Source organism: Pantherophis guttatus, chromosome 1 (genome assembly GCF_059756535.1).
Source record: "Pantherophis guttatus breed Tessera chromosome 1, ASM5975653v1, whole genome shotgun sequence".
In the NCBI taxonomy this organism is placed as follows: Eukaryota; Metazoa; Chordata; class Lepidosauria; order Squamata; family Colubridae; genus Pantherophis; species Pantherophis guttatus.
Genome location: NC_142063.1, coordinates 23,146,335 through 23,200,984, shown reverse-complemented (window position 1 = coordinate 23,200,984; position 54,650 = coordinate 23,146,335). Strand labels below are relative to the sequence as shown.

The following is a 54,650-nucleotide window of genomic DNA, read 5'->3' as shown; positions in this document are numbered from 1 at the left end:
CCAGTGTTCCAATTTGCCCTTTTCTTAGCAAGAAAATACTAATGCAAATAAAAGTATGGGTGGAGATGTAGAAAAATTATATTCTGTTTTTTCCTATCGTGCTTTGTGAAAGAATTTTACTTTATCTGAATGGTCTCTTTTTAGAAAGAAGAAGAAAGATAAAGAAAGAAGCAAGATTGTAGACCAGATTGTGAGCAGCAAGAACCAGGAGGAAGAAGAGGAGAAGAAGCGGGCTCTGGACAAACGTACTCCAGCACAGTTGGCCTATGAAAAAATGCAGGAAAAGCGGGTTGGTGTCTAAGAGAGAAAGTGGCAACCACAGAGAGTTTGGGTTAAGGGGAACAAAAATGTTCCTTGACAAAATGACAATAACCAATAACTATCTTTTTATTTTATAGCAAATAGAACGAATCTTGAAAAAAGCATCCAAAACCCACAAGCAGAGAGTAGAGGTAAGTACTTGCTTTGGGCGCTACATGTTCTTGCATAATGGCAAACTATTTTTATGGCTGAGTGTGCTGTATCACCCAACCTAAGATGCTTTTAAGGAGGAGAAAATACGGATGAGAATTTTGCTCTGTGGATAGATGTAGATATAAAACGTTATCTCTTATACTGCAAACTGCTATTAAAACCTAAGCTATTTGCAAAAGAAGGTTAATCAATTTCCCCCTCAATCTCTCCTCACATCCTTCTGTATTATAGAACAGCCTGAGTGATTTCTCTGGTAGGCCATTCTTGGTCATTAGTCATTAGAGAAAACACAGAATATAAGAAAGATCTTTAAGATCATCCAATCAAACCTACAGTCCAGTGCAGGATTATACTACTACAGCATTCCTAAAAGATGGCTATTCAATCTTTGTTTAAACATCTCTAGATAAAAAGAATCCTCCTTAGGCAATCTGCCCCATTATTTTTATTTTTTAACCGCCCATCTCTCAGAGAGGAGCTCTGGGTTGTGTACAATATATTGAACTGCTTTTCTATTAGGAACTAATGTTCAATTAATATCTGTTTTAAAATGAAATAATTTTTAAACCCATCATTTCTTGACTTCTGGAACAAAACTGAAGTCTATCCCACCTTATAAAGAGTTTGACAACTCTTTATAGATGTTTTAAGAATGCACATATTTAGCCATCTTTACCCTTCTGGTTAGGATCGGATCTAAATAAACAATCCCTTTGTTTTCAACCTTCTGGAAAATGAAAGATAGAAAACTACTGAATAATATTGGGCACTTTGGAGTTTTGGTTATATGGAATGTGAACAAATTGAATCCCCCATGTTTTTCTTCCCTAAATGTTTTCTTATCTGGTTGACGAAGGCATTATTTAAATTTTCTGTTGTCTCCCATAAAAATATTATTGTAGTTTTCCTTGTATTTTTACCCAGTGCTGTTGTCTGGAGCCTTGTACTCAGGTAGCTGGATCCCTAAACAGATGTGCACTTTCATTTAATACCATTGCTCCTCCATCCATTTTGTCTGATCTGTTCCTTTTGAAATATATTTATTTACTAAAATTTGTATGCGGCCCCAGTCAAAGGACTCATAGTTTCATAATCCAAATCCACAATCATTAAAACAATTCAAAACAACCAATAAATATCACACAAATAAAAACTGGCATGAGCTACAATTGCCCCATTGTACAGGTAGTCTTCAACTTGCAACTATTTAACAATGGTTCAAAGTTATGACAGCCTGGGTAAGTAATTTATGTCCCATCCTCAAAGGTACAACTATGACACCACCTAGCAGTCACATGATCGCAATTCAGGCATTTGGCAACCGGCTCACATTTACAATGGTTGCAATGTGTTGCTGTCATGGGTCTTCCCAGCTGACAGTCAGTTGGGGAAGCCATAACAACCAATTTGTTTAACAGTGGTAAAATATTAATTAAATTCAGTGGTCACATGACACAGTTTTGACTCATTTAACAATCCATCACTTAAGAGACTTAACAATTGTGATTGTTAAATCCAGAACTATCTGTAGTCCCTTTTCCTCCTTGAACTCTCAGCAGAAGAACAGTCCTCAACCCTCTTCCAAATATTTAAGAAAGGCCCGACCTAATTTTGCAAGAGGAGGCAAAGACAAGTTGTTGAGTAGAGTTGGGGCAAACATCAATTCTCAGTCCCTTCATTTCATGCCAACTAAGGTGGGATCCTCAGTGTGGTTCAATGAGATATGTAACTTCCCGTAATTACATGCTCATCAGTGGGTGCTTGTTCAATCTCTCCCAGAGCCAGTTTATACATAGCTTCAAGATTATTTTTCTGAGCTCTTTTCTCTTTACTTCAAAATGTGTATCCTTGTGATTAGGTTGTTAGAAAAATTGTGTCCAATATATTTAAAGTTTCTTATTTTGGATTAATTTAGATTGAATACATACAAACTAGATTCACTGAAATCAAAGGGATTTTATGTACTCACAATGAAATTTATTTAAATAGATCTTTGCCAAATCTGGATATTTGTACCATATATTTGTAAAGTAATGAGTTCTTGCTTCCAACTAATACTCTTTTTCTTTCCTAGGATTTTAATAGACACTTGGATACTCTGACTGAGCATTATGACATCCCCAAAGTCAGCTGGACTAAATGACCATCTTTTCCATCAACATTTTCTTCTTATACAATCTTTGTTTCTGAAATGAGCATAGACAATGGTGTTGAGCTGCAACTCATTTGGCAGAATTGCTGTTTCCTTGTAACTTCCTTTTCTTGATCAAACTTGCTTTTAAAGAAACACATGGCACCTATTACTTTGAGAAACTGGCAGTTAGCTGTTTAAGTTATTTCTGCTTTATTGTTGCACATTTAAAGACAAATTAATCCTTGGCTAATTATAGACAAGATCAGACACATACAAAACTTAGGATTTATGCAGAGTCTGTTGCTGAAAAGCAACTCAAGAAGGACAATTTAAATGCTTGGGGTGGGAGAATTACTCTGTACCAGTTTTCTGATTGCTGCATTGTAAAAGTATACAATAAATATATACAAAAGGAATAATTGCATCAGCCAACACATTCATCCAGCATATTTCCATCATTTCAATGGCTTTACCATCTTCTTGATATACAATCTCAACATTTCCTAAGAAATATTATTTGTAAAGGACAATTCTAATGACTCCCAGCTTCATCTACTGGAAGGACCACTGTATTCTCTACATTGTGATATAACGATGAAAATTTGTTTAAATAAACTAATTAAAAACACATATCTTGATTATAAGTAAAGAACAAGCCTATACCATATTGAAAGTTAAATACCACCACAAAAAAGTGATATTGAAACTAAATGGGTTGACTAAAACCAGCAATATTGTTTTAATTCTTACTCACTTGAAGCCTCCTCCCATGTACGGTGATGACAGTATAATCATTTTGGTTTTGTAGCACCAATGTTTAATTTTAAACCTATGCTCCAGAAAGGGACAAAAATTAAATGTAATGTAAACCCAGATTATATCTCAGCAAATGTATGTGCTACTTTTGTTTTTTTGTGAACTGTTATGATCTTGTTAAGGTTTATCTTCCTTCAGTTGGTTTTAGACTCAAGTCTGTTGATCCCATATAGAGTTTTCCTCTTGGCATAAGGTGTAGAAGTGTGTTAGGGTGGTGCACCATTTAGGGTCATCAAGAGTATGAAAGTTATACCTCTCTAATACTTTACAGCAGCCATTCCTTCCCCCAAGAAAAGACACACCTTTGTGTGTTGCATTCTCACTTCTGCAGTGTCCAAGCGTTGCAGTCTTAAACCATGCATCAAAATGCAGTGTGAAAAAATGGAAGAATCTGAAAGTTGTCAGCCTGACTTTCAAATCATCTAGGAGTTGTCTTCTCCCTTGTCCCCACTCAAGTGTCTTGTGCTAAGAGAGGAAGGTTCTAATTTTGTGCCTTTTACTTAAAGTCTAATCCTTTCAGTAGTTTGAGATGGGTCACAGTTGCACATTTCAAATTAATGATGATCCTGGATTGTTAGGTTATCTACTGTGAGGAAATGGACAGGACAAATTAAAACAAGCAATAATAGATGTGATAGTTGACATTTCCGTGTTTAAGTGGTTTTAGATGGCGAGGTTCACTATTCTAAAAGCTGGACCTTGGGAGTGGATCACAATTGTAATTGCAGCGGAAACAGCCTTTTTGCTGTTGAGTTACCAGGCACCTCTTGTAAACTTGCCTCTAAAACAACATTCTTTCATTACAGTCTTCAATTTAGAATCATTCATTTACTGACAGTTCAAAGTTACAATGGCATTGAAAAAATAGACTTAGGGCTTTTTCACACAGCCGTTGCAACATCTCCATGGTCATGTGATTAAAATTCAGATGCTTGGCAAGTGATTAGTATTTGATGGTTGCAGTCTCCCAGGTGTGTGGGTGTGTGACAAGTGATCACCTTTTACGAACTTCTCATAAGCAAAGTCAATGGGGAAGCCCGATTCATTTAACAGCCATGTTACTAAACAGCTGTGGCAAGAAAGTTTGTAAAATGGGGCAAAATTCACTTAACCGTCTTGCCTAGCAACAGAAAATGTGTGCTCGGTTGTTGTAAGTTGAGGACTACCTGTAACGTCTCCAGTATTTTCACACATTCTCTATAGTTCTGCTATTGCGAAGCAAACATGCCAATTGCTACAAAATGGTTCTGCCAGTTACTACCGTTGTTACCCAAAAATAACAGCCAACTGGAAATAAGCCCTAGCATGATTTTTCAGGATGCTTGTACCGTATTTTCCGGCGTATAAGACGACTTTTTAACCCAGGAAAATCATCTCAAAAGTCGGGGGTCGTCTTATACGCCGGGTACCCGAATCTGAGTTGCTGGCGCTGACTGATGACACTTTGGGAGCGCCGGCAACATTGAGGGGAAGCTGTACTCTGAATTAGTTCCAACCTACAAGAGGTGCCAGGCAGTGCGCGGCCCACGAGAAAGGAACGCGTCCCCACTCTACCCCGGAATTCGGGTCACCTTCCTTCCTTTCCCAGCAGTCCACGGTGAAAGCGGCGGCGCGGTCGACCTGGGCCAGCGCCTTGCACACCTGGCTCTGCGTCTCCATTATGAGAAGCTCCATGCGACTTCGCATGTCTCCGCCCCAGTCGCGCAGCTCTCGCAATCCGCTCACCGGAGGAGCCATGAAGTGCTCGCACCGCCTTGCCAGATCTTCCTCGTCCTCCTTTCCCCACGGCTTTTCCCGTTGTAATTGCTGCTGCTGCTGCCGCCGAGGCTGCTCCTTCATCTCCGCCCACCGCACCAGACCCAGCCCGGCCAGCACCGCCGTGGCTCCCGCAGTCCAAGAAGATCGGCACCTGGGCTCGCAGGCGAAGGGTGGGAGTGCGCAGCGATCGACGCTGATCGCAGCCACCCACCATCGCCCCAACGGGAAGAACCGCCCGGCAGCGATTCCAAGGAGCCCGAAGCGAACATCCTGGAGCAGCACGGGCTGGCCCAGAGGCTTAAACCCTGGGAGCCCAGATGCCGAACCCCGCACAGCAGAAAAGACATGACAGCCGGTGCCCAGTTCCTTCTGCAGCCATCCGGATCAGCGTCCGGGCTCGCAGGCAAAGGGTGGGAGTGCGCAGCGCATTTTCCTGGCTTGGCGCCGATCCGGACGGCTGCAGAACGAACTGGGCACCGGCTGTCATGTCTTTTCTGCTGTGCGGGGTTCGGCACCTAGGCTCCCAGGGTTTAAGCCTCCGGGCCAGCCCGTGCTGCTCCAGGATGTTAGCTTCAGGCTCCTTGGAATCGCTGCTGGGTGGTTCTTCCCGTTGGGGCGATGGTGGGTGGCTGCGAGCCTGGAAGAGGTGGTGAAATGCAGAGCAATACCTCGTGGGGAAGGAGTCCGCCGTGGCTCCCGCAGTCCAAGCGACGCCGATCGCTGCCACCCACCATCGCCCCAACGGGAAGAACTGCCCGGCAGCGATTCCAAGGAGCCCGAAGTGAACATCCTGGAGCAGCACGGGCTGGCCCAGAGGCTTAAACCCCGGGAGCCCAGGTGCCGAACCCCGCACAGCAGAAAAGACATGACAGCCGGTGCCCAGTTCGTTCTGCAGCCGTCCGGATCAGCGTCCGGGCTCGCAGGCAAAGGGTGGGAGTGCGCAGCGCATTTTCCTGGCTTGCTTACCTTAGCTCAGTGGTTGGGGGGGTCAAACAACCCTTTCACAGGGGTTTTGATGGTGGTGCAATACAGAAAAACGAGCGCAGCCCTCGCCATCCGGAATGAATGGTGCTGTTGTGGCGGTGGGGGAGGGGGCGGCAGAAGCGGGAAGAAGCGGCGTTTGCGATGGCTGGAAGCTGTGGGAGTGAAGCACAACTTTCATTTGTATGGCAGCAGCATTCCGCCTTGGTATATTTGTATCAGGAGTGGCGCAAGGCAGCCTTTGTTTCCTGCTGCCTGGGACTCAGAGTGGTAAATGGCGTCTGATCCGGAGAGCTGCTGGATTTTGCTCTCTAATCCGGATGCCAAATCGGCCCCCTGCAAACTCTCGTCTCTCAAGGAGCGCTCCCTGAAGCGGGGCTGGAAACTTTGGTTGGACTGCTTGAGAGGAGAGCTTGCAGGGGGGCGATCTGATGTCTGCAATGGAGAGCGGCATCCGGCTTTTTCTCTCCGCTGTAAGAGCGCTGTAAGAGTGGCAGCCCTCATCTCCTAATGCTTGGGACTGCAAAATCCAGCTGCTCCCTGGACCAGTCACCATTTACCGCTCCGAGTCCCAAACATTAGGAGATGAGGGCTGCCGTTCTTACAGCGCTCTTACAGCGGAGAGAAAAAGCCGGATGCCGCTCTCCATTGCAGACACCAGATCGCCCCCCTGCAAGCTCTCCTCTCAAGCAGTCCAACCAAAGTTTCCAGCCCCGCTTCAGGGAGCGCTCCTCGAGAGACGAGAGTTTGCAGGGGGCCGATTTGGCATCCGGATTAGAGAGCAAAATCCAGCAGCTCTCCGGATCAGACGCCATTTACCGCTCTGAGTCCCAAGCAGCAGGAAACAAAGGCTGCCTTGCGCCGCAAATATAGCAAGGCAGAATCCTGATGCTGCACTTTCAGCAGACAGATGAGGGCTGCCTTGGCCATCGGCTGGCGCAAATATACCAAGGCGAATGCTCATGCCGCACAAGTTCAAGTAGTGCTTCGCTCCCACACTTCTTCCGGCCCTCAGTCTCTCAGGGAGATGCTTGACTTCCTCTCAGCCCCAAGACACTGGCTGGCCCATGAGATGAGAGAGAGAGAGAATGAGAGAGAAAGAGAGAATCAGAATAAGACAGAGAGAGAAAGAGACAAAGAATGAAAGAGAGAGAAAGACAGAATGAAAGAGAATGAGAGAAAGAGACAGAGAGAATCAGAGAGAGAGAGTGAGAGAGAGAGAATGAGAGACAGAGAAAGAGACAGAATCAAAGAGAACCAAAGAATCAGAGAGAGAATGAGAGAGAGGGAGAGAAAATGAAAGAGAATCAGAGTGAGAGAATCAGAATGAGAGGGAGAGAGTGGGGAGAGAGAGAAAGAGGGGGAGAGAGAAAGAGAATGAGAGAGAAAGAGAAAGAGCGGGAGGGAGAAAGAGAAAGGGGGACAGAGAGAAAGAGAGAATGAGAGAGAGTGGGGGGGAGAGAAAGAGAGTGGGAGAAAGAGAGAGAGAAAGGGGGGAGAAAGAGAATGAGAGAGAAAGAGTGGGAGAGAGAGAGAAAGAATGAGAAAGAGGGGAGAGAAAGGGAAAGAGTGGGGGAAAGAAAGAATGAGAAAGAGAGGGGGAGAGAGAAAGAGAATGAGAGAGGGGGAGAGAGAAAGAGAGAATGAGAAAGAGTGGGAGAGAAAGAAAGAGAGGGAGAGAGAGAGAAAGCGAAAATGAGAGAGAGAGAAAGAGAGAATGAGAGAGAAAGAGTGGGAGACAGAGAGAGAGAGAGACAGAGAGGATGGAGAGTGCCTGAAGGACCCCATCCCGTACTGGGAGTCCAGGTGCTTCAGCAAGCGGGGCACTGGATTCGTATTAGTGGTCTGCGAAATTTAAAATTATGAAGTTGGTGGTCCCTGAGGTCCAAAAGGTTGGGGACCCCTGGCCTAAGACCATCGGAAAACAAATATTTTTGATGATTTTAGGAATAACTTTATCGTTGGGGGTCACCACAACATGAGGAACTGTATTAAAGGGTCGCGGCATTAGGAAGGTTGAGAACCACTGCCTTAGCTGCTTGCCTTGCTTCGCTTGCCTGAATCCATTCCATCAGCAAGCAACTCCCTGCCTACAACCAAGCAGGCAGGGAGTTGTGGACTTCAACTCCCAGAATTCCTCAGCCAGCAAAACAAAGCTGGCTGAGGAATTGTGGGAGTTGAAGTCTACAAGTCTTAAAGTTGCCAAGGTGGGAGACCCCTGTTCTATTGGGTACGTAAGTTTTTTTCCCCTTTGGGATCTTTAAAAAAAAATAGTTAATTGGGTTTTTTTTAAGTTCTTTTTTAGACCTAGCCATTTAAAGTTTAGGAAGTTTTAAATTTAGCTTTCATATAAAAATAAAATAAAATAAAATAAAATAATATTTGTGCAGCTTTCTGAGATTTAGTGTGTTTCTGTAGTGTTTCACTCTAACTACACAAACACACAAAATCTCACAAAGCTGTATGTGGAATTTTGTGTGTGTAAAGTGTGAAAGTTGGGTTTTGGGGCTTTTTGTGGCTGTGTGAAGTTCCTGCTTGTTGCAGGGGCCATTTTGGGTCTAGCACAGCTACTTTTACATTGTGGATGAGCCAGTTGTGTTGTGTTGTGTTGTGTTGTGTGTGTGTAAAGCGTGAAAGTTGTTTTTGGGGGCTTTTTGGGGCTGTGTGAGGTTCCTGCTTGTTTCAGGGGCCATTTTGGGTCTAGCACAGCTACTTTTACATCGTGGATGAGCCAGTTGTGTTGTGTTGTGTTGTGTTGTGTGTGTGTAAAGCGTGAAAGTTGTTTTTGGGGGCTTTTTGGGGCTGTGTGAGGTTCCTGCTTGTTTCAGGGGCCATTTTGGGTCTAGCACAGCTGCTTTTACATTGTGGGTGAGCCAGTTGATGTTTTTTTAATTTTTATTTGGTGTGCGTTGGAAGAGGGATAGTCTTATACGGCGAGTATAGCCCAAACCCTATATTTTAACAGGAAAAGTAGGGGGTCGTCTTATACGCCCAGTCGTCTTATACGCCGGAAAATACGGTAATATAAGCCCTACCCTGAAAATAAATCCCAGTTAAGATTGTCAGCCAGATGAACACATTTAGTACAATATTTCCCTAAAAATAAGACCTAACTGGAAAATAAGACCTAATTTGGAGCAAAAATTAATGTATAACCTATTCTTATTGGGGGGAAACATGATACCTGGAGCCACACACATTTTAAATATGCCCTTTTCAGCTTCAATACAAGGTTCTAAATATAGCCACTTAAGCCATCTAGCTCAAAAACCAATTACTGAACAGACCATTTCATGCTCTTCCCATTCATGTTCTGTTCAGCAGCTGAAACCTCATGAGTTCATTTTTCTCTTCTATTCCCGTTTACCAACACAGCTTTCATCATCCGCTGTCATTTTTGTATTTATTTAAGAATGCCACATGAAGGAATATGTACTTTTAAAAAAATTATTATTAGATCAAAAATCATGTTACAGGATTCTCTTACAGGAGCTTTAGAAAGTTTTAATACAGATTGGTTGTTGTTGGGTTTTTTGGGGGCAATTTTTCCCCACCTTGTAAAATTGAATAAATACAGAAGTAAAAAAAACACAAGCAACTCTTTTCCTATCAGAGCACAAAGAAGCAGACCAACAGGAAAACGTGGGGGGTTTTTTTCCCCTGCATCTGAAATCTTCAAGGAGACGAACCAAAAAAAGGACATTATTTGGAACATTGGTCTAAACTAGAAAAACAGTTGCAGCCTTTATAATTAAGGCACTCACTGTGGAATCCAGTGCTATGCGAATTAAAGGCCATTTATCTAAAAGAACAGTCCAGCTCTGCCCTTCTCCTTACTGTGCCCCTGTTCCCTATCTGCTCTGGAGGAGATTTGGAGGGCATTTGCAAGGATTGGAGGTAGGGTGAGGACAGAACTCCCTCTATTCCAGTTGTATTGATAGAAAAGTGTTTCCAGCCTTGAAACTGTCTAAGGAATGTGCAGGCTACTTTGTTATTTTATGTTACATTTTTGCAAGGAAATTTCACTTGTTCACAGTAACACCCAGGGATCTAAGGCAGAAAAGATTCTCTGGCACTGCTTAAAACAAACCAAGGACATGAGAATCCTACCACGGAGGATTCACCCAGATCCACACACAAGGGCAAATATGTTTTCTGCTGCAAACTGCCATGAAAAGCACCTTACTGGCGGGGAAAAAAAAAAGCAGTTTTCTGCAGGACACGTATGGATTGTGTGTTTCCAGTACTGGATGGGGCCTAGCACCTTGGAAGGATCCACATACAAAAAAAAAAAAAAGATTAAAAAGACAAGTTTTCCAGTTTCACAATGTGCTTGTCATATAGGACAGGGTAAGAATAGAAGCCTACATTCAGTTTGTGCCTAAAGCCTTAATATTTCAAAAGTGGGGGGGGGGAGAAAAGATCTGGTCCCATATTTGCTCTTTGCAGAATGTGAAAGAAAGAAAAAAGAAAAGTGGGTTTAGAAAAAAAAAGAAGCTGCCAATCCAAACATGACTGTCAGGTTTTCTTGACCTTCAACGTCTGGGTGCTTTCCCCACAGATTTTATATGCTGCCCAGTTCACAGAGGGTTTGATCCAGCGTTCGGTGCAGAGTCAAATTCTCTTCTTTCGCTAGGGCAACTTTTTCTGGTGAGAATGGGAAAAAAAATATTAAGAAAAAAAAAACAATTTCAAAAGAATAGGACTGGTTCTGAATTCACATTCCAATTCATGTTCCAATTTTAGTTGCCTCTGTTTCAAAACAGCCATGTTCCTTCCATTACATCTTTTCCCTCGATCTTAATGTTATTCTTGTTCCTGATACATTCATCCCAAAGGACCAGCTGAAGGAGAAAAACCTGTTCTGGGATGGTGAGATTTAAGTAAGAAACACCCAGGAAGTCTGACATCCAGAGGAGCAAAAGTACCACAACCCTTTATTACAGGAACTGAATTAGTGAAAGATTTAAAGAGTTCAGCAAGTCACAGTTGTCAGTTGTAACACTGGTCAAAGGTCATCAAAGCCCAACCCACTGCTCAAAGGAGGAATTAGCTGGAGATAGTTTTTATACCCCAAAAAGGAAAACTCCAGACTGAATTTCCCACAAAATGGCCTGATTTCATTGGGTTAGGGTGATTTCCAGATTCAAATGGAAAAATTGACATTTTTATTTTCAGGAGAATTACATAAATAATCTCCAACTCTGTACTGTTCCATTGAATCTGTGTTCAAACTGAATCTGTGTTCAAGCTGATTCAGTGTTCAAGTGAAACAGACTATCATTTTATACAGGAAACAAGGAACAAATGCCTTGTACTTCATAAACGGCAAATGAGAAAAGATTCCTGAAATATATATATATATTTAATCAAAGTGCAATTTTTACAGGAAAAGACTTGTGAAAGCACACAGAGAAAAAGGAAGCAGAAGCTGCTTAAGCAGAAACACCCAGCAGGACAGAAAGCTCCATTGTATTTATCTACTACAAGGAAGTCATATCATTGAGTGCGTGGTCCAATTCCTCACTGATGGCCTTGTATTTCAACTTTTGAGCATACAGCTCATCTGCAGGGCAAAGTGTGGCGAGAGAGGCAGGATGAAATGCCGAAGTAACAGGCGCATAGACAAGTTCAGAGATGTTGCCAGAGCAAGGAGAGATGGAAGAGAAAGGGAAAGAAATGAATGTTAAAACACAGAAATGCAAGATGAATATGAATATGAAAATGAAAACTTCAGCAACAGAAAGTTGAGAATTTTGGAAAGATTAAACATTCAATTTTCAGAGAGTGAAGAACATTTTAAATCTGAGCTGCTTACACTAGCCTGTCATAATCACCCTGGATATGTCTGGACAACAAAGAAGGTTGTTTTCAAGCATAAAACATTTCCAAGTAATCAAATTAGGATATTTCAAATTTGGGACAGCTGTTTTGACCTCAGAAGGTTCTTTGCCTTCAAAACAATTATAATTCAAAACATTTTGCATTCCCCTATTCAGTATTATATATATGCTACTTTGAGTTCTTAGATCTTTCATTAAATTATTACAGTAATCATTTTTTTAAAAAAATTCAAAAGCTAGGCAAATTGCAAAGAATGATCTTTGCTCACCTGAAGACCAACTGATCAAATTCACGATGAAGATGAGAAATGTTTAATTTTAGTTATTCTTATCCTCAGGTGCTGTACTGAGCGAGACTGCCCTAAAACACTCTAGGGCAGGAAAAAGCTTTCTAGAGCAACCTTGGCAAATTTAAGACTTGTGGACTTCAACTCCCAGAGTTGAATTCTGGGAGTAGAAGTCCACAAATCTTAAACTTGCCAAGGTTGGAGACCTCTGTTCTAGAGGCCAATTCACGGAAATGTAATGATGCAGTGTCCCGTTAAAAGTTTTCCACCCCAAACTTCAAAAGCTTTATCCCATACCTTCCAAATCATCAATGGACTTTTCCAGTTTAGCAACTGTTCTCTCTGCAAACTCAGCTCGTGTTTCAGCCTAAAAACAGAGATTACAGCAATGAAAAGGTTGCACTAGGTTGTGATCAGATGTCATTTTTCCTCCTCCCGACTCTAAGCCAACACGATCACTGGCTTCACTCACCTCCTTCAGCTTGTCAGTCAGAAGTTTGATTTCCTCTTCATACTTGTCCTCTTTTTCAGAATACTATGAAAACAAGGTTAACATCCATTATTTTGTTTGTAAGAGGAGAGAGGGAGAATTGCAGAAAAAAAGGAACTGAAACCATCTCATTTCTTAATTATTTATATACTGGACTTCCTGTAGGACAGGGGTGTCAAATTTGATTTCATTGAGGGCCACAAGAGCCTTGATAGTACAGTGGTCTACGCACCCTGTTATTAACACAGCTGCCTGCAATTAACTGCTGGTTCGAATCTCTCCAAGGCTCAAGGTTGACTCAGCCTTCCATCCTTTCTAAGGTAGGTGAAATGAGGACCCAGTTTGTGGGGGCAATAAGCTGACTTTGTATAAATATACAAAAGTATGAAGACTATTGCTTAACACATTGTAAGCCGCCCTGACTCTCCGGAGAAGGGCGGCATATAAATCAAATTAAATTAAAAATTAAATTAAAAAAACAAAAAAAACACATCAGGGTTGTGTCTGACCTCGGGGGGTATGGCCAGCCTGATGTCACTCGTGTTGGGGGTGCCTGTGGTAGCCGGAGTGCTCTGACAGTGAAAATAGGCACCCAAGCTCCATTTTTGGTTGCAACAGCCTCCTGCGACCCTCTGCCAGTGGAAAAAAAGGCTCGGGAGGCCACTCACACCCTTGAACTCAGTTTTCTCTGACAGAGGGCTGCAGAAGTCCATCGCGGCCAAAAACGGAGTTCACGAGGAGCTCACCGCGGGCCAGTCCTTTGCTGTTTCCAGGGGGCCGGATCCAGCCTGCGGGCCTTGAGTTTGACATTCCTGCTCTAAGATGAAGTACAGGGACACCAACTCCCTGGACTTATGACTTATGACCATTTCGCAACTTATGACCATTGCAGCATGCCCATGGTCAGTGGGGAAGCCCCATTCCCTTAACAACGATGTTACTAACTTAATAAATGCAGCGATTCACTTAACAACTGTGACAAGAAAGGTCATAAAATGAGGCAAAATTCATTTAACAAATGTCTCGTTTAGCAATATAAATTTTGGGCTCAATTTTTGTCTGCGGTCCCTAAAAGCAAACACTGACTTGATCCAGCATAATCAGTGTCCCATAATACAGTCCTGCTACTTCCTAGGACAAGACTGACACAACTCTAGCAGGTGAGATTTTTTTGTTAAAGTGCATTCCCCTGGGTTTAGAGATGCTATCCAGCTCTAAGAAGAGCTCATAATACATACAATACTCTCTTCTCTAACTGTACCTCCACCAGTCCACGGGAACAAGAGGCAGTGATCTAGTGAGCTTTCATGGCTGACCCTTGATTTCAATCTGATTCAGCACTCAAACCTCTATAGGTGGCTTCCACTAAACCTCCAAGTATGCCGCCCTTCTCCGGAGACCCTTGTATATTTTATACAAAGTCAGCTTATTGCCCCCACAAACTGGGTCCTCAATTTACCTACCTTAGAAAGGATGGAAGGCTGAGTCAACCTTGAGCCTGGCAAGAGTCGAACTTACTTTAATTGCAGACAGCTGGTGTTAAATTACAGTGCCTTGTCTGCAGAGCTATCCAGGCTCCTTTATCCCTGCTGTTTTATTACCCTGAAGTGATGAGCTTCAAGTCAATGGCCTGTTGATGTATTTTGCAATAGATGAACATCCATTACATGGTATTTAATATTTTTATATGTCTACTCATTTACTAGCATATGGAACTCCCTTAAAAGAAATCAGATTGCACTAAAGGCTAATCAATTGTACCATCAAGTTGGTGTCAACCTTTAGTGACACCAACTAAACAACAAAGCAGCTACCACAAAGAAGAGGGGGGCAACTTTTCTCCAAAGCACCCGAGGGCAGGACAAGAAGCAATGAATGGAAACTAATAATGGAAAGAAGCAACCTAGAACTAAGGAGAAATTTCCTGACAGTTAGAACAATTCATCAGTGGAACAACTTGCCTCCAGAAGTTGTGAATGCTCCAACACTGGAGGTTTTTAAGAAGAAATTGGAAACCATTTGTCTGAAATGGTATAGGGTTTCCTGCCTGAGCAGAGGGTTGGACTAGAAGACCTCCAAGGTCCCTTCCAACTGTTATTTTGTTATTCTGACCACATACCATATTTTCCTGAAAATAAGACTTATCCCGAAAAGAAGCCCTGCTTAAGGCCTGCACAGCCGGTCCATTCTGTTTGGTTGTTTGTGGTGCTGTGGCTGTGAGGCGAGGCAGAGGGGTGTATGCACCCTGCAATAGCTTATACAATACCTCAGAGCCCCCACAGCCAGGCCATCCATGCCCCAACACCTGACTTGCCTTGTAGCGGCAGAGACGGCAGCCCCGTCCAGCAGGACCTCGCGTGGCCACCAGCCCACTTCTTCCGCTTGCTCACCAGCTGCAAAGGAGCAGGAGGCTGAATGATATACTGGAGCTGCAGCTGCAAGGCATTGGGGTGTGAATGTCCTGGCTGTGGGGGCCCTAAGGTAAGCCAGTGCAGGGCACATGGGGCAGCTCCACCTCACACTTTGCAGCAAGCAAGCAAGCAAAAGAAGTGGGCCTCCCATGTTTAGTTAGTTTAGTTTAGTTTATTATATTTATACTCTTAAAGTACCTGGGGGAAAAAAATAAGACATCCCCAAAAAATAAACCCTAGTGCTTATTTTGGAGCCGAAAAGGAAATAAGACCGGGTCTTATTTTCAGGGAAACACAGTAGCTGAATTTTCTTCATGATTTCTATCCCTAACCTAGTTTTCATTCTTCAATGGTGCATCCATCACCATATTAACGGAGTCCATTCACCTTGCTTCACCTTCTTAATAGGTCTGAGCAGACAAGATAAAACCCCAGGCTACTAAACTGGAATATAAAGGAAAAGGAAATCACCCCAATGGTTCATAATCAGAGCAGAGGCCTATCCACCCCATCTATACTTGAACCTTTAAAAAAACCCGGAAACCCAATTCCTGACTCTTAAAAGTTTAGGAACCACCAACCTTCTCTGATTGAGCTTCAAGGGACTTCAGGTTGTTGGTGACATTTTTGAGTTCTTCCTCCAGGTCACTGCATTTCCTACACAAAGCAAAAGAAATCACCCACTTTCAGCTTCCGGTCTTCTATTCTTTAAATGAAAACATCACTGCCCTCAGAATTCTTAAGAACCTCTTTACTGACCCATTGTTTCACCTATTTTGTAATTTATTTCTATCCAGCATTCTTACATGTAAACATCTCAAGAAGACAACTCATAATGAAAACATAAAACATTTTCAAAATATGAAGCGTGAGGAAAATTAAAACCATTCCCTTAAAGCAGCAAAACTCCCATTCCCAGTTCTGAGGGAAAAGATGAGATTTCAGCATGCATTAAAAGAAGACCTGTTCTCAGAGGTTAAGGATTATCCTAAATGTAAGAGCTGTGGTGGCACAGTGGTTAGAATACAGTACTGCAGGCTGACTCTGCCCACAGTCTGGAGTTTGATCCTAATGGGACTCAGTCTTCCATCCTTCCGAGGTCAGTAAAAACCCAGATTGTTGGGGGCAATAAGCTGACTCTGTAAACTGCTTAGAGAGGGCTATAAAGTACTGTGAAGTCTAAGTGCTATTACTATTATCTAAACTCAGTCCGGATTGGAATGTTTTGGGAATAGAATCAAACCCAGTCATTCTGATAGGAAAATGGAAGAGGGCGATCTCTCTGCAACCCTTGACACCATGACACCATTAAACATGAGGACCTCCTGAATTGGGCCTTTAAGGCTGTAATGAGAGACATCATGATAGTGATTTTGCTCTTAAAAAGTCAGTTTCAGTACTCAGCACTGGGGGAACTGTGTTTGGTGTCTTAAGCATTTAATAATTATACTGCAAAGTACTGTAAGTCTGCAGTACAGTTTCACACCTATATAAAACAGCTGGTACATTATTAGGGGATTTGAAGCCAGGAGATACTGGAATGTAATCTGCTCATCTGGTGATTGACACACCGCCTGTTGAAAGTTCTTCTCCTCCAGTGATCTTCACAGGGTGGAAGGTATGACTGCCTTTCTCTGTGGTATCCCTACTTTATAGAAGTCTCTACCAAGGAAATACATCCAGCCCTCCCCTTGTGAGTACTCCTTAAGGAAGTCAAAGCTGTATTGTTTCAAGAATCCTTTATCTCCTACTGATCTTGTATGGAGGTGTTCATTTTGTATAATTAATTTGGGAGATTATTATGATTTTTTTCCCCTACTGCTGCATGCCACCAGAGTTCTTCAGAAATGGGGGCAGGGATGGGCTGCTGGGGGTTCGCAGTAGTTTGGGAGAACCTCTAGCTAAGATTCTGTGCAGTTTAAAGAACCCGCAAATCCCATTCCTGGCTGGCCCCACCCACCCCACCCCTCTCTTCCCCTCAGTCCCCATGCGGCCTGTTTTGGATACACTTAAGTGCAGGACACGTGCGGAGGCTCGGGGAGGGCAAAAAACAGGCCTACCGGAAGTTTGGGAAGACTGGAAATGGGCCTGGGGAGGCCGTTTTTGCCCTCCCGGAGGCTCAAAGAAAGCCTCCGAAGCCTGGGGAGGGCATAAATGCCCCCCCTCGCTGTGGTGCAGGAGGCCGTCTAGGCCACGCCCACCATGGCCACGCCCACCCAGCAACCAGGCAGAGAACCCCTTACTTAAATTTTTGAAGCCCACCCCTGAATGGGTGGGTTAGAAGTGCAGAGAGAAAGAGAGAGATGCTGATAACGTAAAACTCAAGACTCTCTGGTATAGTTACACACATCCAAGACCATCCTCACACACCATAGGTGGCTAGATGAGGGAACAACAAGCTGAAGAACAACCAAGTAAACCTATAGTTCCAAGAGAGACGACTCTCAAGTCTGGCAATGTTCTGAATAGAGCTCAAATAGAGCATATAGGCAGCTGAGAGGCACAATCAGCTTGTGCCCAACAGCCTTCATTATTAGCTTCAATGCTCCACATGAAGTTTCCCTTGAAAAGTGGCCCAGAAATTACAGCAAGTGCAAAGTGCCTAGAGAACACGGGTTGGGAAAGATGATTCTGGATGCCCTCAAGCACTTTTTAGAAGTTACTCTGCAGGTAACTAATGAGTTTCTTGCTTTAATCAGATTTCTGACAAGCAATGATCAACTCACAGTTCAGACACCTCAGCTCGTTCTTCAGCTCTTTCCAGTTCTCCCTCCAGAATGACAAGTTTACGGGCAACCTGGAGAAAGTTTTAAAAAAAAAATCACTGTGTGCCCCAAACAATATAGTTCCAACATAAAGTATCTATTACGGTCAACATCTGCACTCCAAAAATAGTACTTAAAACTGGTACTTAAATAAAATTGGCACGTCCAGCTGCAGTGATGAAACTCTGATCACCTTGATATTTTCTCAGTGATTCTGTTTGGTTAGGTAAAGGTAAAGGTTCCCCCGCACATGTGTGCTAATCGTTTCCACTCTAGAGGGCGGTGCTCATCTCCGTTTCTAAGCCAGGGAGCCAGCACTGTCCGAAGATGTATCTGTGGTCATGTGGCCGGCATGACTAAGCGCCAAAGGCACAATGGAGCGCTTTTACCTTCCCACCAAAGTGGTCCCTATTTTTCTACTTGCATTTTTTACATGCTTTCAAACTGCTAGGTTGGCAGAAGCTGGGGCAAGTAACGGGAGCTCCCTCCATTATGCGGAGCTAGGGATTCGAACCGCTGAACTGCCGACCTTCTGACTGACAAGCTCAGCGTCTTAGCTGCTGAGCCACCGCGTTCCTGTTTGGTTACTGAGTCACAAATAATGTTTCTATCAGGGCTGTTCCTATGCGTTAACTTGAAATGTTAAGTTCTAAATTTGCAACATAGACTGGAGCACATTCCAAATAGAACATGCAAATCAGGGCTCCCGAGAAGCGCAGGAATTCAATCAAAATAAAATTAAGATTCAGGGCATCATTGAAACTCACCAGGTTCATTATAACTACCTTTGCAACCACAGCTCAGGCTCTTGGGAAACTACCTAATCCCCGCCCACTTTGTGACTTGTCTAGCCAAGTTTTATCTCTTACTCCAGATCTTTCGAGCAGAGCAAGGATTTCCCAGACATGCTGCCAGAGGCAGTTTTAAACTTTAGGAATTAAGCCCAAGGCCTCCTGCAGGGAAAAAAAAAAATCCAGGAGCTTCACCTCTGGGCTGTAATTCCACCAAAATAGGCTAGGAGACATGGGGTAACAAATGACATTTTGAGTTTGCAGCCTTTTCCTCGTTTCTTTAGGGCAACTGCGCTTGCCAGCTTTCAAATAAGCTCAAACTGTCAGAATGTCCCGCAGCATGACAGGTGCCCTGGAACATGTCCCTGCCCCAAACTGTTCCCAGATGTTCCCCTCCCTCTCAGGATAGCTGCCTCACCTCCTCATATTTGCGGTCAGCTTCTTCAGCAATGTGCTTGGCTTCCTTCAGCTGCATCTCTTGAATCTCCATTTTCTCCTCGTCCTTCATAGCTCTGTTTTCAATGACCTTCATACCTCTGTGGAAGCAGCCAAAAGAATACTTTTAAACCCTCTGGGAAAGTTGTCTACAGATGTTATATATGTCTTGGTGGGATCCATATTTGGAGTGTCTATCAAGATCAATAAGGCAGCAGAGTCCTGCATGGACAGCAATTTTCACATCTGTTCAACAACTGGAAAAAAGTGACCGATCTTGCTGTGCAAAGTATATTTCATAATTACGTGTATAATAGAACTTAATCCTGGCTAGTCGGTCCACACTGCAAATCTTCTAGGAATGGGTTCCTGAATCTCTACATCCCTCTATGCTGTATCATTATATGTTGTTGGTATTTTTTAGACTTTTCTATTTAAATAAGTATTGATGTGCATAATGCTTCTGCCATCTACTGTTGTGCTCATTTGTCTTTATATTTATATGGTACTTTTTATGGCTATGTATAAATCAACTTAATGTTTACTTTGAATTCTAGCAGTTGAAGTTCACATTTCCTGCTTGAGCAGGGGGTTGGACTAGAAGACCTCCAAGCTCCCTTCCAACTCTGTTATTCTTTTACATACCAGTACAGCTAAACATCAGGAAAAGTGTAGTAGAGCAATAAATTTTACAATAATCACTAAGAGCAGCTTATGTTTTTTCCTTAGTATCCTTTTAAACACAAAGCAATTTATAGCAGTAATATTATTTCTTGGGATTGTATTTCATAGTTTTTTCACTCATCAACTGACAGTAAAATATTTGCTCAACAAAACATGATAAGGCTGTTGGTTTGCGCTCCAAGCTTGGCAACTTGGTTGCAAACATTTTGTCACCATTCGAGGAGACATCGTCAGTGTGTTTTGAGTTGTGCTCATCTTTCAGAACACAATTCTTTAGACAAGCACAACTCAAACACACTGACGATGTCTCTTTGAATAGTGATGAAACATTTGCAACCAAATTGCCAAGCTCAGCCTAACTACCAATCTGAGCTACTAATATTCAAACACATTTCAAAACATGATTATTACAATTCTAGTGGCTGTTAATATATAGTCACTGTTGTGATATAATCTTTAGGTATGTTTTTTTATTTTTTCCAAAAACAAAATGAAAAGGGACCAGAACTTTGTTTATCTGTCTTTCTGCCAGCAAGTTATCTGTCTGAAAACGGAGTAGAACAGGATTAAATTTGGAGTTGGGAGAAGAAGCTGGCAAATGGAAGGCTAAATCTGAAAATTAGATAGGTCAGGCTAGGGTCCTCAATGATTTTTCCCAATGCATCTCAATGAGAAAGGCAAGAGGATAGAGTTTAGGATTGTTGTCACTTGCTCCATTGTAAGCCCTTCCTATCACATTACCTAGAGAATGTATACAAACCAAATTGTGTTTCCCAATGCACCCATACAGATTAACAGGTACACCACAGAATAAAAGGAAAGACTTCAAAGAGCCATAGTCAGCATGCTTTCCTTATGTTGTTAATAATTCTTGTAGCTGTATTATTAAAGCACCGTTTTACGACCTCAGCAATTTAAAAATCTGTGGAACTTTAACTCCTGCTTGCTGGAGAATTCTGGGAGTTGAAGTCCAGCCATATTAAAGATGCTGAAGTTGAGAAATACTTTAGTAGAAGGTATCAGTGGCTAATCTCCTGCAATCTATATGGTAGAGCAGGGGTCTCCAATCTTGGCACCTTTAAGACTTGAGGACTTCAACTCCCAGAATTCAAAGCTGGCTGAGGAATTCTGGGAGTTGAAGTCCACAAGTCTTAAAGTTGACAAGATTGGAGACCCCTGCGGTAGAGGGCCATATCTGAGGGACCACCTTTCTCTAAAGACATTTACCTTTTCTACCAGGGCAGTTAAAGTGGGCATGCTCCTAGCCCCTTCCCCTAAATATTGTCCTCTAATGGAAGTTAGGAAGTGTGACATTTCAGGGACAGTCCCTGCCCTACCAAACATCTTTCCCCCTGAAGTTCAGGAGGGCTCTGCCCTCTTAGACTTTTGTAAAGCTTTGAAGACCTGGCTTTCCCTCTCAAGTGCTGGGAGATGATTGAATAATGGCACAGTAGAAGGTTGACTTGGTGCCAGGTTTTCATTGTTTTTATCCATTTAGTTTTATAGTTTTAATATGATTTTATATGTTGTTTTATCTTTTTACTGGAAGCCGCCCAGAGTTGGTTAGAATACGGCCAGCTGCATAAATGTTTTAAATAAACAAACTTCCTAGGCTTGTGAAAACTTCTGAAAAATTCTTAAACAAGGTACATTGCAGGCAGTCCTCAATTTATGACTACAATTGAGCCAGGGGTTAAATCCAGCATTCTGGAGAACCGGTAGCAGAAATTTTGAGTAGCTCGGAGAACTGGCAAATACCACCTCTGGCTGGCCCCAGAGTGGGGTGGGAATGGAGATTTTGCAATATTCTTCCCCTGGAGTGGGGTGGGAATGGAGATTTTGCAGTATCCTTCCCCTGCCACACCACCAAGCCACGCCTACCAAGCCACACCAAGCCACGCCCACAGAACCGGTAATAAAAATTTTTTGGATTTCACCACTGAATTGAGCCCAACATTTATGTCGCTAAACGAGACAGCTCTTAAGTGGATTTTTACACTATTTTACAAACTTTCTTTTCACAGATGTTAAGTGAATCACTGCAGTTAAGTTAGTAACACAGTGGTTGAATGAAACTGGATTCCCCATTGTCAGAAAATCCCAAAAGGGGATCACATGATCCCGGGACACTGCAACCATCATAAATACGAGTGTAGTTGCCAAGCATCTGAATTTTGATCACGTTGATCATGGGGATCCTGCAATGGTAATAACTGTGAAAAACAGTCACAAGACACTTTTTCGGTGCCGTTGTAATTTCAAATGGTCACTAAATGAACTGTTGTAAGTTGAAGACTACCTGTGCCACCGAATGTGCGCAAAACTCTTCCATCCCCAATCAATATCCGAAAGCACTGAGAACAATCATCAAAGAAAGCCACATGAACTGAACAGTGTAAAAACTTTTGTTCTTGTTCATTCCTCAGTTTTCTTGTCAGGACTTGTCAGGCTTTTCTTTCTTTCTTTCTTTTTTTAAAGATGTTTTAGCTGACTCTCTTTAAGACCAAGAATACAGATATGCTAAACCAGGAGCAAAGCTGATCGTGTAGCTGATTAAGGTAGCTTAGTATACAAATGTCTCTAGCTCTGATTTCCTTTTACAAGGAAGTAATTCTCGGATCATTTTATGAAGCTGCCTTATTGTTAAAGTCACTTTTATTAGGCCACTCTGGATCCTTTGAACTTCCAGGAACACATTATCTTCTTCATTTAGCCCGCATATTATTATTATTTTTACTATTTAAAGCTAAAGTAGACCACATTTTCATGGTACACATTTTTCTCATGGCTTTGAAGGCAATGGTCAACAGGACTGTCAGTCTCAAAATTAATGCTTTTCCTAGACTTTCAGGAAACGAACATTCTGATATTTAAATTTTGGGGAGATATTACACGGCTGATAATTAGCAATTTGTCACTAAATTCTAACAGGGCAGAGTATTTGGGGGCCACATGCAAAATTAAACTCATGGATGGTCAATCTGTACTTTAAGCCTCATAGTAAGAGAAAGCAAAACAGGCTAACAGAGCCAGGGATGGAAATGACCAGAGGTCTGTCTTCATCCATGTAACTTTTTTCTTCCATTCAATCATGTCTGATTCTCAAAGATTGCAAGGAGAAGTCCCTACACTTTTCTTGGCAAGGTTCTTCAGAAGTGGTTCGCCATTGCCTCCATCGTAGGGCAGAGGGAAGTGACTGGCCCAAGATCATCCAGTTGGCTTTGAGCCTAAGGCAGGACTAGAATTCACTGTCTCCTGGTTTCTAAGCCTTGTGCCTTAAGCATTACACCAAACTTGCTCTCAATCTGACTCTAAATCAAGGGGGGAAAGTTGTAAAATGAATGACCTGATCCTGAACGTGTCAAGACACAACTAACTTTATACTGTTTACCACAGTAGTCTTTGTCTCTTATTTTTACAGAAAATTTGTAGGAAGGCTGGGAGCACACATGGGCAATATATACGTCCTCAACGTACGACAACGGAGCCCAAAATTTATGTTGCTAAGTGGGAGATTTGTTGAGTTGTGCCCCATTTTTCCGACTTTTCTCGCCCCATTTGTTAAGTGAATCCCTGCAGGTCTTACATTAGCAACACGGTTGCTAAGTGAATCTGGTTTCCTCCTTGACTTTTGCTTGTCAGAAAGTCACAAAAGGGGGAATCACACGATTCCGGGACACGGTGATCGTCATAAATGTGAGTCGGTTTGTCAAACACCCGAATGTAAATCACGTGACCGTGGGAAATGCTGCAATGGATGTAAGTGTGAAAAATGGTCCTAAGTTGAACATTTTTCACCGTTGTAACTTTGGTCACTTAATGAACTCTTGTAAGTGGAGGACTACCTGTATATTCCATTGATTATATGAACTTTAAATTCATGGTCCTTTACTGAAATAAGGCAGCGCTGATCTCAACTGGTTATCTAAAGCAGGAGTCTCCAACCTTGGCAACTTTAAACCTGGCGGACTTCAACTCCCAGAATTCCCCAGCCAGCTTTGCTGGCTGGGGAATTCTGGGAGTTGAAGTCCGCCAGGCTTAAAGTTGCCAAGATTGGAGACCCCTGATCTAAAGTAGTCAGAATGAGGACCAAGATTTTTAGAACCTGGGATTGACAAAAGAATTAGCTGTACTCTCAACTGGAAGAGCTGCTGCCAAAGACCAGACTAAGCACTTCCTCAGCCATTCAGCCCAGATCCGCCTTTAGATACCTCTCGCTCTCGTCAGCTGCTTTCTCTGCCTCCTCCAGTTTTTGCAGAGCTGTGGCCAGGCGCTCTTGGGCGCGATCCAACTCTTCTTCCACCAGCTGGATCCGGCGATTGAGAGCAGCCACCTCTCCTTCAGCCTGGATGAGAGAGAGGGAGAAAAATCCTCAATGACTCAAAGGATATTTAGAAACCTCAGCGAAGGGAACTGAAGTGACATAAAACTGCACATAAAAAAGAAAAAAAAAAACCCTTTAGGGAAAAAAATTATTGCCAGCCTCCCCACCCCTCTCGAAATTCAACTTCTGAAAGACTCTTGAAGGCCTCCTGAGAGCAACTCCTGGGCAGACTCAACACTCAAAGAGGGTTAAAAGCCAAGTCCTACCTTGCAGGCTCAGAAAGAATCATGTAATGGACGTTGAAAGAGGAGAAGGACAGCAGTTTCAGAGAAGGAGAGGAAGATCTTTTTTTTTTCCCCTTCCTGGAGTATAAGCTCAGTCTACATAAAAGTCCACCGGATCTGGCCCAATGTCCCAACTGGAGATCAAGGAACCGGCAAAGAGGCTGGAGAAGAGCCCCCTCTCCAATAAGCCACTATGGAACCGAAAAAGTTAAGACTGGATCAGACGAAGATGAAGAAGGGAAGAGGCAGGTGGGCGGAGGGAAGGACCCACAGTAGAGATTGTTAGCTTGGTGGGGTGCTTGTTTGTTTGTTTCTTTTCCATTAGCTGGGCTTCCTACAGTTTTGGAAAGAGGGAAGGTGAGAGAGGAAAAAGGAACAGACCACATTGGAAAGCATCTCCAGGCATGCTGTCCAAGTCCTTGTCTTCGGAGGCCCCCCCAAAATCCGTCGGCACTTAAGGCCCCCCCTCCCCATATCCGAGATAGCGATGGAAGGGAAACAGGAGGAGGAGGGGGAGGCGGGGCAGATCTGGGTGCGCTCGGACCATTCATTGCAAGCCGAGAGAGCTTCCTTTTTTTTTTCTTTTTCCTTTTTTTTTTTTTTTTTAATTCCCCGGCCAGGCGAACTCTTGAATTAATTTTAGCGGGAGCCGGGGAATCCAAGCCAGGGAGACGCTGCTTCCTGCCGCTCGGGCCGCCCCGCCTCGCCGGCCGAGATCTGGGGTGCAAAACGCCGGAGGAAGGCTAGGGAAGAGAGAACGGTAGCCGAAGCGCTGTGGGGAGCAGACCCCGCGATGCAGGAGAAAAGGGGGGAAGAAAAGAGACGGCGGTGCCGCCCTGGCAGACGTGGAAGGCAAAGCGGTAGCCGGGCTGGCTCCACCCTCGCCCGCCCGTCCTCCAGCCTTGCCTTATACGGGCAAAAGGCATATCAGGCGGCGGCGGCGGTCTGGGATGTGGGAAGAGAGGAGGAAGGCAGGCGAGGAAGCGGAGGAGAGGCAAGAGCGCGGGGGGGGAGCGGGGGGGGGGAGGCCGCCCCGAGCCTTTTCCCCCGCCGTCGATGCTCACTTTCTCGCGCAGCTCCCGCTCCTGATCGCGCTGGCGTTGCAAGACTTGGGCGCGGTCTTCGGCCTCGTCGGCTTCTTGCTGCAGCGCCTGGATCTTGCGCTTCACCGCCTCCAGCGATCCTGTAGTGGCTGCCATCCTAGCGGCGGCGGCGGGGACGGGGGCTGCTCGGAGTGGGATCCCGGTGCCAAAGAAGGGCGACTGCGAGAGAGCTACACGTGGGCCCCGCGGTGGCAGCGGCGGCGGCGGCAAGGATGCGGCTCCGGTGCTGGCGGGAGGAAAGCAGCCGGGGAGGGGTTTTGACGTCAGCACCGCTGGAGGGCGGGGCCGTGACGTGGCCACCGCTGGCCCAGCCAAAACGAGCCCTTTCGGGAGCGCGAGGTGGGGCTTGAGGGGCGGGAAGGGCGGGCTGGCTGGGCGGCTCCTGGCATCCTTTGTTGGGCCGATGGTTTTGGCGAGGCTCCCGTCTCCCAAACGTCTGCTGAGTGGCAGCGAGAAAGGCGGTTCAGGGTTGCCCCACCTGGAAGTGCTGGGAGGGACTCCGGGCCGGCTGGGAATTTGGGGAGTTAGGAGAGCTTGGAGGCGGAGGGCGCTTTGTCTGCCTCCGCGCCGTCAAGTCTGGCGGGAGTTCCCGCTCTCAGCCGGTGCCTCGTTCAAGAAAAAGAAAACCGAGTTTCTGCACCAACCCAGGGCGCGTTCAGACGTTCCAACTCTCTTCTGATGGGCGGATACGATAAGATCAGGGAACTCTGTGGGGGTCGAACTAACTCCAGACAAGATTTCTCCCAAGCAAGGCCTGGTGTGCTCGGTAACACGCGGGGTACGATGCCTAGGGATCATCAAATCAAGATCAACCCAGTTTGGGGGATCAAAATCCACCTGGAAAGGCAGCCATTGCTTGTGTTAGCATAACCTGCTTCAACTGGTTCCTTTGAATACACAGTCTACTCAAGCATAAATCAACAAAATAGGCTAGATGTTAATAACATGTTAAATGGCAAAAGAAAGGAAGCTTAGCGGGCGCACAAATACGCCTACTAGGACTTTTATGCCAACTGGTTAAGCCCTAATTGGAAGCGGTCGAGCTGGCTCTGAGATCACCTTCCTAAATTCCTTAAATCTCACAACGCATGGACAGACTCAATAGTTTCAATTGGGAAATTTAGCACCGTAGACCAAGCTAAATCCACAGATGTTAGGAAAATCCAGGAAGTTTTGGCATTCAGACAAATTAATTAACCATCACATAAACTACATTTACACACTACACAAAATAAACAATACGAAAGTTAAGGAAACCAAAAGACCGGAATACATTCTCTTCCGCAGCCAACACCCGGATAAGCAGGGATTAACACCAAGCAAACATCAAGCAGAAAATAATATGTTAATCAAGAAACTACCAAGTAGCAAACCACACCCTCACCAATATTAGGGCAAGCTACTTTGTATAAATAGGAAACTCTGCACTCCCTTACATGGATGAGGTTACCTTGTTGGGTAAAGAAACACCTGCAGGCAAATAACCAGAGAGCCCAAAGACGCCACTGTTCAACCCTCAGCTGCAAATGTTCTCTTCTAATGGCATCTTCCTTTTGTCCCTCACTTAGTGGCTCTATGCTCCTGTATTGAGGGAGTGTTCACCTCTTAAGTTACTCATAAAGATTGGGTCAGTATATCCTGGTCAAAAAAGCAATTGTGGATTTTTCTCCCCCAAATACAGAGCCTTCAAAGGGGCTTCCTTGGCCTGCTTTGTGTGACTAGAAAAAGTGAGAGGGTGGGACCAAGGCAGGGACCCTTGTGTAGCAAGGAGGAGCAGACCACCTCCCACAGACTCAGTGTGGCTAAACAGATTTTTCCGCTTTGGTCTAATGCAGGGGTCCCCAACGGGTGGGTTCTACTTTTTTTTTTTTTTAATTTGATTTATATGCCTCCCTTCTCCGGAGACTCAGGGCGGTTTACAATGCGTTAAGCAATAGCCTTCATACTTTTGTATATTTTTACAAAGTCAGCTTATTGCTCCCACAAACTGGGTCCTCAATTTACCTACCTTAGAAAGGATGGAAGGCTGAGTCAACCTTGAGCCTGGCAAGATTCGAACTTACTAATTGCAGACAACTGGAGTTAAATTACAATGCATTAGTCTGCTGAGCTATCCAGGCTCCTACTTACCCTTACTACTGGTTCGCAATGGGATCGCGTGTGCACCAAGCTTCTGCTCATGCACAGAAGCTTTTGCGCATGTGCAGATCGTCTATGACAACATTCGGGTGGGCGGAGGCTGCGCCCGGTTTTACTACCAGTTCGCAAGAACCGGTCCAAACCGGGGGCAACCCACCACTGGTCCCCAACCCCAGGGCCATGGCCCACTACCTGGCTGTGATCCTTTCAGAACCCGGCCACGGAAGTGGCAGACGAATGTGAATGTGCACACATCCCCACTTGCTCAAGCAGCAGGCGACCTCGTACGTGTGCACTTGCCCGCTGCACACATAGGACCATCCCAGTGGTGGGATTCAAATAATTTAACAACCGGTTCTCTGCCCTAATGATTTCTTCCAACAATCAGTTCACCAAACTGCTCAGAAAGTTAACAGCCGGTTCTCCCGAAGTGGTGCGAACTGGCTGAATCCCACCACTGGACCATCCCCTCTTCCCCCCTCCCCCGCCGGTCTGCAAAGCTGAAAAGGTTGGGGAATTCTGGTCTAGTAGTTAAGGCACCAGGCTAGAAAGTGGGAAACTAAGTTCTAGTTCTGCCTTAGCCATGAAATCCAGCTGGGTGACTTTGGGCCAGTTTCTTTCTTTCTTTTTCTTTTCTTCTTCTTTTTCTTTTTTTCTCTTTCTTTCTTTCTTTCTTTCTTTCTCTTTCTTTCTCTCTCCCTCCCTCTCTCCCTCCCTCTCACTCTCTTGCTCTTGCTCTCGTTCTCTCTCCACCTCACCTCACAGGGTTGTGCAGAGCTTCGGTGGTGCAGCGGACTAAAGTGCTGTTAAGTGCTAGCAATTAGCTGCCAGCTGCCTGCAATTAGTGCAAGTTTGAATCTCACCAGGCTCAAGGTTGACTCAGCCTTCCATCCTTTCGAGGTAGATAAATTGAGGACCCGGATTGTGGGGGCAATAGCCGACTTTGTATAAAACAACACCACTTAGGGGGGGCCGAAAGCCCTAATAAGCAGGTATATACAAAAAAGTATGCAGGCTATTGCTATAATGCATTGTAAGCCGCCCTGAGTCTACGGAGAAGGGCGGCATATAAATTGGACTAATAAATAAATAAATGAATTGTGGAGAAAATATGAGGAGGAAGGTTGTGTTGGATAAGTTTGACATCTTGAGTTATTTGTAAAATTAATAAAGGCAGATTGCAAATAAATGTTTTGTAGAAAACATGGAATAAAGAGGCAGCCTTCAGCTCAGACTGAATAAGTTTTAGGAGAAAGCAGGAAGCAACTTTTACTTCCCAATTATTGTAACTGGCTGGGTTTTTCTACACAGAAGTTTCTGCTATCAGGAAAAAAAATCCCTCTTCCTCTTTTCCTCCCTATCTTTTCTTCCTTCCAGGTTCTTTCTTTACAATGTGTGCCAAAGGCAGGGATCATTTGGCTCCTACGATTCTTGAAACAGTTCCAAGAACCTTTAGACTGAGGAGGAAAGTGCAAATACTTTAAAGCAAGAGTTAAGCTCACAGATTACAGCTTCAGTTTCTGTGGCCAAGGACCAAACTGGACAAGGCAGCAACACTATGGAGAAGCTGGAACTTGTTTCCTCTCCATGCTAAAACTTTCCAGTAGTTCATACATCAGTTTTGATTGTTCGGCTCCAAATGGTAAGAGGTCACACTTTCAGGGTTTTTTCCCTGTAAAATTTCAACTGCATTTGCAAGGAGTTGCAAAAAGAAGCAGCTTAGAAAAGAATATTTGTATCTCAAAGTTGAATTGTAGATGTCCTTAGTACTCTCTGAGCTTAGCTCTTTTCTTGAATTACCAAACTAGGTAACATCATCAGTGCAGCAAACTCAGAAAGCACCAAAGAGAACCTCCCCTCCACAAGAAGAAGCTTGGAAGCGACCACCATTTGGTTATATGTGTTTTGAAATGAATTGGGACAATAAAGCTTTTTAGGGTATGGATCTTAGAAGGATAGTGCATGAATGTATTAGTTTCCTTGTTTTTGAAATGAAGTGCTTGCACATCAACAGTGGGAAGAATTAGGAGGTCTTGGTGCACTCTGAGCTTAGAGATGGTTCAATTATTTGACTACCGGGGTCTGCAACCTTAAAAACTCAAAAGAGCCATTTGGACCCATTTCCCACAGAAAAGAAAACACAGGGAGCCTCAAAACCTGGGTGGGTGTGGCCAACTCAATGTCACTCATTCCCACCCAGTCACATGACACGCACACCAGCAACACCTACCCAGGTTTTGTGGCTTCCAGTGTTTTCTGTGGGAAACAGGTCTCTCTCTCTCCCTCCCCCTCCCTCCCTCTTTCTCCCCCCCTCCCCCCTCATCTCATCTCATCTGATCTCTCATCTCTCTCAGGGCAGGCGAGGAGTGATTGGAAGGGGAGGGTGAGGGGTATTGCCAGCCAGTGGTGGGTTCAGCCAATAGGGAGCCACAGCAGGGGAACGAAAGAGCCGCATGTGGCTCCAGAGCCATGGGTTGCTGACACCTGGACTAGGCAACATTATCAATATGACCGAGTATGGGTAAGGAAATGTCTGCAAGCAAACAACCAAGCTCAGAGTGCACCAAACACTCCACGGCTCAACCCTGAGTTATACTCTCTTCTATTGGAAGTGGGGAATGTATACACTTCTGCAGCTAATGCTAATATGCTGTACCAATAATATGCTCTGGCTGATGCAGTTCTGGTCCAGTTCAATTTCCTATAATTTCCCTTCTCTCTGCCTTGTTGGAGCATTAACAATGTCTTCCTTAAGTAACCCTCAAGTTTTGGGAGAATTACTGCTACATACTCATTCAACGATCACTCATTCTGTAACCAAAGTAACAGTGGCACCGAATGAGGGATATTTACGACAGATCCTCATAGTTTTGATCATCCCTGCGATCATGTGGTCATGATTTGGGTGCTTGGTGACTGGCTCGCAATTATGACGTCACTATATCTCGCAGCTATGGGACTCCCATCTGCAACTTTCACTGACAGCATCTGACAAGGAAAGTCGATGGGGAAGCCAGCTGGAGGTAGCAAAGGGCTTTATAATTTGTTTAACAACAGCAACCAGAATTGCTGCCGGTATGCAGCATGGTCACATGATGCCATGCTTTACAATCATATCACTTAGTGACGGGTTACCATTGTTAAGCAAGGACTACCTGTGTTCTGGCTTCACTATACAAGTATCTTACAGTTTGCATTATGGAAATAGTAATAGTTGCCACCTATTATTAAATTGTTGTTGATACAATAAGGTCCAAATTCTTGGAAGCTTCAGAGTTTATCCATTGTCACCTAGCCATGTCTTCTACCTCATTGAGTCCCCCAAATCTCTTTTTCCCAAAATCCCTTCTCAGAAACCCCCATGAAGAGTCTATACTTACATCTGTAGCTTTCTTTTCAGCTTGCTCCAATTTCTCCTGGGCATCCTTGAGAGCTTCAGAGTACTTATCCAGCTCATCTTCTGTTCCTTTCAACTTCTTCTGCAAAGCCATCAGCTCATCCTCCATCTACCCAGAGATCAAAGTTAGCCATTAAGACAACATTTCTCAAATTTCTAACATCATGCTGGCTGGGGAATTCTGGGAATTATATCAGGGGTGAAATTCAGCAGGTTTTGACAGGTTCTGGAGACCCGGTTGCGGACATTTTGAGCAGTTCGGAGAACCGGCAAATACCATCTCTGGCTGGCCCCAGAGTGGGGTGGGAATGGAGATTTTGCAATATCCTTCCTCCAGAAGTGGGGAGGGAATGGGGATTTTGCAGTATCCTTCCCTGGAGTGGGGTGGGAATGGAGATTTTGCAATATCATTCTCCCATAAGTATTTATTTATTTATTTATTTATTTATTTATTTATTTATTTATTTATTTATTATTTATTTATTAAATTTATATACCGCCCTACTCCTGAAGGACTCAGGGCGGTGAACAGCCAAAAGATAAAATACACAGTGAGGAGGGAATGGGGATTTTGCAATATCCTTCCTCCAGAAGTGGGGAGGGAATGGGATTTTGCAGTATCCTTCCCCTGCCACACCCACCAAGCCACACCACGCCCACCAAGCCACGCCCACAGAACCAGTAGTAAAAAAAATTAGATTTCACCACTGAATTTCATACACACACACACACACACACACACACACACACACACACACACACTCAATGCTTTGTTTTTGCTTTGGGTCTATTAACATTCATTTATTGATAGTGATCTTTTTGCATGTGTGAATATTATTTCTCTTCAACAGTAAGCCTGATATGTATTGGGCAAATTATGCCTCTCCATGAAAATTAATACACAGTTACATGGGAGAAAGATACGTTTCAGGTGCAATCTATAAGGTATCTTCTTACTTTTGCTTGTCATCGCTTCTAAAATAACAAATTTCTTTCCAATTCTGACCCCAGGATACCCCTTTTGCTCAGCCCCTTCAATAGAAGACTTCCAAACATCTTGAAAGAGCTAGCAAAATGAAAACTGTGTTTCTATAATAGCCATCAGCTTCCCTTTGGCAATTGAAGAAATATTACAGATGATGATTTTGATGTCGGGTTCATTTATTAAGCTAGATCGTAATGTAGTTCAGTTTAGGGTTAGTATAGTGTGTGAACCCAGCCACTGTTGTTTGTTGAACAATCCATAATTATCTGGTTTGCAGACAGTGCTAACCAGCAGATGAATTCACATTCTACTAAGACAAAATCAAACTACAGTATAGCTTAATATTATTAGCAGTTGCATACACATACATTCGTACATGCTAATCCAAATCCAAGTAAATGACATCATAGCTAGATTGATTTGGATTATCATATTGTATGCATAATCCCATGTATTTATGCTATATGTAAATGATTTGTATGGCTGAGACTAGGTTCACCCATTGCATTAACCCCTAACCTGCTTGTGCCCTAGGATCTTGCACGAAATCAGCTATTTTTGGAGTGTAAACCATGGTGAGCCTATTTAAGCGTGGTTTATTTTGTAGGCCATAGTTAATCAAACAATAGCTTCATTAGCTCAAAGTGAGACTTGATTTGGCTACTTACAGGGTCATTTTTTCCAAGCCGTTCCTTTAGAATGAGCGGCCAAAATATGCTCCTTTCTTATCTTAATGGCACTCGCTCTCCTTCCACTTTCCCATATAAATCCATATTGCTTCCTGAAAGCAGCTATTTATATCACGCTGAGCACGCTCTGAGTGTCAGTTTGTCCCTCTACTGAAGAGAATTTCTGTTATCTAGTGACTGGCTGGTGATAATGTGTCAGGCTGTTCCTTGGCTTCTGAGCGCTGGGAAAGAATGCTTTGTCCTCCATCTTCTGATAGGCTAGGAAAATTTGACCCTACATGCAAAGAAGTACCCCTCACTGAACCAGTTCAGGTTTGGGGCTGATGCCATACTCAAAATGCTACTTAAATGCTCTATATTTTAGTCAGGTTTATTTAGGAGACTTCAGATTCTGTTCTAGAAATTTGTCCAGTCCCTCCTTTTCCCAAGACTGCTCCAGCGATGAAGAAGAAAGCAAAGTGGACACTGGGCACCCTAAAGATACATCACACTTTTTCAAAAGTTCTCAAACAATGAAGCACATTAATAGCTAAGCTCATACATTGCTCTAAGCCAGGGGTCTCCAACCTTGGCAACTTTAAGACTTGTGGATTCCAACTCCCAGAATTCCTCAGCCAGCTTCTGGAAGTTGAAGTCCACAAGTCTTAAAGTTGCCAAGGTTGGAGACCCCTGCTCTAAGCCATAATTCAAGGTTTGTGAGTAAGCCAGAATGGCTAAGATATAGACTAAGTGACACATACTTAGTGTCAAATGTGACACATACTAAGTGACACATACTAAGTGACAAATCATGGTGTTCAGCCCACAAGCCAGAATGAAACAAATGACATCATCTGTTTATGCAATAGGTGAAGTTCTCATTGCCAAAATCAGAAAATGGGAAATGGAAGAACATCTGAAGCCTATTCTTGGACTTGGAAATATTCAATTCCTACACAGTGGAGCCTGTATCTGTATGCTGTTCATAGGAATAATTTTGTGAGAAGTGGTTTGCCTGGCCTGAACCCATTTGGGCCAGCTGTATCCATTTGAATAGGACAACATATATCAGGTCTGAATCCATGTCCAGTTCTGTAAATTTACAGCAGTTCATTTGGCTCAAGAAGCTACACGGAGCTGATAGCTGGAACAGTCGAAACATCCATCAGGAGTTGAGAAGGAAGCAACGGCTTCATCCTAGCAACATTTTAGTTGCGTTGTAGAGGGAAAGTAACACAGCCCCCACCAGCCATGCCAGAGTCCTGGCCCCAAAGGTCAACATTAAACCCAGATAACGAGCAATCTGTGCTCTCCCTCTGTTACAGAAGTTACAAATAAGCACTTCTTAATCCTCCTTCCATCGTATCAGCCATGACCTCATCCATCCTCACAGAAAATATGAGACAGCTGTTCAGTGTCCCTTCAGTCCTTTCAAACAGTTTGTTTAGGAAAACTGAGGGCAGGGTAGGCAGAGTAAATGGGATGTTTCAGAATAATTCCCTGTTCTAGAGGAAATACGTTATACCTAAAAATGAAAAATTGTAACAGTGTTTGTCTAATTACCAAGAACAATCTGGTATTGATGAACACGAGGGATGACTTTATCTCCGCCTTAAACTTCCTGAGGGTGTGCAGCACTCCCCCACACATTTATCTGAGAGTAAGCCCCACTTATAAAGGGAAATCTGCGTCCCCTCAGCCTTGAGTCTCTAACATGGAAATGACACAATTGAACAAGCCCTGCTTTTGAATAATAACAGACTTGGAAGGGACCTTGGAGTTCTTCTAATCTAGTCCAACCCTTACTCAAGCAGGAAGCCCCATACCATGTCAGACAAATAGTTGTCCAATCTCTTCTTAAACACCTCTAATATTGGAGCACTCACAACTTCTGAAGGCAAGTTGTTCCACTGGTTAATTGTTCTCACTGTCAGGAAATTTTTCCTTAGTTCTAGGTTGCTTTTCTCCTTGATTAATGTCCATCCATTGCTTCTTGTTCTGCTTAGAGGTGTTTTGGAGAATAGGTTGACCCCCCCCTTCTTTGTGGCAGCCCCTTAGATATTGGAAGACAGCTAACATGTCACCCCCGAGTCCTTCTTTGCATTAAACTACCCAAATGGAAAAGCTCTATAAGGAAGACCCAAGTATTTACTCCAGCAATTGTACCACAACCAATACATACAACTCTGGCCACACCTAGCACATTCAAAAAGCACGCACAAATACCCTGCAAACAATGCACACTCGTCCACATCACACCCAGACCCTTCACCTGCTTGCACTTGTCCTCAGCTGCTTTCTTGTCCGCCTCAGCCTGTTCCGCTCGGTCAATGGCATTCTCCTTGTCCAGTTTCAGCATCTGCATCTTCTTCTTGATGGCTTCCATCTTTGCGGTTTGGAGTAAAGGTGGCTTCAGGTGCTTTTTATGTAGAAGAGAGAAGGTGAAGGCTAGCCTTCAGTTGGAGGCTGCGTGGAGAGAAATGGGCACTTCAGCAAGTGAAGATAAAGTTCTCGGAGAGATTTCTCGCTGTGGTAGGCTACAGTTCTGATTGTGTCCCCGGTGGCTCCCTCTTCTTTTCACAGGCAACCTTTCTAAGAGATAAGTTGGAACCCAGTCAGTCCTGGCATCTTTAGTGCTCAGGGATCACCTTATTTGGGCCTCAGCTTCTTTAAAGAAAGAAAAGCACTGTTTCCATTTTTAACCTTCCAGGAGGAGCAAAAGAGAACACAGGGGCTGGAGAGAAAACTCATCCGCCATTGTCAAGCAGTCAAAAGAAAGTTTGGCTTCAGGGAAGCAACTGAACTTTCTAGAAATTCAGAATAGGCACTCCAGGTCAAGGATGAGACAAATTTGTCCTTCTAGGAGGACAGATTTGTGGTCAGGACAGTCTTTGGATCCAAAATAAGAAGAGAGCCCAGGGTGGTGTAATGATTAAAAGTGCTGGACCACGGCCAAGGAGACTCCGGTTCTTTTTTGTCTTCAGCCATGGAAGACAGATGATTTTGGATCAGCCACTTTCTCAAAGGAATTTTATTATGAGGAAAAACAAAAGGAGGAATCATTAGGTAAAGGTAAAGATTTCACTCGCACCTATGTGCTAGTCATTCCCGACTCTAGGGGGCGATGCTCATCTCCATTTCAAAGCCAAAGAGCCAACACTGTCCAAAGACGTCTCCGTGGTCATGTACCCAGCATGACTAAACACCAAAGGTGCATGGAACGCTGTTACCTTCCCACCAAAGGTGGTCCTTATTTTTCTACTTGCATTTTTTACGTGCTTTCGAACTGCTAAGTTTGCAGAAGCTGGGACAAGTAACAGGAGCTCACCCCATTATAGGGCACTAGGGATTCAAACTGCCGAACTGCCGACCTTTCGATCGACAAGCTCAATGTCTTAGCCACTGAGCCACTGCGTCCCTCTAATCATTAGGTACACCTCCTTAAATTCCTGAATAAAATAAAAGCAAGCAGGCTCCAAAAAATAATAATGGTTCTAGCTTCTTCCATGATGCTGGGTGGCTACTTCAGGGGTTCAGTCCAGTCCAACCTCTTCTTAAAAATTCCTGGTAGCCAAAGAATGCCTTGTTTTGCATGAATCATAGCATGGCACACATCTGAAGCACTCACCAATGATGTGGGTGTTATGAGTGACATACATAGCAAGGGATGGGTCTTATATTACAAGTTTGCAGTTGCCATTTTGACCCTTTTTACTCTCCCTCCCTTCTTGTGGGACCCTCCCATTTCCAAATTAGCGGTGGTCAGGTCACGATAAAACTGAATTTTATTTCATCTACATTTAAATCTAATTACAGGGAGTCCTTAACTTATGACCGGTTGCTTTTCAAAGTTACAATAAACCCCCCAAAAAGCTACTTTACAACCTGGTTTCAAACTTCCAATATCAGCCCCCACCCCCCACCCCCAATCACATGACTGCATTTTGGGTACTTGGCAAGCAGCCCATCTGTTGCAACTCTCCGCATTCACATGACTGAAATTTACAACGGTTTTGCTAGAAACCGGTGCTTACTTCGGGTTTCTAGCCTAACCACCCGGTAACAACAAACAGTGGATTCACTTAACAGTTGTGGCGTTTGCTTAGTCATTGCAGGGGTTTGCTTAACAATTGCCACAAGAAACATTGTAAAGTTGGGTCCAGTCACCGTGATGATGTGCTTTATGACCATCACGACTTACAATGGTTATGGTCATAAGTCAAGGACTGCCCGTAAAAGCAAATAAAATTGGTTAATTGATTTAAAGGCCTGCACAAAAAAAATTGGGTCACATGCAAAATAACACACGGGCAGTAATTTTCCACAGTCTCGTATTTATATCTGGGGATTTCAAGGGGTTCTGCTAGCAGCCTTCTAGAAATATAATTACTGCCAACTCAAATGAGTTGCTAAAATTATCCATTTTCATATAATTATGACAGCTGCAGTTTTCGAAATCAGCAAAAAAGGAAGTGGTTAATTCCTCTTAATATGTCAGGTGGGTGAGTTTTCCATGTGTATCCTAAGATAAAGGATCTAAGTAGGATGTATGATAAATCATTGGCTGTTATTGGAATTGAAAATGTTCATCTGCTGTGTTTTTAATCTATGTTATCAGAATTATTGTTCTGTTCTTAGAAAACTATGAGCCTCGATTGCACCACAGGGTTTTTTTTTTTAATTTAGCACTGATTCTGCTGCATATTAGCTTCTGGCCTTAAGGCAGTCCTCAATTTACCCACAATTGGTACCAGAATTTCCATTGCAAAGCAAAGTGGTTGTTAAGAGAGTCCTACCCAATGCTATGAGCTCTTTTGCCACCGTTGTTAAGTCAGTCATTGAAGTTGTTAAATGTATACAGTCATTAAGTGAATCTGGCTTCTTTTTGTTTGTCGAAAGCCAGCTGGGAAGGTCGCAAAGGACAAACATGTGACCACGGGATACTGCAACTGTTGTAAAAACGTGTCAATTGCAAAGTGCCTGAATTATGATCACGTGACTTTGAGGATGCTTTGACAAGGACCGGTCATAAGTCATATTTTTCAGTGCCATTATAACTTTGAATGGTTGCTAAATGAATGATTTTAAGTTGAGGATTATCTAGGTCAGTGGTGTCAAATGCAATTTCATTGAGGGCCGCAGAAGGGTTGTGTTTGACCTTGGGGGGACTGGGGGGGCGTGGTCAGGGTGGATGAGGCCAGCATGACCTCACTCATGTTGGGGGGGGCACCTGTGGTGGCCAAAGCACTCTGCTAGTGAAAACAGGCACTGGAGCGCCATTTTCGGCTGGGACGGCCTCCTGCAACATTCTGCCAGCGAAAACCGAGCTCGGGAGGGCCGCGTGCTGGTAGAGGCACGGCGGGCTGGTCCTTCACTGTTTCCAGGGTGCCCCATGGTCCAGATCTAAGCACCCTGCCAGCTGGATCCGGCTCACGAGCCTTGAGTTTGACATCCCTGATCTAGGTATTTAATTATAGGGTTCAGTTTCTAAGGATCCCTGTATAGCATGCACATCTGCAGTCACGTCTAAAAGCTATGGATTGCCTCTCCCTATTTTCTATTAAGCTCTGTAAAAAAAAAAAAGGAAGTATCTATTGATTGTATCTGTAATAACGTAGGGAAAAAAGATCCTTTCTACTGTCAGTAAGACTTTATCATGGGAATTTTCATTGCATCTTGCGTCACCATTTCTGCAAATCATGGAGAATACTTGGCATGAATTGCAAACCAGAATTAGTCCAGGAGAAATTAGATAACACTTTAAAAAATGCTCTTGAGTGTAAGAAGCCCAAATGTTTCTTGGGTTTTGAAACAGGCCAGGTTTTAAGATGTCTCTTTTAGGAATCCAGTTCTTTGGGGGGGGGGGGAATTGTAGGAAACTGGCATATAAATGAGAAATTGTCCTACAAATAAATACATTTCCAGTTGCTCCAAATAGCTTTACTGTCCCGAAATGGATCTTGCTATTGTGGGATTTCCGAAGCCGCCTTTGCCAGTCCATTGTGTCCACAACAGATACTGCTGGGCCAGACAACACAAGTGGAACTCTGCTTGGAAACTCAGTGGAAATTAGATCCATCCCACAGGAACTGATGAGACCCTCGTCCATAACCTTGTATGGCAAACTTTGAGGGGTGTAGAGTGAAAGACAAAGCTTTGCAGGACAAGGCAGTGACAGGCAAAAGACAAGAACCAGACAGAGATTTGGCAGCCTGTGAACGAGAAACAGTTGTTGGTTATTAGAATCCAGGTATGAATCCATCTTGTAGACTAGTCTTTTGATGTCTTTCAGATGCGTGAGGACCACAACTCTCAAAGATTCCCAGCTTGCATGGCCAAAGCCATTTCTGGGAGCGGCAATCCTCCCCAATATATCCAAAACAAAGCAATGGATGGAAAGTAATCAAGGAGAGAACCAACTTAGAAATAAGGAGAAGTTTCCTGACAGAACAATTAATCAGTGGAACGACTTGCCTTCAGAAGTTGTGGATGCTAAAACACTGGAGGTTTTTAAGAAGAGATTGGAGAGCCGTTTGTCTCAAATGGTATATAGGCTCTCCTGCTTGAGCAGGAGGTTAGACTAGAAGACCTCCCAAGGTCCCTTCCAACTCTGTTATTCTGTTACTCTGTTGTTCAAAGTATCCCAGAATGTAGAATGTGAGTCTAGGACAGCTCAAGGAAATTTTGAAGTTGGAAGACAGTAGGTCCTGCCAGTCACAGTTAATGAACATTAAATATATATATATACTCTTGGAATACAGGTCTATTTAAAAGCTCAAATTTGGTATTGTGCATGTTCAGTCTGCAGTTTTCAGGGCTTCTATGATAGCATGATTTCTGGCATAGAATTGCAAACATGGCATACTTGAAGGGCAGACAGTTGGTGAATGAGTTTTCATAATCAAAGAGACAAATTATATGATTTCTCAGGTTGGAGACGGCCAATTATAGAGAGGATTCAGGGAGTTTCTTTTCTTTCCCTCATGTTTCCCATTTGCAGCATAAGGCCAATGCAAATTTATAAACCTTTTACTCTGGCCCTGTAGTTAAAAACATGTGATCTGCTCATAAATATCTATGAACAGCCAATAAGTGTCCTGGGGGACTCTGGAAAGACAGTCTCCTATTATTACTTTGTTAGGCTACTTTTGAGGACATCCTGAAAACTCTGAGCTTATACTGTTGACACCAGTCTTATTGTACCACACAGGAGGCCAAGCATATGCTCCATAAGCAGCTCAAAGAGGTTTACAGCAGGGGAGAAATGCTAGCAGTTCGGGCCGGTTCGGCTGAACTGGTAGGAAAAACTGCTACTGGTTCGCTGAACCTGTAGTAAAAAAAGTAAAAAAAAAAAAAGTTCCGAAGATCAGCTGAGCAATGTGCGATCGTCGTAACTTTTTTAAAAAAAACTTTTAAAGCATTTTTTTACTACTGGTTCTCTGGAACCGGTACTTAAAAATGCTTTTAAAAAGTACAAAAAAAAAGGTTCTGATGATTGTGCGCCACAGCTGTGATCGTTGGAACTTTTTTTTTTACTTTTTAAAGCATTTTTTTACTACTGGTTCAGATTTCACCACTGGTTTACAGTACTTAATTTACCTGCCCTCCTGCCCGTCTGTTTCTTTTCCTCCTCCTCCTTCTCTCACTTCAGGTGTCAAAGGAGATACAAGGAGTTCTGGTTCCTGCACTACTGATGGCCTCAACCATTGTTATTTGATGCCATTGTAGCATGTCTTTATTTTTATTTTATTTATTTATTTATTTGTCAAGCATGTATAAGATAACAGATATAAGTATAAGCATGATTATTAATATAGGAAATGGATACGAATGAATGGGGACAGTAGGACAGAGATGGTAGGCACGTTGTTGCGCTTATGCACACCCCTTACAGACCTCTTAGGAATGGGGTGCGGTCAACAGTAGACAGTCCAGTGGTACGATGCTACTGGTTCACCCCAGTTCAGGCGATCCACCATGTTTTACTCCTCACTTTTCAAGTTGCCTTTCCTGTTGCACAAGCTTAATGACCAGAGCTTTTTTCTAAATTTGCTCTTAACCGTGTTTTCTATTGTTGTTTCAACAGGCAAACTCAGATCTTTTTCTTCAGGACTGATTGTTTCCTTATAACACCTTCATTCTATCCCTAAAATGGGAATCCAAGGGATAAAATAAACCTAGACTGTTCATCCCACGTATACCATCTTATCTTGGGGCCAGGATATTTGAAGGAACTGCCTGTTATGTCCACCTGGTCCACCAGAGCTGAAAGGCAGGGCATGTTACAAGTCTCATCAATTAGGAATGTACCCGGTTTTCCCCCAAAATAAGACATTCCCTGATAATAAGCCCAATCGGGCTTTTGAGGGCATGGCAATAAGGCCAAGCGCTTATTTCAAGGTTCAAAAAAATATAAGACAGGGTCTAATTTTGGGGGAAACACGGTACATCTGGTGGGACCGTGAAACAGGGCCTTCTAGGTGGTGGCCCCTTGTTTAATAGAAAATAGTTACCCCCAAGGTACAGTTGGTCTCACCCTGTTGTTTTTCCAAAGGTGCTAAAGTGTGGTTTTGCCAGCAGGCTTGGGGACCATGAATGGAACCAGTCACGTGGTTGATCTGTTTGTGTTGTTGCTGTCCTAGGGGTGGTGTGGTATTTTAATGTCTTTTTTATTATATGGTGTGTGTGTGTTTTTAATATGGTGAGCATCCAGTCCCCTATGTGTGAGTTTGGTGGCTATGTAAATTTGTTAAATAATAACAAAATAAATATCTCAGTAGGCAGGAATAAGGTTTCATTAGATGAGCAACTCAAATAGTTAGAAGAACCATCTCTGACTCTCATAGGCTGACTCAGATTATTTCCGTTTCCATCACTCTTCATTTCAGCTGTATTTCTGTATTTAGTTATTTGTGTCCTGCCCTTATTACTTTTACAAATAGCTCAAGGTGGAAAACATATCCAACACACCTTGCTCCTCTTGTTTTCCCCACAACAACAACCCTGTGAGGTGGGTTGGATTGAGAGAGAGGGATTTGCCCAAAGTCACCCTACTGGCTTTCTTAGCTAAGGCAAGACTTGAACTCACAGGCTCCTGCTTTCTGGCTTGGTGCCTTAACCACTAGAGCAAACTGGCCCTCAGATACAACCTAGAGAACATTTTTCATTATTAATGCAGTTATGAATTGAACAATGAATGTGTTTGATACACCTCCACACATCCTACTCACTGGTTACACCATCAATAGTGGATCAAGTCATTTCCAGGGGTGGATCGGACCGGATCGCCCGATCCGGTAGCGATGGCAGCGGGTAGTTCAGAAAACCAGTAGCAAAAATCCCTCCCCACCCCCATGCCCAGCTGAGCCACGCAATCATCAGAAGCTTTTTATTTTATTTTTAAAAGCATTTTTTCTATAACCTCTTCGGCTGAAAAAATGCTTTTAAAAGTAAAAAGAAAAGCCTCTGCCGATCAGGCAAGTCAGCTGGGATCAACAGAGGCTTTTAAAAGCATTTTTTCTACAACTTCTTCGGCTGAAAAAATGCTTTTAAAAGTAAAAAGAAAAGCCTGTGCCGATCAGGCAAGTCAGCTGGGATCATCAGAGGCTTTTAAAAGCATTTTTTCTACAACCTCTTTGGCTGAAGAGGTTGTAGAAAAAAATGGTTTTAAAAGTAAAAAAAAAAAAGTTGGCCACGCCCACTCAGTCATATTACACACACCCCACCAAGCCACGCCCACAGAACCGGTAGTAACAAATTTTACATTTCACCACTGGTCATTCTCCACATTGGCAAGTTGCTAATATCTCAAGGAACCTCATCATCAACCAACTGTTTATCTGTTGCTTGTGAATTCTTACAACAGGGGGAGCCTACGAGCTAAAAACATTGTTTGTAATGTAAATATTACTTGAAAACTTGAAAATTCTTATTACAGAGGAAACATGAATATCAGCTTATTCATGTTAAGGGGGGAGTAACCAACCTGAGATTTGCTAAGCTACAAATTCAGCGAAATAAGAGAGTTCCAACTGAATGCACCTCTGATTTGTAATTTATTAAACCAGTGCTATGTCAGCCATGTAGAATTCTACTGTGAGTTTAGTCATTGGTTTAGTCAGTAGTCTATAAATCATGGCTTAACAGTATATATATATATATGAGCTAAATCAATATGGCTTACACAAAAGCCCATGGTTCAAACTGGTAGTTTGCTTAGTGCAGAGTGTAAATCCAATTAAAGCCATCATTGTATTGCTTTGGGGGTGAAGGAGATACTGAAATGGGATTATGTATTTATTTGTTTGCTTGCTTGCTTGAATCCTGCCTTTACTGTTTTTACAAATAACTCAACATCTCCAACACACACTTCCCCTCCTATTTCCCCCACAGCACAACCCTGTGAGGTGGGTTGGGCTAAGACAGAGCAAATGGCCCAGAGTCACCCAGCTGGATTACATGGCTAAGGAAGGACTTGAACTCATGGTCTCCAGTTTTCTAGCCTGGTGCCTTAACCACTAGACCAGTGATGGCAAACCTTTTTGACGTCGCGTGCCAAAAGTGGGGGGAGCACGGGGTGGTTGCGTGCATGTGTGCCCATACCCATAATGCAATGCCCCCTATGCTCTCCAAGCCCCACACATGTGCACACAACCCCCCCTATGCTGCCCTGGTTCTGAACATGTGCCTGCGCCCCACTGCACATGCGCACACGACCCCCTACCACACCCCATTTTGGGCCTAGCAGGCCACCCTGAAGCCTCTGGAAGACAGAAACGGCCCATTTCCGGACTTTCAGTAGGCCTGTTAGGCTCATTTTTTGCCCTCCCCAGGCTCCGGGAGCTTTCCTGGAGCCTAGGGAGGGCAAAAACAGCCTTGTCCGTCCGTCCGGGGGTCCTCCAGAGGCAGGAAACGGCCTGTTTCCGGACTTCTGGTGGGCTCATTTTTTGCCCTACGGATGCTCCGCAGGGTCCGGAGGCTTTCCTGGAGCCTCCAGGAGGGTGAAAACAGCCTTCCCCAGCCCTCCGGAGGCCAGAAACAGACCGTTTCCAGATTTCCGGTAGGCCTGTTTTTCGCCCTCCCAGAGCCTCCGTGCGAGCCCTGTACTTATCTGGCATCCAAAATGGCCACTTGGAGACTCCTGGAAGGGGAGGGGCGGCATGGGCGGCATGGGCGGCATGGGCAGAGACCCGAAAATCAACTGGCTGGTGGGAGGCACGCACGCATGCGCAGTGGAGCTGATCTAGGGCAACGGCTTGCGTACCCGCAGAAATGGCTCCGCATGCCACCTGTGGCACACGTGCCATAGGTTCGCCATCATGGCACTAGACCAAACTGGCTCTCCAAAAGATCATTTGTGTGTGATTATAAATTGTAATTTTAAGCCTCATTTTGCATAATACAATCTGTAATTAAATTAATAGCAATAGCTCTTAGACTTATATACTGCTTCATAGTGCTTTTACAGCCCTCTCTAAGCAGTTTACAGAGTCAGCCTATTGCCCCCAACAATCAGGGTCCTCATTTCACCGACCTTGGAAGGATGGAAGGCGGAGTCAACCTTCAGCTGCTCAGAATCGAACTACTAGCAGTTGGCAGAATTAGCTTGCAATACTGCATTTTAACCACTGCACAGATTTATGCAAGAGTCTTGGGTCCCAATATAATATACACTTAATTGGGAAAAAACAATAGAGGAGATAACCTACTTGAGGGTTCATCCTTGTATCCTATTTCCTGCAGCACAAAGATGCCTTGGTAATTCAGGTAGTCCTCGCTTTAAGACCACAACTGAGCCCAAAATTTCTGTTGCTAAGCGAGATGTATTGGTGAGTTTTGCCCCATTTAATGACTTTTCATGCCACAGTTGAATCACTGCAGTTGTTAACTTAGTAATATGGTTGGTAAATGAATCTGACTTTGCTTATCAGAAGATCATAAAAGGTGATCACATGATCCCAGGACACAGCAACCGCCATAAATACAAGCCAGTTCTCAAGCACCTGCAACTTGACCATGTGAACATGGTGATGCTGCAATGGACGTAAATGTAAAAACCAGTCAAAAGTTATTTTTTCCAGTGCCATTATAACTTTGAATCAGGGGTGAATCAGGGGTGAATCCAGCACCTGGAATCTGATAGGTTCTGGAGAACTGGAAGCGGAAATTTTGAGTAGTTCTGAGAACTGGCAAATGCCACCTCTGGCTGGCCCCAGAGTGGGGAGGGAATGGGGATTTGCAGTATCCTTCCCCTTCCACGCCCACCAAGTCACACCACACCACGCTCACATAACCGGTAGTAAAAAAAATTGGATTTCACCACTGCTTTGAATGGTCACTAAATGAACTGTTGTAAATCAAGAACTAGCTGTAATTTCTACGTCAAAATCTTGGTAGTATTACATATGATGTCGCAAGACTTTTTTTTTTTTTTTTTTTACAAAATCTTGATTTGCTGGCGATCCTCCTGTCCAACCTCAGTGCATAAAATGCAGAATAACACCGTTAACAGAGTAGAAAGGACCTTGGAGGTCTTCTAGTCCAACCTTCTCTCCATGGCAGGAGATCCTATATCATTCCAGACAAAAAGGTTATCCAATCGCTTCTTTCCAGAGATGGAGCACCTATAACTACTGGTGGCAAACTGTTCCACCGATTAATTGTTCTCACTGTCAGGAAATTTCTCCTGAATTTTTTCTTCTTAAATTTCTTAGTTCAGTGTAGAGCAGTGTAGGGTTATTCTACTGTGGAATTTAAGCTCCTGCCAAATCAATATGGCTGTCTGCACTGATTACATGTAGTCCTCAATTTATGACTTTAATTAAGACCACAATTATGGTCGTAAGTCATGAGAGTCATTAAGCTGGTCATCATAGGACCGGGCCTCATTTTATGACCTTTTTTGCAGAGATCATTGAGTAAACACAGTGGTTGTAAAACAAACACAGCAGGAGTGGGATTCAAGTTGGTTCAGACCAGTTCGAATGAACCGGTAGTTGTGATCTGCGGGTTGGCCCACCCACTCGCCCCGGCGCTATGCTGTCTTATTTAGCTGCGTATTTTAAGACGCGCATGCTCACATCTTCAGTGCTGGGACGAACCGGTTGTTAAATTATGTGAAGCCCACCTCTGAAACACAGTGGTCGTAAAGTGAACACAGCAATCATAAAGTGAACACTATAATTGTTAAGCGAATGCTGTGGTCATTAAGCAAATGGTTGCTATGGGGCATTTTTTTTTGCTAAAAACTGGGAGTAAACACAGGTATCCAGCAAAAATGTCATAAATTGTGAACATGTGACCGCAGGATACTGCAACTGGCCATAAAAGCGAGCCAATTGTGACTGTCAAAAGGCTTTCATATAATCATGGGGGCAGTCATCTGGATTGCAAGTCGCTTTTTCAGGACCAATCATAATTTTGAATATACTTGAATATAAGTAGCTGGTGGTTGGTAGTTGGAATGTTGGTCTGAACTCTGAGTTTGGTAATCTGGTTGCAAAAGTTTCATCACCATTCGAGCAGACATAGTCAGTGTTCTTTGAATTGTGCTCGTCTGTCAGAGCGTTGGCCTTTAAATACCGTTTTATCTGATGCAAATTAGTGTGGACGTTGTTTATTCGGCTACATCTGAGTCATGGCCTCACTTCGGACTTTTTGATTGGCTGGCTTTTGTAACTGAGGCATGGTCTTTGGTTTTAAGTACCGTCTGTGTGATGTAAATTAGTGTTGTCTGCTTGGATACTGCTGAGTCATGGTCAGAGGTGGTATTCAGCAGATTCTGACCAGTTCTGGAGAACCGGTAGCGGAAATTTTGAAAAGTTCGGAGAACCGGGAAATACCACCTCTGACTGGCCCCGCCCCCATCCATTCTCTGCCTCCCGAGTCCCAGCTGATCGGGAGGAAATGGGGATTTTGCAGTAACCTTTCCCTGGAGTGGAGAGGGAATGGAGATTTTACAGTATTCTTCCCCTGCCACGCCCACCAAGCCACGCCCACCACACCATGCCACACCGGCCAAGCCACGCCCACAGAACCGGTAGTAAAATTTGTTGAATCCCACCACTGGTCATGGTCTGGTTTGTTTGAATGGCTGGTTGTTGTTACTGAGATTTCTTGTGAGTAACCACGATCCCGAAGATAACATTTAAATGAACAGGCACCAGTGGTGGATTCCTCCCTGTTCGGTCTGGTTCGGCCGAGCCGGTAGCGGTGACGATATGACGTCACCGAAACAGTTCTCCCCCCCACCCTCCCACCCCCCCGCGTTATTCTTACCTTTTATTTGGCCCCACCCCCAATCTATTGCTGCCTCCTGAGTCTCAGCTGATGACTAGAGGAGAAAAAACTGTTTAAACTCTTGCCCCGGGGCTTCAGAGGGCCACCCTACAGCTGATCAGTGTTAAAAGAAAACAAATGAGTAGACCGGTGCCTGCAAAAATAAATGGGTAGACCAGTGCCTGCAAAAATATATGAGTAGACCGGTGCCTGCAAAAATAAATGGGTAGATCGGTAAAGCTCTGCAAGCAGTTAAAAGCCTGGTAGACCAGTACCTCTGCTAAATCCTAAATAATTGTCACATGACCATCAAGCCACGCCCATAAAATAAGCCAGGCCCACAGAACCGGTAGTAAAAAAAATTAGAACCCACCCCTGGAAAGTATGTAATTGTTAAAGGAGGTATCAAGGAAAAACATGATCATAGACGTAGACTTTATTTCTTTTCTTTTGATCAGTGTTAAAAGCAAACAAATGAGTTGGGTCGTAAGTGTGAGGACTGGTCGTAAGTGCGAGGACCTTCCAGAAATGACTGACCAGCTAGCCATGCCTACCTAGTCACATGACCTCTAAGCCACACCCACAAAATAAGCCATGCCCACAGAACCGGTAGTAAAAACATTTAGAACCCAGCCCTGACAGGCACCCACCTACGCAACAACAAAAATCACAACCCATCTGCTCACAAGAAATCGGACAACGTCTCAGTAACAACAACCAGTCATTCAAAGAGACCGAAACCAGACCATGACTCCGCAGTATCTGAACAAACAACATTAATTTACATCACACAGACTGTACTTAAAACCAAAGACGGTACTTACAACCATGCCTCAGTTACAACAGGCAGCCAATCAGACAGTCTGAAGTCAGACCATGACTCAGAAGTAGCCGAACATCCACACTAATTTGCATACATAAAAAGGTATTTAAAGGCCAGTGCTATGACAGACGAGCACAATTCAAAGCGCACTGACAATGTCTCCTTGAATGGTGACAAAATATTTGCAACCAAATTGCTAAACTCAGAGCTCAGACCAACAGCCCATAATTTTGAATGGTCACTAAAGGACCAAGTCATAAATTGAGGACTATCTGTACATATCTTGTTGCAGCCAATGCCACACACAACAGACACTCTGTTAAAATTCTATAACTAATCTCCCCTATTCTGGCTATTAATAAATAAATAACCCCTCCAAACCAGAGGTGGGTTTCAGCAGGTTCTGACCAGTTCTGGAGAACCAGTAGCAGAAATTTTGAGTAGTTTGGAGAACCGGTAGTAAAAATTCTGACTGGCCCCATCCCCATCCATTCTCTGCCATCCAAGTCCCAGCTGATCGGGAGGAAATGGGGATTTTGCAGTAACCTTCCCCTGGATTGGGGTGGGAATGGAGATTTTACAGTATCCTTCCCCTGCCACGCCCACCAAGCCACGCCCACAGAACCGGTAGTAAAAAAAATTGAAACCCACCACTGCTCCAAACCAGTGGTGGGATTCAGCCAGTTCGCACCACTTCGGGAGAACCGGTTGTTAACTTTCTGAGCAGTTTGGCAAATTGATTGTTGGAAGAAATCATTAGGGCAGAGAACCAGTTGTTAAATTACTTGAATCGCACCACTGCTCCAAACCCAGTTATTTGCACTTCATGTATAGCTTTCCGTGCTCCAGAATTTGTCTTGGATGTGCCTTTTGCAATCTTGAGAAGGCAGGTTCTTAAATGCTTGAATGTTGAAGCTAATAAAAGTAGTGCGAGATTGCTAACAATTAAGACAGAGGTAGCCAGGGAGTATCTTGGATTATCAAGGGTTCCTCCTATAAAAATAAAAACCACATAGACTAGGAGTCGGCAACCCACGGCTCTGGAGCCTCATGTGGCTCTTTCATCCCTTTGCTGCGGCTCCCTGTCGCTCAAAATATGCGTCACAACCGCCAATGTGGGACACCCGCCAGCATATGATTTATTGAGATTTTTGACCCCCGGTAGGCCAACTATGGATAAATCCAAGAAAAGAAAAGTTTCAGAAGAAAACAGAACGTTTAATGGTATGTGGGCAGATTCATTTGCTTTCACTGCTGACGAGTGCTGCTGATGAGAAATTGGCAAACAACAAAAAGTCGAATGTTGCAAGACATTTGTGGCTCCCGGTGTTTTCTTTTCTGTGGGAAACAGGTCCAAATGGCTCTTTGAGTGTTTAAGGTTGCTGACCCCTGATATAGACAATACACAGAAATCAGAACCGCTGCAGTTAAGACTGTGTTCAACTTTTGATATCCCATTGGCCAATAGAGGGCAGCAGAGACAACCGCTTAAAATGGAATACAGTTAAAGTCTCCTTTTAAGTTCAGATGACTTCCTACTTTTTTTTTTTTATTAGTTTTACCAAACGAAATCTGGTAGTTACATAAATCCAATATACACATACAGAAAAAGATCAACAAGAAAAAAATATAGAAAGTACCAAAGGGATCTAAATGCAGTGTGAATAGACGGGTCCTATATAGGTTACGGGTGTCAAACTCGCTGCATCACGTTGCCGTCACAATTAATGCCCTTTTCCTGCAAAAAAACCCATCCCAGTTTTTATAAATCTTGTCATGTGACCGAGGGATTCTGCAAACGGTCATAAATGTGGCTCGTTTGCCGAGAGTCCAAAATTCAATCACATGACTGCAGATGAGGCAGCTGTCGGAACTTGGAATCCATGTCGCAAGTTTAGTTTAGTTTAGTTTAGTTTAGTTTAGTTTAGTTTAGTTTAGTTTAGTTTAGTTTAGTTTAGTTTAGTTTAATTGATTTATATACCGCCCTATTCCCGAAGGACTCAGGGCAGTGAACAGCCACAAGATAAAAACACATAAATAGAAAATTTAAAAACAGAATAAAACCGAATTAAACAATTTGGCCGAAGACAGATTTAAAACACCCCAATAAATTAAAAACAAATTAAAATTTGTGTTTTAAAAGGGGGGAAAAAAAGTACCTTTTGGGAAGTACATCAGAATTTTGAACAGTCACTAAGTGACTGGTCGTAAGTCGAGTCCATATGAAAATTTTCAGGTGACTTTCTAATGACTTCATGGACACCCATGTCCATGCAGTTTTCTGGGCAAAGACACAGGAATAAGTGTTATTACTTCCTTCTTGCTGTGATGTTTTTCCTGATTTCCCTGTTCAGTATTAAACAGGCTCCCCAATGATAACTTTGCTTCCCAGCCCCATCGGCCACCTGCTGAGACACCAGATGGCCTAAATCCTGCCCTACCATTAGGCTAAAACTGGATTAGTTGCTTTAAGATTGGAATACCGGATTTCGTTATGAATTTTGGATTGTGGCTTAATGCATTTATTTTATACTGCTAGGTTACTGTAGCCCTGAGCTGACAAGAATCCTGCTGTTTGCTGTTTCCGATCTATTTGCATGAGTTACCCGTGTTGTTTTAAGGATTTGAGGATTTCTTTTTGAAAAAGCAGGTTGCAAACATGGAAAAGAAAACAAATATAGCTTGATACAATTAGGTGAGCAGAGTGCTTTGAAATCTGCAAGATCCTACAAGCCTGATTGCTTTCATGGCCTCAGGTTCAATTTGGGATAAAAGCCTGGTCAGAGAATAGTTTGGCTGATTTAATCCAGATTGTGAGGGCAACAGATTTGCAGCTTCTCAGAGACATTTGCCCCAAATATCGATACAAAATAAAGGAGCTTTATCAACAAGTCAGCATTGCAATTTATTCCTTAAGCAAGTATCAATTATAAAACCCCTTCCTTGGGTCCCTATTCTTCTTCCTTGGGTTATTTTCTAATCTCGCATGATACGGCTATTTCATCTTACAAATGTTATCTGTATCTTTTTCAGCATGGATCCTGTTATCAAGCTGAACTTTGGTGTTGCATGTAAAGAGAGTTAGCACTTGTCTGGCACTTTGGGGGCACAGTGAAAAGAAAATTTGATTTCACCTTCCGGGTCCATCCCAAATTGTTTCTGCCTTTGTCCTCCTTCAGAAAGAAATTAATCAGGGCGTTTTCCAATACAGATTAAACTGAATTTGCAGCACTTCAACCCAAGTCTATAGCAGCAAAATACAGGATGAACGTCAACCCAATACAAATGTACAAACAGGAGATAAGCAATTAGTGAAGCAGAAAGCTTTTTCTACAAAAGTTCTTTTTCTTGTTTTGGTGCAATTATTCGAAGTTCCTGGGGGGGTGCATTTTCAAAAGAATGAACCGCACCCAAGAAGGTACTTTTTCTTAGTAATAGTTCAAAGAGTGGGAAAATCTAAAGCGCATCTTCAGAGGATGAGTGAAGCATTTGAGGTGGGATGAGGAAATACAGACTAATGTTATTCTTTAAATTGCTCACAACACTTTGCCCCTGCAAGGAATGTTGTTGACAATACCTGAGGAGCAGAAAATTGAATCTGCATGTAGAGAAGCAACCTAGAACTAAGGAATAGAATAAAATAACAGAGTTGGAAGGGACATTGGAGGTCTTCTAGTTCAGCCCCCTACTTAGACAGGAAACCCTATACCAGTGATGGCTAACCTTTTCTGGACCAAGTGCCCAAAACACACACACCTGAACCCCCAAAATGCAATGCAAGTGCAGGCCCCGTGCATGTGCCCCACCCCATGAATGTGCACATGCCCCCCGCATGCATCCTGCCCCCTGTGCATGTGTGCATGGCCCCACTGCACGCATCCCGCCCTGTGCATGCATACCCCCCACCAAGCCCCCTGCATATGCATGGCAGAGACCAGAAGACCAGCTGACTGGCAGGAGACATGTGCGCATGTGCAGCGGAGCTGAACTGGGGCGACAGCTCATATGCCCACAGAGAGAGCACTGCATGCCACCTCTGGCACTCGTGCCCATAGGTTCGCCATCATGGCCCTATACCATTTCAGACAAATGGTTATCCAATCTCTTCTTAAAAACTTCCAGTGTTGGAGCATTTATAACTTCTGGAAGCAAGTTGTTCCACGGATTAATTGTTCTAACTGTCAGGAAATTTCTCCTTAGTTCTAGGTTGCTTCTCTCCTTGATTAGTTTCCACCCATTGCTTCTTGTCCTACCCTCAGGTGCCTTGGAGAATAGTTTGTCTCCCTCTTCTTTGTGGCAACCCCTGAGATATCGGAACACTGCTATCATGTCATCCTTAGTCGTTCTTTTCATCAAACTAGACATACCCAATTCCAGCAACCATCTTTATATGTTTTAGCCTCCAGTCCCCTAATCATCTTGGTTGCTCTTCTCTGCACTCTTTCTAGAATCTCAACATCTTTTTTACATCGTGGCAACCAAAACTGGATGCAGTATTCCTAATGTGGCTTTACCAAGGCATTATAAAGTAGTATTAACACTTCATGTGATCTTGATTCTATCCCTCTGTTTATGCAGACTAGAAATGCAGGTTGAAGTGTTGACAGTTGGCTGTTTTGGCAACTGCAGCACACTGCTGGCTCATATTTAAATGTTTGTCCACTAGGACTCCAAAATCCCACTCACAGTTACTACTATTGAGCAAGGTACCACATATACTGTACGTGTGCATTCTGTTAAATACACATTTAACATGGACTAAGTATCCACATGTGACATTTCCTACAGAATCTAGTATAACTAGGTTTTACATGTTGCACTGAAGTGTAATTGATGGTTTACAAATGGCAATACTTGTGCTAACTCCTACTGTAGTTTAATATTATTGTTTAACCAATCACAGTTGCCCTGATTCACATGAAATCTGAAACTTGTTTGGGTTCACACAAAGCACTAAATCACAAACCACATTATGACTGACCATGTTTTGTGAGACCAGCAATGCAGCATGGCACCTAAGCAGGGGATGGTGGTTAGATGGGAAGAGGAAAAGGAGAAGAGGTTACAGTAAAACAACAATAAAAAACCTACTTCAAAACTCTAAGTAATAAAGCCAAGTAAACAATAATGACAACAACACAGCCCTTTTTATTTTAAAGACTAGCGGCATTACACTTTGTAGCTAAAATTAAAAGCAAATTTAATCATAGACTCATGGAACGGTTCCAACAACTGAGTGAACCACAGCCTATCAAATGCCAAATATAGAATCAAAGCGCCTTTCCCCACTTCTGAATTAGTGTTCCCCCTCCTCCTTGACTCAGCAGAAAGACAGGCAAGCGTAAACTGTGCAATTCCCACAGCCAATCCCTATCCTGTCTCTATTGCCTCTATTCCCTCTCACTACAGTTGGCTGGATGTATTTTACACACCTTGAGGTTGTGCTGAATGATGTTGTAATAAGTGGGAAAACACTCCTTTAGTATCAGTACAGCTAAAGACAATTCAGTGATCTCACTCATGGACCGACTATCATGGAAGGGTGTTGCTGGGATATGTTTCTTTCATGTTTATGTGTGAGAGAGATGTTTATTAAGAGCCATTGTGGTCTCTGTTCAATGTTCTCAGTACAGGAATCCAAGTTAAAACATTGGTGACTTCTATCTGAACACATTCTGTAAAAGGAAACCAATAGAGTATTTATGGAGGAGAATATTTGTAGCTCAGGGTTGAACTGTGGGGTCCTGAACGGTGGAACACTTGGCGCTCCCTGGTTGTTTTCTTGCAGACATTTCATTACCCAACTAGGTAACATCATCAGTGCACTGATGATATTGTTGTTGTTAGTTGCGAAGTCGTGTCCAACCCATTGTGACCCCATGGACAACTTTCCTCCAGGCCTTCCTGTTCTCTACCATCCCCCGGCGGAGACCATTTAATCTTATGCCAACTGCTTCAGTGACTCCATCCAGCCACCTCATTCTCTGCCGTCCCATTCTTCTTTTGCCCTCAATTGTTCTCCACATTAGGCTCTTCTCCAGTGAGTCCTTCCTTCTCATTAGTTGGCCAAAGTATTTGAGTTTCATCTTCAGGATCTGTCCTTCTAAAGAGCAGTCAGGGTTGATCTCCTCTAGGACTGACCGGTTTGATCGCCTTGCAGTCCAAGGGACTCACAGGAGTCTTCTCCAGCACCAGAGTTCAAAGGCCTCAATTCTTTGGCGCTCAGCCTTCCTTATGGTCCAACTTTCACAACCATGCATTGCAACTGGGAAAATCATAGCCTTGACTATAAACACTTTTGTTGGCAGGATGATGTCTCTGCTTTTTAGTATGCTGTCTAGCTTTGCCATGGCTTTCCTCCCCAGGAGCAAGCATCTTTTAATTTCTTGGCTGCAGTCCCCATGTGCGGTGATCTTGGAGCCCAGGAAAATAAAATCTGTCACTACCTCCATTTCTTCCTGATGATATTACTAGTCTAATAATGAAATGTCTGCAAGAAAACAACCAAGCTCAGAGACCACCAAGGATCTCACCATAGTGTATTATTCTCCAATCTCCTCTCTCATCTGCCATTAACAACACTTGACTGTGTATATTAGATTATGGGTCACCCATCTGCTGGAGTAAACTATGATGTAGAAAAACCTATGCAACAATAAATTGGTCTTTATTTACCAACTACATAAGACTGCTTGCTACTAAATACTTATGACCCCTAAGATCAATCTGCCCCATCATAGCCTTCAGCTCAGTGGTGGGTTGCTCCCGGTTCAGTCCGGTT

At 43.6% G+C, this 54,650-nt stretch overlaps 2 protein-coding genes across 5 annotated transcripts in view; one reads left to right on the top strand and one right to left on the bottom strand.

Annotated features, from left to right (window-relative positions):
• Positions 1–3,238, top strand: part of FAM32A (family with sequence similarity 32 member A) — a 4,125-nt gene extending 887 nt beyond the window's left edge. The window contains exons 2-4 of the mRNA XM_034437536.3: positions 145–289; positions 399–452; positions 2,549–3,238. Coding sequence (XP_034293427.1) covers positions 145–289; positions 399–452; positions 2,549–2,617 — 268 coding nt within the window. The 3' untranslated portion in view covers positions 2,618–3,238. The remainder of the gene's footprint in view (positions 1–144; positions 290–398; positions 453–2,548) is intronic.
• A 6,311-nt stretch (positions 3,239–9,549) lies between these two features.
• TPM4 (tropomyosin 4) lies at positions 9,550–35,239 on the bottom strand. Of its 4 annotated transcripts, none has more exons than XM_034437539.3 (9): positions 35,042–35,239; positions 31,100–31,225; positions 24,081–24,214; positions 19,169–19,286; positions 17,921–17,991; positions 15,776–15,851; positions 12,766–12,828; positions 12,591–12,660; positions 9,550–10,810 (listed from the first exon to the last, which is right to left on the bottom strand). In XM_034437539.3, exons 1-9 carry the CDS (start codon positions 35,153–35,155, stop codon positions 10,728–10,730), a joined length of 855 nt encoding a protein of 284 aa, XP_034293430.1. In that variant the 5' UTR covers positions 35,156–35,239; the 3' UTR covers positions 9,550–10,727. The 4 variants fall into 4 exon arrangements, with proteins under 4 accessions (XP_034293430.1, XP_034293432.1, XP_034293431.1 ...); XM_034437538.3 differs by lacking the exon at positions 9,550–10,810 and adding an exon at positions 11,507–11,729; XM_034437541.3 differs by lacking the exons at positions 31,100–31,225; positions 35,042–35,239 and adding an exon at positions 25,542–26,099.
• Between the last annotated feature and the right edge of the window lie 19,411 nt (positions 35,240–54,650).

What these genes read in the sequence shown, in the direction of transcription:
- TPM4 (XM_034437539.3), bottom strand. Translation starts at nt 35,155, where the DNA reads ATGGAAGCCATCAAGAAGAAGATGCAGATGCTGAAACTGGACAAGGAG. An exon ending in CTGAAAAGAAAGCTACAGAT is followed by an intron (nt 24,215 to 31,099) that starts GTAAGTATAGAC and finishes TCTCTCATCCAG; the next exon opens with GCTGAAGGAGAGGTGGCTGC. An exon ending in CTGACCGCAAATATGAGGAG is followed by an intron (nt 17,992 to 19,168) that starts GTGAGGCAGCTA and finishes AACTTTCTCCAG; the next exon opens with GTTGCCCGTAAACTTGTCAT.